The 72,089-nt window shown below is 40.3% G+C and overlaps 2 protein-coding genes and 1 pseudogene across 2 annotated transcripts; 1 reads left to right on the forward strand and 2 right to left on the reverse strand.

Moving 5' to 3' along the window:
- Positions 1-2,187: 2,187 nt before the first annotated feature.
- MBOAT4 (membrane bound O-acyltransferase domain containing 4) lies at positions 2,188-9,944 on the reverse strand. The gene is made up of 3 exons (XM_037524680.2): positions 9,826-9,944; positions 6,269-6,493; positions 2,188-3,245 (listed from the first exon to the last, which is right to left on the reverse strand). Exons 1-3 carry the CDS (start codon positions 9,942-9,944, stop codon positions 2,282-2,284), a joined length of 1,308 nt encoding a protein of 435 aa, XP_037380577.1. The 3' UTR covers positions 2,188-2,281.
- A 6,773-nt stretch (positions 9,945-16,717) lies between these two features.
- Positions 16,718-45,396, forward strand: DCTN6 (dynactin subunit 6). The gene is made up of 7 exons (XM_037526001.2): positions 16,718-16,835; positions 26,865-26,929; positions 36,838-36,943; positions 38,111-38,199; positions 39,651-39,698; positions 40,482-40,624; positions 43,019-45,396. The coding sequence occupies exons 1-7, from the start codon at positions 16,813-16,815 to the stop codon at positions 43,115-43,117; spliced, it is 573 nt and encodes a 190-aa protein (XP_037381898.1). The 5' UTR covers positions 16,718-16,812; the 3' UTR covers positions 43,118-45,396.
- A 6,544-nt stretch (positions 45,397-51,940) lies between these two features.
- LOC119256949 (cytochrome c oxidase assembly protein COX20, mitochondrial-like) lies at positions 51,941-52,161 on the reverse strand (annotated as a pseudogene).
- Between the last annotated feature and the right edge of the window lie 19,928 nt (positions 52,162-72,089).

Genomic DNA, 72,089 nt, shown 5'->3' on the forward strand with positions numbered 1-72,089 from the left:
TAAATGAAATCCTTCCTAATAGGAGCAAATAGAAAGGGAAGGAAGAAGATATCCTGATTCAGCCCATGAGAGGAGCAGAAATATACTCATTAACACAGAGATATTTGGAAGCCAAGTCGTACACGCAAAGACTTTATTTGACCAACTTCTTTTTACAAATGAATTTTTCTCATACGCGTTTCCCTAATCTTTAATGCACTCAAAAAAAATGGAAATGTAAAATATATACAGAAACTTGCACACGTCGTAAGTATATTGTTGGATTTTCACAAGTACACACATACATCCATGTAGCCAGCTCCCCAGAAACACCTCTATAAAAAATATCCATTTTTACTAGTTCTGTCACAGTCCAATGTAACTTGTATAACTTGTGTACCTATTCTCCTAAGGCTGAACATTTTATTCCATAATAAATAATGCTTGGATGAATATTACTTTACATTTTCTCCCACCTTTATAATACCATCACCAACACCATCCCGGTTGGTTGGGATTCTCAGGATTTCATCTCAGTGACATGTTTGTGACAGCCTTTTAATCCTTTAACAACCCTTGGACTATCTATTGTTTTTTCCCTGACTGTCCCCAATGCTGGGAAACCCTGTTTGTCCTTGTTTCCTTTAGGTGACTAAGCGTGGAGAGAGAGAAAGTCCAGAAGCAGGTTACTATGGTTGCTACAAATTCTTATCCTCTGTTAATCAAGGCCCTCGCCTCTGGCTGTGCGCTTAGACTGGACTACATGTTTGCCTACATGCTAATATTTAAGTGATCTATCACTTCTCACGTGATGTTATTTGTGGCAGACTTTACAAACTAAGATCATATTTGCAATGTTGTATTTTGAGAAGGATGAAAATGACTGGTTTCAGATGCTTGGATACTGGTTCAGTGCTTCCTTTGGTGGGGTAGATGTATGTGTTTCTTTTAGTGAGTCCTGAAATAAAAGAGCAGTACTCTGAGCCAAATATTCACCATTCTATTTTTTAGAAAGAGGATCAGTTTCTAAAAGTAAGTTGAGTCAAAGTTAATTTAAAGAAGACATGTAAAGATAACAGTGCAGGTAGCCTGTACAGGTGACATCTCTGGTGATGTGGGGCACAGGGGTCTAGGTGAGCTGGGCACAGGGAATGGAAGAATCTAGAGACTGAGAGGTTAGAAGTAAAGCAAAGATCATTGGGAGTGCTTCCCCAGGGAGGAAAGGGCAGAAGTCAGGCAGACTCTGCAGAAGTCAGCGACTGTCTACAAAGTGACAGGAGCTGGAATGGAGCTTTTATACTTTAGTTTCCTTTGCCTTGTGGTTTCTTTTTGCTCACTTAGCAAGTTCTGAGTTAGCAAGTGCTGGGTACATCCTGTCCTCTGCCAGTGGTAAGGGTGTTGATGGTGCTGATGGGGGCTGCTGTGGCACAAGAAATATTGCTGGTAGGTGGAGGCTCATGGGGTGCCAGCCCAGGACCCAGTTTAATTTCGAAGTTTAAACTTATCAACTGGGAAAGTTCATTTCAATGTCATGGTTCCACTGCAACCTGAGGTCCTGACATCTTCCTCTCGGTATAGTTTAAATCCTAACAGAGGGTATTATCTAGGGTATGCCAAGACAAAGGAAACAAGCCTTCAAAGTTGCATTAATATAGTGTTTACTTCTTGTAAATGGCCTCCTTGTGTAATGTATTTATGAGTCAATTTTATATTGAAGTGGTTATCAAATCATAGCTGGATTCTCAGTTTATTCACCTATTATCTGAATACAATATCAGTGTTTCCATTTTTAAAAAGAATTTTTCTAATTACTTGTGGATGGACATGAGTTTCCAGTTCACATAACAGTCTGGTGTGATAATATGATTTAGGTTTGGGTTTTGGTTTTGTCTTGCTTAATTCACATTCCAGAATGAAATGGACCAATTGGACACTCAAGTTTTAGAAGTCCCTGTATTTGATATTTGGCTTATAGTACCTTATGTTTTTACATATAATTTTATATTTTTACATACATATGCTTTTATGTTTTTATATGTAATTTTACTTAAACATTGTTTCTATATCTAAACTGTACACCCTAAGGGGAGAAACCATGTCCTTTCCATTTTGGGATCCCTAGTACCAGTGTAATAGCTTGCTAAGGTAGATACACAAATTTCTACAGCAAGTCATCAGGTATACGCATCCAATACTTAATAGAAAAAAATAATGGAAAAATTCAAGCATGCATCATCAGTGCACCATCTGGCACGTCTAAACTCTGATTGATGGATGTGTAAGATGAAGGCCAGGAAAGATGTCAGTTACATTTGTGCTTCCTCTTTGCTAATAGAAAAAGCAAAATACAATATACCATAGGAAAGACACTGTTGTACGATTTGCAGAGCAGCCAGAGAGAAGAGAGGCTCCTGGCCTCCACAGCCAGCATTATATAGGCAATGATGAGTTGGGTGTGGATCCAAGTGAGAGTTCTATAGAGCAGTCTCATCAGCCAGGATCTGATAAACAAATTAGCAAAGGTGTGAATCAGGTAGTCAGCTTCCACCATCACAGCCCAGCAGAGGAAACCAAACACCTGTCCTGGATGGAGCCCATGCCACCAGGCAGAGAAGGCAAATGTCTGCAACAGGGGCCAGGCCTTGCCATGCTGGAATATGAGGCGTCTGAGCCACCGAGCTGTGCTTTGGTTCCACTTTCTGGTGAACTGGGATATCCTGTGTGTTGTCTCTAGTGTCCAAATGTCCGCATCAGGGATGTAACCCTCCTCACCAAGGCTCTGACCAAACTCAGATCCGAAACCAGCCGCAAAAAGGAGGGAGTCATCCAGGAGCCAGTGGGAGTAGTAAGTGAGTTTGAAGAGCCCGGCTGTGGACCACATGACATAGATGCACTGCAGTTGCCGGCAGTCAGTCAGGCCCACTCCTGTACCCACGACCCCCGTCAGGGCCACCTTTAGGCACTCTAGCCCTAGAATCTGCAGACCCCTCCAGGTCAGAGTCCAGAAAAAGTGCCTGGGACACAAATTTCTGGACCGTTGAATACGAGCCTGAAATCTCTGGAAAGAACACAGTGGGCCGCCTAGGAGAGCAGGGAAAAAGAGCAAGTAGCTGAAATAGGGCAGTGCCTTGCACAGATGCTCAGACAGAGAGCTTCGGCTCCTAATGCCTTCTGATGCTGCCACTACTCTCCCCTCACAAATGTCCAGAGAGAGCGATGTGACTCTCTGGGTCAAGAGCATGAGGGCAGAGAGAGTGATGCAGAACCTGAAAGAGATTTTTTTCTTTTAAGTAAAAACACTTCATATTTATTTTATCTATTCCAGTCCCTCACACACAACCTGACAACAAATGGGTGTCTCTCAGCAATTAAGACTAATCTATGGCCTGCACAAAAACATTTGGATTTATTCTGAACCACAGACTACTCCAGGCAGCATCAAAAGGTAAGTGGGAAAATTGATCATTTGTCAGAGAGGCCAATAAAGGAATGACAATGAATATTGTGGCGAAATACTATTGTATTTCTAAGATGGCTTATAAAAATTGAGGCTCAGTGAAGTGGGAAAAATTTGCCAAACAAGAAACAAAAATTTAGTAGTGAAAATTTTATAAGAAGTTGAAGATATTAAATGTGGGCCAGTTCCTGACTATAAGATTCTGCAGGCCTTGGAATTTGTGTTGAGGGAAGGTGAGTCAAGCTAGAAGTGCAGGGTGTGTGCTGAGTCATTAGTAATTTGAGGTGTGTTCTTAACCCATCTCCTGAACGGCTCCTGATTTACCATCACAGAGCACAGAAGATCCTACTGGAAGATTATCGTGGGGAACAATTAATGAAAATTATAGTGACACACTCCACAATCAGGAATGCTGTCTGTGGAGAGCAAGAAGTCCTGCTTGCCAGCCACTGTTGTTTCTGTCTGTGTGTCTGAGGATTTAAGGTCAAGTGATCCCCTGCTTTGACTTATCCCAATTGTAAGCAAAGTTGCCTCCAAATGGTGCCAAAACCCCTATTCACTTACCTTCTACTATGAGCTGAATGTGTCTCCTTCCTGCTCCCCCAGAACTCATATATTGAAGTGCTAACCTCCAGCTTCACAAAATCTGACTGAATTTGGAGACAGGGTGTTTAAAGAGGTCGTTACATTAAAATGAGGCCATTTTTATTTAAGTATAAAGTTAGTAATGTTGAAATGTTTTTACGTTCCTAAGTTACATTTATAGTGAAAATCATATGTTTAGTACCATATAAGAATTTTATTATAATTTGAATAACATTGAATTATTGTTTATGTTGCCTTCCCCCCCCCCCCAGAACAATACAATTAATGTTTTAGCAGAAATTTATCACTGGTCTTTTTCAATTATGTGATTTCATTTTTCCTTGTTAACAGAATTTTATTTTAAAGATTTATTTATTGGGGCCTCCCTGGTGGCCCAAGGGGTTAAGCACTGCACTATGAAGCAATCCACAGCCTCTGCAGCATGAGTTCGATCCCCAGCCAGCCAGGGAGCAACCCACATGATGCAGCAGACCTCTCCTGTCTCACCCACTGCTCCCCTCAGCAGGGTATTTCAGTCAGTCTGCCTGTTCTGTTCCCCACTCTGTTTCTGGTGAATCCTCTCACCTCCCACACCTCTGGCCTGTACCCCGGTTCTTGTATGCATAAATAAATAAATATTTAAAAAACTGAAAAATAAAGATTTATTTATTTATGCATACAAGAACAGGGTTACAGGCCAGAGGTGGGACGATTCACCAGAGACAGAGTAGAGAGCAGAACAGGCAGATTGACTGAAATACACTGCTGAGGGGAGCAGTGGGTGAGACAGAAGAGGTCTGCAGCACCATATGGGTCACCTCCTTCGCTGGGGATCGAACTCATGCTGCAGTAGCTGCGGATAGCTTCACAGTGCTGACACTTAACCCCTTGTGCCACCAGGGAGGCCCCTGTTAACAGACTTTTAACTGGTCAAGTGTTACTGGTAATTCAATAATAAAAATAACAAGAAAAAGAAAACAACTTACTTAACAACAACAAAAGAGAGGTCATGAGTATGGATTCTGCTGGAATGTGACTGGTGTCCTTATAAGAAGAGAGATTAGGACACAGACAGGCACAAAGGGAAGACACATGAAATCACAGGGAGAAGAGGACCATCTACAAGCCAATGAGAAAGGCCTCAGAGGAAGCTGAACAACACCTTATCTTAGACTTTTAGCCTCCAGAGGGAATAAATCTTTATTGTTTAATTCAGGACTTCACGGCTCTGTTATGAGAACCAGAGCAAACCAATACGCAGCTCTGGCTCAGCCTTCCTCCTATCCAGCCAGATCCTGTTCAACTTGCTCCTCTAGTTCCTATTAGTTCCTGCCTTTCTAATGAAATCTTAATTCACTGCATGCCAGGCAGTACTCTCCTTCCCCAGCCACCTGCATCTTGTCTTTTCTTCACACCCTAAAGACTTCGGTGAAAAGAGTCAGAATAAAGAAAAGGGTTCTGAGTGTGGCAGGGATGGAATACTGAGGAAACCAGTGGTAGGCTAGAGTCAGGTGACCGGCTAGAGTCAGGCTAGAGTAGGCTAGAGTCAGGTCACAGCCCTGCTCTCTGAGGGAACAAAGACCCTGCCACTTGTTACAACAGAGGACCAGTAACAGACCCAGGATCACAGAGGTACCCATTGCTCTCTAATTTTGATTATCCCACTGTTTTTTTCCCCCCTAGATTGGGTGACTACCCTTCTCTTGAGGGTTGGAAGAGCTGAGCCTCAGTGAATGTAAAACTCTTAAACAGCAGCTGTCATGGGAAGGCAGCAAATATTTACAGTAGTTAGACTTTCTCTGTTCTATTGAAGAGGAAGCGAGGCTGCTGACTTCGTGGGTAAACCACCCACACTGAGGTATGCAAACTATGCGTATTCACGTCCAGGCAGACCTCTCCTGTGGGCTCTGCGACTCCCCCTTTGACCCTTTCTCAAGTACATTGATAATTACAGCTGCTGGCCAGACACTGGCTACATAGGCACACGAGGTAGTTATTAGTAGTTGTACATTTGCATTCATAATCTCTAACATAAGCCTTGCAAGATTGCTATAGCTCCTACCCTCTCCCCCACACCTTTTCTTTTCCAGAATAAGACCAGCGAGATTAATTAACTTGTTCAAGGTGACAATATTCAAATGTGGAAAAATTCAGATCCAACCTCAATAGTCAGGTTCTCCCAACTACCGCCACAGTGCAAGTAAGCCTTGGTTGGCTCAGTCCAACCAAATGGACAAGCTACTTTACCTTGTGGAAGGAGGTTCTTGCAGATAATATTCTGTGTAGTGCAGCCCCAGGTGACACAGTGTCTGCCAACTCATCTGAACAAAGAAAGTCCTTCTGTGGACCTCCTGGGGGCCAAGTGAAGAGATCAGAACCACAGCACATAGAGCAGGAATGAAGACAAGCACAGCAAAGGGGCCCATGGCTGCCAAGGCCAGGACACCTCCTCCAGCCAAAAGAAAGATGTATCTGAGAGAAAAAGGACATTGACCTTATTTAGAACAGTGCAACTAAAAACACTAATTTGAAGGGATAGATGCACTCCTATGTTCATTGCAGTAACATTTACAATAGCCAAGTTATGGAAACAACCTAAGTGCCCAAAGATAGATTAGTAGATTAGGAGGATGTGGTATAGACACATGATGAAATATGCCTCGGTTGTTAAAAACAAAACAAAACAAAACGAAACAAAAAAAGCAAAGAACTCTTACTATTTGCAACAACATGGATGAAACTGGAAGGGGTTAAGTGACATAAGTCAGATGGAAACAGACAAATATCAGACCATGTCACTCATATGTGGAATACAGAAAAACAAAACAAAGAGTCGGACAACGCCAAACCAAAAACAAATCCTAGACAAGAGACAGTAAAACTGAGGCTACCAGAGGGAGAGGTGGAGGGGGTAGAGTGCAGTGAGGAGGGAGTACAAAGGACTATGGTTGTCCTTATGCCTTGGTGGTGGGTGTGGTGTGATAGTATGCATCTGAAGAGGTGGGATCCTATATTTCTGAATCATATACAGTATTATAAACCAATGTTAACTTAAAGAAAATTATAATAATAAAAAATAGAACAATGTAATTAATGAATCACTTCTGCTATCATTTTGGGTAACTCAATCAAGGCAAACCCCATATAACACCTAAAAGAGTCATACTATTATCACCCCAAAGTTCTTGCTTTGTTCTTCTGAAGGAAAGACACATGGGAGAAAGAGGCAGAGTTCATTAGTAAACAGCTACCTCAGTAGACAAATATTGATTCCTGCTTCAGTGACCCTGGGGGCCTTTCTTTGATGCTTGCCATTGAAGTGGGACTAGCAACTGCCCCTAACTATCCTGTGGGCCAGAGGTCTGGAATGTTTCCTGGTAAGGAAATCTTAAAAGTCCAGTGGTTTGCTGCCTGAGTGAGAAGTGATATGAATCCAGCCTAGAGATTAGAGAGAACTATGTAGACATCCTTTCATCCCATGAGTTCTCCTTCCCACGGGGTTACACCGCCCTGGACCATTCCAAGAGTGAGAGAAAGGAGACAAAATGCCTGCTTTGGATACAAGTCAATTAGAAGAATCTCTCTATTTGTTGTTAATCCTATCTACTTCACTTTAAGATTTCATGAATGCGTTTCAGTGGTGGGTTTTTTTTTTTTTTCAGTGTTGTAAAAACCCACACCGAGTGATTTGTGGAACCTGCCTCCCCCAGAGGATGGTAGATGCCCTAAGATTTGCAGAGACTTGGATTTCACATTATGAAAACTTGGTTCTCTATTTGTCAGTACATGGAGACTTGTTTGTTTGATTTGTGGCCAAATTAATAAATCCAAACGAAGGGGTCAGAAAAGGTGGGGGATAGCTACTGACTAGTCAGGAATAGGAGTGAGAGGCAAAGTCTTTTCTTTACTGTCACAAGCAAATACCCTGGCTCCAAAACAGTGGGGTTGGCAAGAATTTCTTTCTTGGGAGAGCAGTGGGGAGGGGGTAGGACTAGGGAGTTCCCTGTGTCAGAAGCTCTGTTGCACAGCCCTGAGTGTCTCTTTGAATCTATGCTTGCAGTGACTCCAACCCTAAACACTCTAAACACTGTGGCCTGAGTCTTCATTTCCAAGCGATGGGAAAATAAAAGGAACACTTATTACACAGCAGAGTAGAAGTCTGAAGCAACCTCCCACCCAAGACAACTTCCCCCCATATGTAAGAATTAAAATGTGTATACCTATATAATGTAGGTGACATGATTTATTAGTACTCACTTTATTCTAGCCATTGTGCTAATTAATCTTATATGAGAAATCTCTTTATTAAAATTACCCCCCCAAGTCATTATTATTGCCATTTTATACATAAACTCAGAGTTTATGTATTCACACCTACTCAGTAAATGAAGGGCCCCTGGACTCACCCATGCTAACTCCAAAGTCAGCAATCTGAACACTACATTAACTCTACAGGAAATTAAACCTTGTTTTTTTCACTTGTTTTGCTTTATTGTTTGTGCTGCTTTCTCTATAGGAAACTTTCTTTTTTTACAACTAGCACCCCATCTCCTATAAAGGAAGGGCCATCAATAGATGTGAAAATGTAGTAACAAACTATGTTTAACCAAACTAACTGATTGTTAGTTAAAGCTAGATTTTATTTAAGAAGCTCCAATATATAAAAATTCTAATTTCCAAAGTAAGTGAATTATTAGGAGGTGACCCTTTGGCAATGAATTTTCACTTTACAAAAAGGAAAACTTTTTTAAAAATAGGAACTGTCTCTAATGTGATATTTATTAGGTATTAAAATCATTACAATTAAGTTATCAGATTTATATAACAATAGTTTTTGAACCCCAGCTTGAGATAAAACTAATCTGGCAAGATTTGTTTTGACTTATTTAATTTATCTGAGAAATCATATAAAGGTATTTTAAAATATCACATTTAGATATATTTTTAACTTTTTTTTACGTTTATTTATTTATTATTTAAATTTTATTTTTATATTCCCCTTACAATTACAACCCCCTTATTTTGACCCCAAGCCCTCCTTTCCCCACCCCCCACCCCCCATAGAGTGTCTCTGGTTCATAGTTGTTTGTTGATTTTGATAGTTTCTTTCTTATAGTTATTCTTTTTCCTGGTCCCTTATTTAAGTTTTCTAGATTCCTGCTATGAGTGAGACTATCCGGTATTTTTCTTTTTCTTTCTGGCTTATTTCGCTGAGCATGATCCCTTCCAGCTCCATCCATGTTGCTGCAAATTGCATGTGTTTATCTTTTTTGAATGCTGAGTAATATTCCATGGTGTATATGTACCACATCTTCTTGATCCAGTCATGTATTTTTGGGCATTTGGGTTGTTTCCAAAGCTTAGCTATTGTAAACAATGCTGCTATAAACACAGGGGTGGAGGTGCTCTTTGGAATAGATGTTTCTGTGTCCTTTGGGTAAATTAGATATATATTTTATAAAATTTAATTTTATTGAAGCTGATAAAATTCTATGAAATCAGAACTGGTCAAGACTATCTGGGCCATATGTACCAGTTTGAAGAATTCCTCTACTTTCTGACTATCCATCTCTGCCCATTTTTTTTCATGCTTTCCCCATTTAATGTAAATCTATCAAACTTTGAGTCATGCAGACATGATGTTAATTTTCCAGTTCTGTTTCCTCTCCTAGATATAGTCATCATCATATCATCAAGAGTCAATGTAATTAAAAACAACCAATATAATTAATATAGTACAATCCATGCTTTTGTCCTACTTTAGTATTCACAGATGTAAGGGCAAAATTAACCATCAAACCTACCTGGCATGAGTGGAAAATGAGTCCGTAATGCAGAGATAATTAAACAGAAGTGCAAAAGGAATAGCAGCCCCTTGATAAAATGAGACAGGATGGAGGAAGAACAGCTGAAGCCAATCCATTACCAACTGGAACAGAGTCATTAACCAATGCCTTCTGCAAAAGAAGTCAAAACCCACTATCTTTGGCCTTTTTATACAATTTAGGAAGGCCTGGGGGAGCAACAAGCAAACAAAAGGACTAGAGATAAGCTGTATGACCCAGGACTTTCTGATAAAGGGGACTGCATTATAGAAACCAAAACACATTTTTGTGTAATATTACTTAATGACAATATGTACCAAAAACATTGCTTCCAAAGTCCTAGTTTTGTTTGGTTTACATACCACTTTATTTGCCTTTCCAGTCATCTGATTGTCATATTTTCGCCACTAAGGTAATGAAATATGTCATTTTCCAGTTACAGAAACGCACTGGACTGTGGTGGAGGGATGAGAATGTGAGCATGAGGAAGGCAGGTGGGTCTCAAAGAGTAAGGAGCACCCCCCTTCCAACCACCATTGTCCTTATGTTATAGGACAGGGAGAGGGGCAGCCCAAACCCCGCAAACCTGCCTATTCTAAATGGGTTCTGCCATCCGCCGCATCAACACAAAACAGGAGAATTTAATGGGAAGGAACTTTAATTAGGAAACAATACAGGAAAGGCAAAGAATCTAGTTTCTAAATGAAGCACCCAAAGTTACCTGTCCCCTCATGGGTAAAACTCCATCCAAATGGGATTGGCCCAGAGCAAGGCCCCAAAGCCTGCCACAAGTCTAAAGCATCTTCCAGTGGGGACCCACAGAAAAGGGTCAGAAACAACCAGACAAGCCCGGAAGGAAAAGAGCAAAATCAACATCAAGATAAAAGCTGCCATTGTCACCTCCCCACGGGTCTCACCCACATCTGTGTCACCCAGTCCACAACCAAAAAGACAAGCGCAGTTTCTTTACATGTCTCTAGGCTCCATGCGCCTCCTCCAGGTCTCCTGGCTCCATCCTGCTTCCTTCCTTCCTCAGTCTCTTCTGCAGCTTCTCCTCTCCCTGCTCAGCTCCACCCTCCCTTGGGTGGGGCAGGGAACCTCCCCCTTTCCTGGGGACCACCCTGTTACACTTACGTTATTTTTTTTTTCCTCCACAGTACCTGTCGCCATTCATTATGTTTATTTCTCCGTTAGTTTGGGGCCCATCCCTCTACTCTACAAGGGAAGAACACTGTTTTGTTTTCTGCTGTGGCTCCAGCACATAGAACAGTACTGGGCACACACTATATGTTTAGCAGATACTTGCTAAAACTAAAAAGATTTTGAGGAAGTAGAAGTGTGGAGAGGTACATTTAAAGAGAATCTTTTCTTTGAGGTGTAAACAAGTACAGAGATACTGACTGCCAAGAGGCAAGACAAGAACAATTTGACATTTCAGAGGCTTACCTGCTGGGCAGGGCATGGCAGCATTGTCTCTGATCGACTGTTTTCATTGTCAAAGCTCATGCCAGAATAAGCATCCTTAACCCAGGGATCGGAAAGAACGACACAAAAGCATCTCTCTCTCTTTTTTAATTATTAAATTTTAGTTATTTATTTTCTTATATTGTTGCTCATTTTATACAATATTTGATTTTTCCCTACCTAACCCCCTGCCCAGAGCAGTCCCCACAGTTCTCCTGTTATAGGGCAGGGAGAGGGGCACCCCGGACCCCGCAAACCTGCCTGCTCTAAATAGGTTCTGCCATCCGCCACATCAACACAAAACATATAAGACTTTAATAAGAAGGAACTTTAATACAATTAGGAAACAATACAGGAAAGACAAAGAATAGAGGTTCTAAATCAAGCACCCAAAGTTACCCGTCCCCTTGTGGGTAAAAGTCCACCCAAACGGGACTGGCCCAGGTCAAGGCCTGAAAGCCTGCCACAAGCCTAAAGCACCTTTCAGTGGGGACCCACAGAAAAGGATCAGAAACAACCAGACAAGTCTGGGAGGAAAAGAGCAAAATCAGAATCAAGACAAAGACCGCCACTGTCACATCCTCACGGATCTCTCATCCACACCTGTGTCACCCAATCCCCGACCAAAAGGCAAGCGCAGTTTCTTCACGTGTCTTTCTGCTCTGTGTGCCTCCTCCAGGCCTCCTTCTGGCTCTCCATCCTGCTTCCTTCCTTCTCAGTCTCCTCTGCAGCTTCTCTTTTTGCTCAGCTCCACCCTCCTTAGGGTGAGGCAGGAAACCCAGAACCTCCCCCCCTCCTGGGGACCACCCTGCTACACTCCCACCACCATTATCAACCATAAACCATCATCATTGTCCCTTGGACTTTTCCCACCCCCGGTATTGATCTCTCTCCCTTCTCCCCCACTGCTGTATGCCTCGAATCTATGGTCAGTTTGTAAGTTTTGTCTTTTTTCCTGGCCCTTTGTTCAGTTTCCCTATAGTCCCTATTCCTGTAAGTGAAATCATCCAATATTTCTTTTTTTCCTTCTGACTTACTTCACAGAGCATAATCCCTTCCAGCTCCACCCAAGTTGCTGCAAATGGCATGAGTTTATCTTTTTTGATCACTGACTATTATTCCATTGTTTATATATACCACATCTTGATAAACTGATCTATCTTGGGCATGTTGGTTGTTTCCATTTCTTAGCTATTGTAAATAGTGCTGCAGTAAACACAAGAGTTCAGGTTTCCTTTTGAATTAGTGTTTTTGTATCCTTTGGGTAGATTCCTAGGAGTGGAATCTCTGGGTTACATGATAGACTCATTTTTAGTGTTTTGAGGAGTCTTCACACAGCTTTCCATAGTGACTGGACCAGTTTACATTCCCACCAGCAGTCTAAGAGGGTTCCTTTTTCTTCACATCTTCACCAGCACTTGTTATTTCCAGTTTTTTAAATATGGGCCATTCTCACTGGTGTGAGGTGGTATCTCATTGTGGTTTTAATTTGCATTTCCTCAATACTAAGTGATGTTGAACATTTTTTCATATGCCTGTTGGCAATTTGCATTTCTTCTTTGCGGAAGTGTCTTTTTAGCTCTTCTGCTCATTTTTTTAAAAAAAATTATTTATTTATGCATACAAGAACTGGGGTACAGAGGTGTGGGGGTGTGTGTGAGAGGATTCACCAGAGACAGAGTGGGGAACAGAGCAGGCAGACTGACTGAAATACACTGCTGAGGGGAGAAGCAGGTGGGTCAGGAGAGGTCTGCTGAACCATGTGTGTTGCTGTCTGCAGCCACTGCAGCACTAGTTGGATCCCTGGCTGGCGGGGGATGGGGGGGGGGAGAGCAACACACATGGCTCAGCAGACCTCTCCTGACCCACCCGCTTCTCCCCTCAGCAGTGGCTGCAGACAGCTTTATAGATTGCTTCTTAACCCCTTGAGCCAAGCCCATTTTTTCATTAGGGTGTTTGCTTTGTTTGTGCTGAGTTGTGTTACAAAAGTATCTTATGGGCCAGCACCACCTCTCCAGGAAAGACAGCTCTGCACAGAGGAGAAAATCTGAAAGAAAGTTTCCTTAATATTTTTTTTTTAAAGATTTATTTATTTATTTATTTATTTGTTTATTTATTTATTTATTTATTATACAAGCATTGGGTACAGTCAAAAGAGCGGGAGGGTGAGAGAATTTACCAGAGCCAGAGCGGGGAGCAGAGCAGGCAGAAGGAACTGAAGTACACTGCTGAGGGGAAACTGGGGAACTCTGAGAAATCCCTTCATCTCTTTGGGATTGAGTTTCTTCATCTTAAAAATTAGATATACTAATGCCTGTCTGTACAGAATTGTCATGAATAGTAGATAAAGTATATAAAAGCTTGGGGTAAAAAGCTGGTGGATTGAATGCTGTTGAAGGTAAAATGATTGAATAATGAAAAGTATGAAAATTTATTGAGGTTCCATTTCAAGATAATCCTGTGCTAAGCATTAAGAATATAAGAATGAATAAAACATAGTCCCTGCCTTCAATCTACTCAACCTCAATCTTGTACAGAGACAGAATGGCAACAAATACTTTTATTAAAAAACCATAGGTGCAGTGTACCACAGGTATATTGGAGTAGATAAATAACGAAGCAATCATCTGCAGAGATAGGTAATTTTTAAAAATGGTTTTGGAGAAGAAATGATTGCATTAGCTCTGGAAGGATGTTTCTAAATAGATGGATAGCTTATTCCAGGTCACAGAGAGCACGCAGACCTATAGAAACAGAAAGTTAGTGGGGGGAGGAAAGGGCTCTCTAAACAAGGAATAAGCTCACATCACAGTAAAGATATTAAAATGCAACATGAACACTAAATATATTGCTAGAACCAGAAGGATTGAGTTACAGTTCATTGGTCAGGGAAAGGTTGGGTTTGTCACTCAAATATATATTAATTCCTACTTTTTGCATTTTTTAATCTGTACATTTAATTTTCAGATTACAAACATTTCATAGGTCCCCAGCTTGTAAGTCCTGAACACTATACTTAATGATAAAATAATCCTTCCTGTAAGTATGCTGTGATGACGAAGTTTGTGTCAGCTCCATTAGGCTATGCTGTGTGATTGTTTGGTCAAACACCAGTATAGATGTAGTGCTGAAGGTCTTTTAAAGATGAGATTGACAGTTAGACTTTGAGTAAAACAGATTACCACCCAAAATGGAGTGGGCTGCATAGAATCAGTTGAAATTTGAGGGTTCCCTATAAAGGAGCAGTTCTACTCAGAGAAGGTAGAAAGAAGCCCTACAGGCTGGAAATTAAGAGGAAACCTAGTACTGCAGCCTCAAATCTGAAGACTGCAGGCTAAACCTGAGACTTCCAGTCTGCCTTACAATTTCCAATTAGCCTCGCCAGTCCCACAATCACGTAAGTCAATTCTTTGCAACAAACCTCTTCATATGTGTCTATATTTTTCATATCTATCTATATTTATATCTATCTATATATCTTGTGTATAATTATATATGTATACATATATCTATTTAGAGAGAAAGGAGATTCTAGAGGTTCTCTAAGTTGATACACTGTGTATATGACATTTGTGACTTTCAATGGCAAAAGCCTGTATGGCAGGAGACAGGTGGAAGGGATTTGGGCCAGGGAGTCAGCTTGACTTCTTGGAGAATGAAAATATGATAGAAAAAGAGATGAGAAAAACAAATACTAGATTATTTCACTCATGTGGAATATAGAGAAAACAAACAAAACAAATGACAAAACTAAACCAAGATAAATCCTAGAAATATGACAGCAGAATTAAGGTTACTAGAGGCGGAGGGAGAGAAAGTGTGGGAACAAAAGGGGAGAAGGCACAGTGGTCTGTAGTAAAAGACTATGGGTGCTTGGATGGTGGGGCTGGGATCCTAATGTATACCTGGGGAGGTGTGAACCTATTCCTCTAAATTATATGAAGTGTAAACCAATGTTACCTCAATAAAGTGAAAATTTTTTGAAAGAAAATTAAATATTTTTACTAGATTTGGTTTTTAAAGGACGGTTTATAGGGGTGATATTTTAGAAGTCAAGGATGGAAGGAGCAGATAACTGGTGAGACACAGTGACAGATTAAAATAGAGAGGCGGTAGCGTCGAAGAATAAAATTCCAGAGGTAGGACCAGCTGAACTCGCTGGCGAATTACATATGGTGAGGTAAGGAGTGTCTAGCATAACTCTCGGTTTCTGGTTTTGCAACAGGGTGGTCCCCAGGAAAGGGGGAGGTTCCCTGCCCCACCCAAGGGAGGGTGGAGCTGAGCAGCAAGAGAAGAAGCTGCAAGAAGAGACTGAGGAAGGAAGCAGGATGGAGCCAGGAGACCTGCAGGAGGCGCATGGAGCCTAGAGACACGTGAAGAAACTGCGCTTGTCTTTTGGTCGTGGACTGGGTGACACAGATGTGGGTGAGACCCGTGGGGAGGTGACAATGGCAGCTTTTATCTTGATGTTGATTTTGTTCTTTTCCTTCCGGGCTTGTCCAGTTGTTTGTGACCCTTTTCTGTGGGTCCCCACTGGAAGATGTTTTAGACTTGTGGTAGACTTTGGGGCTTTGCTCTGGGCCAATCCCATTTGGATGGACTTTTACCCACGAGGGGACGGGTAACTCTGGATGCTTCATTTAGAAACTAGACTCTTTGCCTTACCTGTATTGTTTCCTAGTTATATTAAAGTTCCTTCCCATTAAAGTCTCCTATGTTTTGTGTTGATGCGGCGGATGGCAGAACCCATGTAGAATAGGCAGGTTTGCGGGGTTTGGGCTGCCCCTCTCCCTGTCCTATAACAGTTTGAGCAACTGCATAAAAGGTGGATCCTTTTACTGAGATGGAGATCAAAGCGCTGACTGGTTGAAGGGAGGGCCAGAGAGTAAACCAAAACTTCTGTTCTGGACTTCAGCTTTAGTAAGATTTTGAGACACGCAAGTGGAGATGTCAAGTAGGCAATCGAATAATCAGGTGTGCAACTGGACAAAAAGGACAGGCCAGCGATGTGAGCCTGAAAAAGCCAAGAGGAAACTTAACCCATGGGGGGATGCGTTCATACAGAACGGGAAAGGGTCCCGGGTCCGAGCAGGAGGAATCTTAAGGGGTAGAAAGAGACCTAAAGGATGAAAAAACCAGATTCCAGTGAGGTGGCGCAACGCCTGCTGGGGGTGTCACTAATATTGAACGGCAGGTTATAATGAGGTCACAGCAACGTTTAGACTGCGTTAAGCCGCTGTTTTGAATACGAATCTATTGTTCCGTGGACTGAGCAGCTCGCCCGGCCACCAGCGCCTACGTCACCAGCGGCCGTGCTCACCGGGATGCGGGGAGGGGGCGGGGGAGGGGCCGCGCTGGCAGGCCCCGCCCTCAAGGGCAGAACACCCTCCGCCCCGCCCCTCTCGATCCTGTCAGGAACTCCAATCGCTTGTCGAGATCATCGCTCTGCCCAGGCGGTTGAGTCGATCTTGGCTCCCTCCAATAAGAGATCGGGGCCTAACTATGGCGGAGAAGACTCAAAAGAGGTGGGTCTGCGGTTTGAGATTTACCTATTCTTAACTTTCTGCAGCAGTGGAACCTGCCCCTGGTCGTCAGTGGCTGGGGCTGAGATGGTGTCTTATCCTGGGAGTGCGGCCTGCACGGGTCCTAAAGCCCAGACCCGGCCTCTGCCGAGGGTGGAGGCGACGGACCGGGGCGGGGGACGCAGGCCTGTGACGGCTGCGGAGTCGGTACCGGGAAGGTGTTAGTTCTCCCTTCCCACCCCCGGCTCGCCGGCCCCCTCCGCCGGGCGCCTGCGCGGAAGGGGTCCCCGGGCGGGGCTGCGTGGGAAGAAAGGGCGTCGCCCCTCCCCGGGGCGCGAAGGGACGCCCCCACCCTGCTGCCCTCCGCGGCGCTCGCTGCGACTGTCCCCCGGCAGCTTGGGGCCGCGTTCGCTGCCGGGGGTCCGTGGGCGCCCGCGCTGGTGCTGGCCGCACTGGTCCTCGCTACCTGGGTGGGCGGCGTGCGTTTGCCAAACTGGTTCGCTTGAGAGAAAGAGGCCCGCGCCTGCTGGAGCTGTTGGCCACCTGCTGGGTGTGTGAGGCTCTTGTCTGCAGCTCGGGCACTGAGGCTTTTCCAGCAGTCTTCGCTGCTCGGGACAGAACCGGCCTGGAGGCGAGACACGCCTACGTCTAACTCTCCAAAGGCTGCAGAGTCCAGCACCCTCTGCCGACCCGTTTAGAAAAAGAAAGCCTTCGAGCATTGGGTCGGATGTTGTTGTGCCCAAGGTCAGCAGACTCGGCGAGCATAGCCTCCAAGAACGCAAAGACAGCTGATGCAAACACAAAAGGGAGTTTATTTCAGACTCGAGTCCGGGTTCACGGCACCTACCAACGCAGTGGCAGATACCGAGAGCCTCGAACAAAGGAAGCAGGAGTCTTTTAATAAGGTTAAATTATGCTGGCAGTTACTCATTGGCTACAAGGATGTGGTCTCCAACTTTGCCCAGCTATCATTCTAAGCTGACTGGCCAGGCCAAGATGCAGCTCCAACCTGCAGGTCCAATTACAGCAAGTTTGCCCTCATTGGTTATCGGAGATTAAGGGTGGAGTGAGGGTCCAAACTATCTGTGGAATGCAGTCTTTTCCCAGCAAAATCTAAAATTCTAAAATGGCAGTTACACAGAGCAATGGCTAAGAATACTTATGCTTGGTTCCACAGATGCCATAAATTAAAATTTAGGTTGTTATTTCTACCTAGGCAGGTTACTGTGATCTTTTTCCAGAAACCAAAGAGGAACAAACATTATGTACAGTACACAGTTAATCACAGTGGAGTTGAGGGTTATATTGACTTGTTTTTTTTAATAGGCCGTTGGCAAAGCCATCCTTCCCCCCTTACCCCCGCCCTCAGCATCCAGGTGTTTGGACCACGTTTTAGTTGGTGTCATGATGAATTTCTTTACTTCCTGTCTCATGGAGAAGTTGGGACACAAACTCTATCTGGGGCCTCTCCTTTGAGCACAAAACTGAAGACAGGTCAACTCTTGTACCATCTTTTGTTCAGGACAAGTTAAATGGTAGCTAATGCTCTTCTCGTAAAAAAATATTGAGCGGGGAGTCTTAGGGAACTCCAATTGGAATTGGAAATAAGGTCTAAAGAGACATTTTATAGAGGTTACTTTATTGGACCAGGCTTAAGAAAGTGGCATATTTTTGCACACAAACCTGCTCTAAATGAAAAGCATCAGAGAAGTAGCATTAGAAGTGGTGAGCCATTCAAGGGGAGTAGCATTCAGTTATCATAGGAAAAAAACGTGTGAAGTGGCAGGTGCTGGAGGACTCTGACCAGGGCAGGGTCCCCTAAGGAGAGGGCGGAGGTGGAATGAAGGGGTGAGGGGATGAGGGGATGAGGACACTGACACTTGATCAGGGTGCAAACATCTCCTGCTGATAGCCTCAGCGGAGCTTTATTTATACATCAAAATTTGTTATTTTGATCATTGCATCATGCAATCATGTGATTTTATTTTTACATTGTTTCAGAATTTATTTTTGATCATCAATCAGTGCACAGCCCTCCTTTTTAATTTTTCTAGTCTATGATTAACTTGACTACATTATTTCCTTAACTAACATTCACTTCTCAGAAATAGAAAACAGTTGCTAGGCAGTGTGATTAATGCGGTCAAGCCAAATTAACTAAAGATTAAGCAGTCATTGTAAGATCGAGGTGGCTTCCTATTTTCTATATAGAACCAAAGGGTCCCGGTACCATGGGAACAGTATGTGGTGTGTTTTTCTCGGGCAGCCTCATCTCTGGGGCGCCTCAGAGTCTCCTTCCGTGGGGGCTTTGACCAGGCTCAGTTCCATCAGTTCTGTGGCGCTTGGCTTGTTAAAGAAGTCAGTGTTACTCATGGTAACTGAATTACAAGTTGGAGGACGTGGAGAAATATTGGGAACAGTTTCATGATCAATCATTTGGAAGGGCCATTTCTCAAATTACTGAAGCGTGCATTCCTGACACTGTCATTAATGCCAACACTCGTTGTGTTATTCTGAAGCTTATAGAAAATTTCCATGGTTTCAATAACTGCCATAAACAAATGAAAGGAAGTAGCAGGAGCCAGCTGCAGAGCTTCCCGATTTTTCTGGAATTTCCCCCATGCCCAGACCTTGTCAGACAGCATGAGTAGCATGGCCCGCGCCAGGCAGGATGTTTATTAAAAAAAAAAAAAAAAAAAAATCAACCAACAGAAGAGATGATTGGTGAGAAGAAATGATGCCGCAGGAATGAACTTTGCTTCAAAAAAGTTCTAGTCTTTGGACTTCAGCCTCCTCATCTAAAAATGAGAGCACTGGGTCACTTTCTGTTCCATGTTAAAGTTTTTCTTTTGCTTAGCAGAAGTGTTATATATCTTCTGTGATTTCAGCAGAGTCAAATGACAGTAACCCAGAAGATCATTTTTAGAATTTCTATACTTATAGAAACTTAGTGTCAAAATGATGGAGACAGACATAACTGCAGTCTTTTTTTTTTTTTTTTTTTCAATATTTATTTATTTATTTATACAAGCACTGGGTACAGTCAAAAGTGCGGGAAGGTGAGAGAATTCACCAGAGCCAGAGCGGGGAGTAGAACAGGCAGACTGACGAAATACACTGCTGAGGGGAGCAGCGGGTGGCAGGAGAGGTCTGTGTGCCATGTGGGACCCTCATGGGTGGCTGGGGATTGAGCCGGCACTACAGAGGCTGCAGGCAGCTTCGCAGCCCAGCGCTCAACCGCTGCACCACCGGGGAGGCCCTGTACCTGCAGTCTTGTGTGAGCAGGCATTTCTTGAAGATAGACCCAAGGATGACTGGTTTTCTGTTTTATTTTACTGAGAGCTTTAAGAATACTTTGTGGTAGGAAGATTTGTTCACTGAAATTTGCAGAAGAAAACTGTGTATGCCTTCATTTTTTTAGTTTTTCATATCTATAGAAAAGTTGGTGTGATTTTAAAACTATTTTTGGTGTTAATTTGCATTTATATTTAGGAATATTTAGGGGGATTCTTCTGATGGAGTGATCTCAGCTACATTTCTGGTCTAAACTCTTTCATCAACTTTAGTATTGTGTTTTCAATTACTGGGTTTTCTCCTAAATTTTCCAGATATTTCAAACTGAATTCATTTAAAATGTAACAAAATAACTTATTCTTTTAATTTTCTTTTCTATGTACTAATGTTTTTTTAATCTTCAACAGATTTTTCAAATGTTAAGTAAATATTTTTTCGAAATGTTCATCACATCATCTCTCTGTTTCACGTTTCCCTTGAAGATCTACCCCTGAGCTCCCTGTCATCTTTGCACTCTTAAGACTGATGCACAGCTGTTGTCCTAACATGTCCCTGTTCTTGTTCAGTACCGGAGCCTCTGTTTCCAGCATTTTGTCTGTTTACTGTTATTTAACAAGTACAATCCTCCAACAGCTCCCTAATAAAAGGTTAGGGAGCTCTTTTTTTTTTTTTTTTTTTCCAGCTCTTTCAACTCTGAAATGTCTTTCTTCTCCTTCCATATTTGATTGCTAGTTTGATTGGATAAATAAATAGCTCTGGTTTGAAGAAAATTTTTGCTCAGAATTGTCCTCTGGCATCAGTATTGCTATTGAAGAATTGGATTATTCTCCCTTTTCTTGTATGACTTTCTTTTTTGCATCTTTTCCATAGCGTTCAAAATGATAGTGTTCCATAATGTTCAAAATGATGTTATTTAATATCTTTTTATTAACTTTGCCCTTTCACAGTTGAGATCATTATCCTTTAGTCCTGGGAAATTTTCTTTGTGTCTTTGTTTTTTATTATTCTTTTTTAGTTTTCCCCACAAATATTTACCTTTTCATCTTTGGGGATTTTTTTTTTTTTTTTTCCATTTAGATTCTCTATCGTTTTTTGGTCCTCTAATTTTCTTACCTAGCCTTTTCTGTTTTCTATCCTTCTAGATTTTTGTTCTATTTACTAGGAGGGCTGTTTGTTTGTTTTTAAAGGCATGGCCTATAGCTTTTGCCATCACCACCACATTCATTTATTTCCTGCTTTATTTTTATTTATACAAGAACTGGGGTGCAGTCAGAGGCGCAGGAAGGTGAGAAAATTCACCAGAGACAGAGCGGGTTGCAGAAGAGGCAGACGGACCAAGACACAGCTGAGGGGAGCAGCAGACGATGCAGGAGAGGTCTGCTGGGCAGTGTGGGTTTTCTCCTTTGCGGGCCAGGAATCGAACCAGCACTTCATAGTGCGACACTCAACCTGCTATACCATCGGGGAGGCCCTTTTTTTTTTTAATCCATGCAGAATTTTTAATTTTAGTCATGTTTTTAATTTCTAGGAGCTGTTTCTTAGACGTTGATTGTCCTTTTTCCATAGATTTTTGTCTTGTTTTAAGAAGTGGTATTTTTTATTTTTCTGAATTAATTATAAGGTGTTTTGTTTTGTTTTCAATTTTCTCTTACTTCATCAACTGTTTTTTCCTCAGACTATTTTTCTCTTGTTTGTTTTCATTTATTCCTTTTTACTTGGAGGTTCTCCTGCTGTATCATCTTTGACTATCTGATCATCTTTGACTATCTGCCCATTGATAAATACTGAGAGCTCCAGGGAGAGCAAGGCAGACCAGAAGTCAAAAACTCATGATGTCTGGTGGCTTGTCTAGGAGCAAATCTTCTTCCGCTCTCCTTGCTGCCTGAAATTCTGTATGAGCGCCAAGGAGGCACTTGGGGAGGGTTGCTGGTGGTCTCTTGCTCTTCAGGTTGTCCTCACTTACCTCTGGGCCTGGTATTTTGAGCACAGCCTTACGCAAGGTCAGTCACCAGCTGACTGCAAATAGGGACAGGAAGGGAGAAAGATACCCACCTGCTCTGATTTTATCCCCTCCTAGAATCTTCCTTAGTACTTAGTGCCTCCAGGCCTGCCACTCTCAGTAACTCTTCTTTTGCTGGCAGTTTTTTTTATTTTTAGAAGTCTGTTAATATCTTTCATCTTCTGTACCTTGTCTTCTTTATTCTTGTTCTTTCTGAATAATACTACTTTTATTCCTTTACTATTGTTTTAGTGAAGTTTTGGAAGGGGAGATAAATTGTTCAAACAGACAAGGGGTCAGCAAACTTTTTCTATAAAAAGGTAATTTTACCTTGTTTTAATTGTTAGTGAGGCCAGTAAGTTAATGACTTTGACTACAGGCATACCTCTTTTTATTGCTCTTTGCTTTATTGCACTTCACACATATTGCACTTTTTACAAGGCAGCAAAAAGAATGAATTGCTAAAAGCTCCAATGGTGGTTAGCATTATTTAGCAATGAAACATTTTAAAATTAATGTATGTACATGTTATTTGGAAATGATGTTATTTAATAGACTATAGTATATTGTGAATATAACTTTTATATGCCCTGGGAAACCAAAATATGCATATGACATGCTTCACTGCTATATTCACTTTATTTCCGTGGTCTGGAACTGAACCCTCAATATCTCTTAAGGTGTGCCTATATATTTTATTTCATTACTCCTCCCCTGTTGTGATTATCAATATTATTAACAATGTTTCACCATTCTAAATATGCTGCAATGGCCAATTTGTGTATGTAGTTATTTTTCTTATTGAATTCTTCATGATTGAAATCCAGAAATGGATTTCTTAGGTCAAACATGGTGAATATTTTTATGATTCCTGTTGCATATTGGTACAATATTACACCAAAAGAGGTGTCCTGAGCAGGGCCACCAGAAGTGTCACGGTTAAATTACAGTTGCATTTTTTTTTTTTTAAATAGAGGCATGTTTTATTTATTTAATTAATTTGTTTGTTTGTTTTGTTTTTGTTTGTACATGCACTGGGTACAGTCAGAAGCGCGGGAGGGTGAGAGAATTCACCAGAGCCAGAGCGGGGAGCAGAGCAGGCAGAAGGACCGAAGTACACTGCTGAGGAGAGCAGCGGGCAGCAGGACTGCGCGCCATGTGGGACCCTCCTCCGGTGGCCGGGGAGCAGCCGCGGATCGAACCAGAGCTGCAGAGGCTGCAGGCAGCTTCGCAACCCAGCGCTCAACCGCTGCGCCACCGGGGAGGCCCAAGAAAATATTTTTAGATAATACTGAATTAAAGGAGGAAGGCCTTATAAGGGAGCATGATTTGAGAGGTCTTTTTAAGGAGAGGGGACAAGGTATTCAGGAACTCTGGCACTGGTCTTAAGAAAATTTTATCAATCTGTTGTTGTTTGTTTTATTCTTTTTTTTTTTGGTGAAGTGCTTTTGTGTAATTCAAAATGCAAATGACAAAAAATTATATAGGATGGAAAAAAGCCTTCCTTGCACTTACTGATGTGTCCTTGCTATATCTATCTAGCTCCCCTCTCTGAAGACAACCAATGTTAATAGTTCCTTACCCAGTTGCACTGGTTGAAAAGGATGCTCAAAGTTATATCAGAAAAATTTAATGTACTGAACACTTAAATATTTTATTAGAATGGCTATCATGTCCTTTTTAATTTTATGGCACATGAAAATGCAATTATCAAGGAAGACATTTTTTAAATTGAATGTTTTGTAAAAGTGAAGTGTTTGAAAAAATAAAGCTGTGCAAAAACAATTTTTTATATCAAGGAAGTAAAAAAAGACATGAAAGACAAAATATTATTACAATTTTATACCATCTACTATGTTAACAATAAGTATTTTCATTTATGAATATAGAACTTCAAAAACATAATACTGATGAGTGAGTCATTTCACTCTAGATTGTAAAATATATTTGCTGAAAATAGATAAGCTTATGCCATTTGCAACAACATGGATGGAGCTGGAAGGGATTATGCTCAGTGAAATAAGTCAGAAGGACAAAGAAAAACATCGGATGGTTTCGCTTATAGGAGTAACATCGTAAAGCCATGGAAGGGATCAGGAAAAAATAGACAAAACTAGCAGGCAAAGTATAAATCAGACATTCAGCAGGGGCGGGTGTGGGAGAGGGGTCAAAATGGGAGGGAAGAGCACAAGAGTCCATAGTGATGGTTCACGGGTGTCTTGGTGGTGATAATTTTATGGGCACAACATCTGAGAGGAGAAATCAAACATTGTACAAAAATGATGAACGATGTGGGCCTCCCTGGTGGTGCAAGGGGTTAAGTCTCAGTACGATGAAGCTATCTGCAGCCTCTGCAGCATGAGTTCCATCCCAAGCAAGGAAGCTAACACACATGGTGCAGCAGACCTCTCCTGTCTCTCCCGCTGCTCCCCTCAGCAGTGTATTTCAGTAGATCTGCCTGTTTTGCTCCCCACTCTGTCTCTGGTGAATCCTTACACCAGCCCCTCCACACACCTCTTCCCCCGCGCCTCTGGCCTACACCCCAAATCTTGTATGTATAAATAAATAAATCTTTATTTTTTTTGAAAGTACAGTTTGTTTGTTTGTTAAAGATTTATTTATTTATTTATATAAGCTCTGGGTACAGTCAGAAGCTCTGGGTACAGTCAGAAGCGCTCTGGGTACACCAGAGCCAGAGCAGCGAGCAGAGCAGGCAGACTGACGAAGTACACTGCTGAGGGGAGCAGCGGGTATGGCAGGAGAGGTCTGCGCGCCCAGTGGCTGGGGATCGAACCAGTGCTGCAGAGGCTGCGGGCAGCTTTGCAACCCAGTGCTCAACCACTGCGCCACTGGGGAGGCCCTGTGTTCATTTTGTTCTAAAGATTGGGGCGCAGCAGTTGAGCACTGGGTAGCGAAGCTGCCCGCAGCCTCTGCAGCGCCGGTTCGGCTGCCGGGCGAGGGTCCCAGATGGCGCGCATACCTCTCCTGCCGCACCCGCTGCTCCCTTCAGCAGTGTACTTCGTCAGTCTGCCTGCTCTGCTCTCCGCTCTGGCTCTGGTGAATTCTCTCACCCTCCCGCGCTTGTGACTGTACCCAGAGCTTATATAAATAAATAAATCTTTAAAAAAAAAGGCAAAATGAAAAATGTAAAAATATATAAATAAAAATGAAAAAAATATGTATTTGCTGAAATGAGAAAACTTTTTGGAAAATGCACAAATCAATATTTACGAGAAAAATTTTTGGAAAATGCACAAATCAATATTTACATCAACAAGCTTCAACTGTTCACATACCAGGTTTTAATAATTTACTTCAAGTGGCATATTTATGACTCTGAAGATAGTGAGATACGTTTTGTTGATCTCATGGAACTAGAACAAAGAAAGAGGTCTCATTATTATTATTATTCATTCATTCGACTCATTCATTCATACAAGAGCTGAGGTACAGGCCAGGGATGCGGAGGGTGAGAGGATCCACCAGAGACAGAGTGGGGAGCAGAACAGGCAGACTGACTGAAATACACTGCTGAGGGGAGCAGTGGGCAAGATAGAAGAGGTCTGGCTCGACATGTGGGTTTCTCCCTGGCCAGCTGGGGATCGAACTGGTGCCGCAGAGGCTGTGGATTTCTTCATAGTGCGGTGCTTAACCCCTTGTGCCACCAGCAAGGCCCTATTATTCTTATTCTTAATACATTGGAAGTCTTAACTAGGGCAGTGAGGCAAGAAAAAGAAATAATATGTGTATGGGAGGTAAAAGAACGAAAAACTTTCTGCTTGTAAATAATTGTTTATGTGGAGAATTCCAGAGAATCAACAGTTTTAACTAAGTGTGTTTTACAAGATCAATATGCAGACTTACTGTGTTTGTGTGTACTAGCACTAAACAAACAGAAGCCAACATTTTGATAAAGCCAATTTATCTAAAATGTTATTCTTATTTCATAGAAGCTGAGAATAGCTTTAACATTATGAATAGTATCATTACTACTAAGAAAAATTCTTAATGGGAACAAGATACCTAACAATCGACCACCACTTTAATGGAGAATGCAGTTCTTCGTGGCTGAGTTAGGACAGCATTTAGCCAGACTCAACTATGTCACAATGTCACAGCAGAATACCAAAAAGCATCAAAATATTTGGAAGTATAAATCTTTTAACAATTTTATCATCCATAGCAGTTTCTATATAATATGTATAGCTAGAAAATGAATAGGAGTATTTATACATTTTAAATTTGAACATTGATTTCTATATTAATATTACCTTGCTTATTATTAAATATTTTGAATGTACATTCTTTGTCACCCTTTTTATAAAAATAGTGGCATATTATATACTGCCCATTTTCTGACTCTGCTTTTTTAACTTGATAATATAATTTGAAAATTATTCCAAATCTTTACATAAATACATTCATTCTATTTTATGTATGTGTGATAGTCTACAGAGTAGCAGCATTTAACCAGTAGATTATTTTCAACATTTTACTACTTGAAACCAAAGCCCCTTTCATTCTCAAGCTTTTTAAAATGCATATGTATGATTTTAGTCGAATGGTAAGTATACCTGAGTTTATAATATATTAAACCTTATCATCTTATAATTTAATTTGCATTTTTTTCCATCAATTTTTTTTTCAGTGTCAATTTTTTTTACCAGTGTCAAGATAGCTTCTCTGACACTATTTCAAAAACTTTACCCATAGTGAATGTTACCTTGTTCTTTCTACAGTGTGAAGATTGCTCCTGGAGCAGTTGTATGTGTAGAAAGTGAAATCCGGGGAGACGTAACTATAGGTAAGAAAACTGTTTAATAGTGTTGTTTCTCAAGAACTGATGTGATTTAATTATCAGTGCTTTACATGAATCTATTTTGCTTGTGTATTTTACTGATGTCCTAATTTTATTGATAAAACAATCTATTTGTGCCCACACATGCTTACTGTTTCTAAAAAATATGTAGTATAATGGAGTATTTATATTAATCTCCTCTTTGATAAACTAATGAAACCATGCAACAAAATCATTCATTCACTTGAGAGACATCTTATGTATACTGTTTATGTGCCGGGCACTGTGCTTATACTAAGGACACAGTGGTGAACACAGGTTATGCCAGCACTGCCATCTTGGAGCTTGTATTCTGCTGAGTCATCATTAATAGCATAAACTCTGGAATCTGACAGAGTTAGGTTAGTATCCTTGCTCTTTACTTGCTGGGTTACTCTGGACATATTTCTTAGCCTCCTAGTCTTCATTTTCTCCATCTGTAGAATTGGGTGTTTAAGATTAGGTTCAACCACATGTAGTGATGGTTAAAACCTGCAGAGGTTTGTTCTGTTGTATAAAAAGCCCAGAGGTAGGCAATTCAAGGCTGGTCACTTGATTGTCCCAGAACTCCAGCCTTGCAGGCCTAGATGTGACAGCTAGAACACCAAAAGACCCTGGACAACAATGGGGAGGAGTGGAAGAAAAGAGAATCCCTCCCAGTTGAGTCAGCTTCCTTTAGATAGCCTTCCTGAAAGTGCCACATGGTCTTTCTTTGTGTGTGTCTGATGCCTTGGACTTAGTCTCATGGACATATCTAGCTTCAGGGATCAGTGGAAAGTACAGTCTTAACTAGGTACAATGCTACCCCAAATAAAATGAGACTTTGTCATAAGGAAAAAGAGAAGAATGGATATCTCGTGACAATTAACAGTCTCTGTCATGTACAGAATAGAAGTACCTACCTCCTAGGTTTTTTAAGGATTAAATAAGAGAGTGTTTGTGAAAAGCATTGCCCAATACCTAACACATAGAATACAGTGAGTGCTAGCTAATTAAATCAAATGAACAGTATTAATCAATATAAATCAAATGCTTACATGATTTTCTCCAAATTCACATTTCATCCAGTTCTTTTACATGTACTTTCACTAGATATGGTACCTCTGTAACTTAATTAGTGTGAACCATTCTTACCGCAACTGCATGTTATCAGAGTAGAGTTTTCAATGAATTAAGTATGCTTTCAGAGAGAAAATAAGGCTCTTAGATTAACAGAGCCTTTACTGGAAAAAAATATATATATATATAGTAATATATCTAAACCTCCAACCAACTTAGACATTGTGTTTTATAAAAAGAATAAAGGTTGCAGCAGTATTTTGGGAATATATTAGGAATTTGTCAGCTTAGGGTTATTTTAAATTGACAGAACCCTTGCAAACTCTTTATGAAGAGAAATTAGGGTGGGCCACATGTTTATCCCTTGCTCATCTGCATTGTTTTTATTCTGATGTGTTTATGGCTCTCATGATTCAAGGAATAACACCTAATGGTAGCTCTGAAAGTATTCTATAATCAGAAGGAAAGTAGTAATAATTGGAGCTAATTATGTAAACTTTCCCTTTCATTCCTAATTCTTGTCCTTTTTTTTTTTTTTTAAGATTTATTTATTTATGCATAGAAGAGCTGGGGTACAGGCCATAGATGTGGGGCGTGGGGTGTGGGGTGAGAGGATCCACCAGAGACAGAGTGGGGAACAGAACAGGCAGACTGACTGAAATACACTGCTGAGGGGAGCAGCAGGTGGGACAGGAGAGGTCTGCCTCACCATAATTCTTGTCCATTTTAAAAAATAAGTATACAGTATTTACTATTTAATGTATAGATAATAAAGTATCTCTGTAGGCATAAATATACACACGGGTTTGTGTGTGTGTTCAGATTTAGAAATAATGCCTATTACATTTAGAAGCTTTTCTAGAACAGCTGTACAGGTTTTAACCTATGAAAAGGAAAGGTGTGTGCTGCAAAGGATTGAGGCATGGGGTTATCAGGAGTCAGCACTCCCATTCTTGTTCTCTGTCTTTGTCTTTTTTGTGCTTCTCGCCTTTATCCTCCTGCCTTCTCTAAGTGTTGAAGTTACAAAAGGGAATACAGTATGTAAGTTTTCTTTCCATATAGTGTTTGACTTCTAACTGATAGTGGTAGCTCTGACAATTAAAATATGAAATGATAGTTCAACACAGATTTTCAGTGATGGATTATAGCATGAGAAGTGGTCATAATTTTTCTTTAAAATAGTGTGATTGAACTTTATCATAGGCTAGGTCTAAGCTAATACATTGTATATTTTGACCCAGTTTTTTAAAAGAAAATTTGCTCAAATACCTTATAGAAGTCTTCTACAATTCCAATCTCATTTTCATTGTGCATGTTTTTTGTCTTTATTTGTATATATAAGTATGTAAATATTATCGAATTGATATTTATACAGCTCTGTCATTGTTATATTTGGTATAAAATATTTCTAATCTTCTAGCTGCTGTTAATTCATTTTTCTGAAGCAATAGATCAGATTAAAAGATGTAATTATTAAATCAGTGTAGAAACTAGAAATGTTATCTGGTTAAAACCCATTCTACCATGTTTTATTTTTCATTTCCGGGCTTTTGTTGTTTTTAGTTTTTCTTAATTTACCAGAATAATTAAGTCTTTTTCTTTTGTGCTATGTATATTGATATGTGAACATTTAATAAGCCCTATTTTCTTGTTAAGTAGCAATAAACTTAAGTGTCATTTAATTAATAGATTTTTCAAGATGTTGTGGAGAACTCTATCCCCTAGTTGACTGTTCTTTTTATGAAATTATAATATTTCAGAAAGAATTTTTTTTCGCTTGTTTCAATAGAACTTTAAAATTGATCTTCTGTTTTCCTAAAAACTCAGTTTATGTCAAAGAAACCAATCTGAACCTTTGAAGTATTGTTCTTAACCAGAGATCCTATGACTTGAAGCTTTTCTGGAGCCTGACCCTTTTCATTAGTGGCTACTCAGAAACAGACCTTGGGAAAAATAATAGCTCTTTTGTTAATTATAATTTGGGTAAATAAGTATAGTATTAAGATCTGTTTTTATTTAGGCTGCCATGATTTGTAAGCCATGCATTACTTCCTCTAAATTTTGTTTTGAAAACTGAAGAAAGGTATCTTTGAACACAGTTCTATTGTCCCATTATAGGGTGAAAGGCAGCCTCCTGGTGTCTGAACAGGACTTGGTCGTGACTTTATCATATGAAGGTAGAAGTTGGCACAGTGGGAAAGCTGTGTGATAAAAGCACTTTGTCCCACTTATTCTGTCTTTCTCTCCATTAGAGCTTTTAATATAGACTGAAAGCTTCCCTTTTATTGTGGAAAATCTTTTCAACAAGGCATAACAGTGGCTTTGACTTGAGAAATTCATCATATGTAAAGCAGTTCTTATAGGTACTTTAGTTTACAGGTCAAAGGAATTGTTTTAATTTTCAAAAGAGAGCTTGTGACTTTTTGAACTATTTATTGACATGAAAATGTACACAAAGATTGCTTTTTATGGCAAAGATAGACAGGAAAAATGTCCTTTACCAAATGAGGGGAATGGAAATTTGATGCAGGAATGTCTTCTGGCTCTGTTGCGTCAAGCCTCGCCAGCCATTTAGAAAAATAATTCATCAGCCAGAGAGGCGGTTCCAGCTCTAGACACATTTATCCAAACAAGGAGATAAGCCAAATAGGGTTTCAGCACATTTGGTAAAAAAATATACAAACTACCCTGCCAGAAAGAACTCTAAGAAGGTTCACAACAGGGTTTATAAAACCTTTCTATGGTGACAGTTTTTTGATTTTTAAAGCATTTTAACCTTAGACCCTTAAACCTGGTTTAAATTCAGACCCAGTCTAGATAAAATTGCTTATTGCAGACAAGCATGGCGCAAGCTATGCTCACATTTTAGTGTGCTGTCGAGGCCCACGCCTTGGAATAGTGCTGAGCTGATGGAATTTCTGGTGTGAACCTCTAGCACCAAAGCCTTCAGAGACAGAGTTACACCGCGCACATTGCGCATTGCTCACCTGTCAGGACCTTCCCTTTTAAGTTTTCCAAATTAAACTCTTAGCACTCACATAACCTGAAATACCTGTGTACTAACCTCTCAGTGACTGCCCAGAATAGGCCTAAGGAAGACTTAGGGTTGCTATTCATGACATTTGGTCTTACTTTAGGGGTCAAAGTTTGACCTTTTATACTACTTCAGCCCAGAAACACCAGAAAGTGTAGTTTGGCATTGCTGCCACCAGGTGGCGGCCGTGTCTTAGTCGTAGGTCTGCAAGCAGCTGATAATGCTTTTCCTCCCGGATCGAGCGCCTAAAATTTATAACCAAGTTTTCCGTTATGGACTTACTAACAATGATAGTAATAATAATATAATGAGAAAACACTTGGTTAAAATAGCTCAGGCAGTATTTTTAAATATTGCATAACAAGATACGGGACTTGGATTAGTTTAATAATTCTAAAAAATTCTGTTTATCTGTGTTTTTTTTTTTGTATGATAAAAATACCCTTCTTCAAAGGAAAAAATGAAATTTTCAGTTGTTTTCAAAGTTATATCTAGAGGAATTTTTAAAGAAACACAGATCCCAGTGGTACCTTTGTCTTGTTTTAATTCATTCTCAGGTAGCTTTTTGTAAATCTGCTTATTGTCAAAAGCTGCAGCTTGAGAAACAGCAGACTGCCTAGTGCCTCTGGTACTTATCTAGCAGGGGCAGAGGATCTGCTTTCTATCACAGCATGAGAATCTACCTCTTGTCTAAGATTTTTATTTCTGGTTCATTAAAATATATTTATTAATCCACTTTACTGTCTTAAAATAAGATATGGAGCCTCCCACCCCCCATTAAAAGGAGATATTATTACCCTGATACCTAAGTAGAAGAAGAAAGCAGGCCATTTTCTTTTGTTTCTCAAGCCAGATTTTTTGCTTATTATAGTAGTTTCTTGTTAGTTCTTAGTGTTGATAGTGATGCACCTCCCATTTTTAGAACCCCATGATCTTGCATTATTTCATGTATTCCACATGTCAACACAGTAAGGTAGGATATTATAGTACCCATCTTTTTGTAGATGAGAAGACTGAGGTTTTTGAGAGATTAAGCGCATGGCCTTTAAGTGATAGAGGCCAGAGTCTAGACTTTCTAGACAAGGGGTGGGGTGCTGGCTGGGGCTTTAATTACAAAGAACTTAAAATAGAAAGATTGTGTTTCTTTCTCATACAACATTTTGAGTATTAGTCTTAATGAAAACTGCAGACCTAAATTGATTCACAGAGCTGGAGGAACCTGTAAGAAATTTCTCATTTCAAAGGAATCCAATGTTTGTTTCAGCATTGTTTACCACTTCTCTCTCAAAAGTGACAACATCTAAATACCCCAGAGGCATTTAGTTACTTAATTTAACTAATCACAATTAAGGAGTTGGTTAAATAAGTTGTGGTGTATTGGTGTGATGTGAAATACTATTCAACCATTAAGGAGTATTTGCCTAGATATACTTGTATGGAAAAATGGCCTAAGGTCATTAGGGAAAAATGACCTTAGAACCTTAGGTAAACAAAAAGTAAATGGCATGATATTACTCCTTGGCTTAAAAGTATAAGCGTTTTTTTGTTTGTTTGTTTGTTTGTTTGTTTTGGTGGGACCCTCGCAGGTGGCCAGGGAACGAACTGGTGCTGCGGAGGCTGCGGGCAGCCTAGCACTCAACCGCTGCGCCACCAGAGGAGGCCCTAAAAGTATAAGCTTTTAAAATCTTTTTTTTTAAGGGATGATTTTTCTCCTTTTTAAAAAAATATTTATTTATGTATGCATACAAGAACTGGGATACAGGCCAGAGGTGCGGAGGAGGGTGTGAGAGGATTGACCAGAGATAGAGTGGGGAACAGAACAGGCAGATTGACTGAAATACACTGCCGAGGGGAGCAGCAGGTGAGTCAGGAGAGGTCTGCTGCGCCATGTGGGTAGCTCCCTGACTGGGAATCGAACTCATGCTTCATTGGCTGCGGATAGCTTCATAGGTTGCGTCTTAACCCCTTGCACCACCAGGAAGGCCCTGAATTATATTTTAACTTTTTAATAAGATGTAGTTTGTGTACCAAAGCTCCTAATCTGGAATAATACACTGCAGTCTTTTAAGAATAGTTACTTCTAAGGGATGGGATTAACATAAGGAGAGGATCTTTCACTTGTTGATTTGCTTCAATTATTTGTATTATTTGTGTGTGTATGTATGTGTGTATTTAACTGTAGTCCCCATACTACCTGTGTCCTCATTTTATAGCTGGGAGTTTGTACTTTTTTTTTTGGTAAAGATTATTTATTTATGGGCTTCCCTGGTGGCACAAGGGGTTAAGCACCGCACTATGAAGCAATCCACAGCCTCTGCAGCACGAGTTCGATCCCCGGCCAGCCAGAGAGCACCACACATGGCAAAGCAGACCTCTCCTGTCTTGCCTGCTGCTCCCCTCAGCAGTGCATTTCAGTCAGTCTGCCTGTTCTGTTTCCCACTCTGTCTCTGGTGAATCCTCTCACCCTCCACATATCTGGCCTGTACCCCAGATCTTGTATGCATAAATAAACAAATCTTATAAAAAAAAAAAAGAAAGAAAATATGAGCTAAATCATCCCTTAAAAAAAAAGATTTATTTATTTATGCATACAAGAACAGGGTACAGGCCAGAAGGGTGTGTGGGGTGGGGGTGAGAGGATTCACCAGAGACAGAATGGGGAGCAGAACAGGCAGATCCACTGAAATACACTGCTAAGGGAAGCAGCGGGCAATTCAGAACAGGCAATTCAGGAGAGGTCTGCTGCTTTATGTGGGTAACTCCCTGGCCCGGGATCAAACTTGTGCTGCAGTGGCTATGGATAGCTTCATAGGTTGTGTCTTAACCCTTTGCATCACCAGGGAGGCCCTGGGAGTTTGTACTTTTTAACTTTTCACCCATATTGCCATCCCTACCTCACCTAATCACCAGTCTATTCTCTGGATCCATAAGCTATGATTTTTTTTTTTTTTAAATTGACTAACATTGGGCCTCCCTGGTGGCACAGCGTTTGAGCACTGGGTTGCGAAGCCGCCCGTAGCCTCTGCAGCACCGGTTCAATCCCCAGCTGCTCCCTGGCCACCGGAGGAGGGTCCCACATGGCGCGCAGACCTCTCCTGCTGCCTGCTGCTCCCCTCAGCAGTGTGCTTCGGTGCTTCTGCCTGCTCTGCTCCCCGCTCTGGCTCTGGTGAATTCTCTCACCCTCCCGCGCTTCTGACTGTACCCAGTGCTTGTATAAATAAATAAATGAATAAATAAATCAATCTTTAAAAAAATAAATAAATTGACTAACATTGGTGTACCACATTGTATATGATTCGAAGGTACAGGATCACACCCCTTCAGATGTGTGTTACTACACCACAGCCATTGTTTTGTTGCTTTTTTAAGATTCTGCATTTAAACAAGATTATAGGGTATTTATCTTTCTTGATTATTTTCTTAGTTCACTTCCTTTACTTGCATAATGCCCTCAGATTACACATGACAAGATTTCATTCTCTTTTATGGCTGAGTGATATTACTCTCTTGCTGTGTGTGTGTGTGTGTGTGTGTGTGCTCATGTGTGTGTTATTTTATTTACCTTTTCATCCACTGATGAACACTTAGGTTGCTTCTGTAACTTGGCTATTGTGAGTAATGCTGCAGTAAATAAACATGGGGGTGCAGATATCTTTTCAAATTAATGTTTTCATTTTCTCCAGATAAATACCTAGAAGTAGAATTTTTGTATTATATGGTAGCTCTGTTTTAAATTTTGAGGAACCTCCATAGTGGCTCCACCAGTGTACCATTCCCACTGACAGTGATCTTGTGTTTTCTTTTCTCCACATCCTCATCAAAATTTGTTATTTCTTGTCTTTTTGAGTATACCGATTCTAACAGGTATGAAATGTTATCTCATTATATGTTTTTTTTGACAAAGAAGATAGGCACATGTGTTCACAGTCATGGTCAACTGAGAAGCTGCCCAAGGATCCCATTGAATCCATCTTCTGTACTGAAATATCCTGTCCTGAGTAAGAGAATTTGCAGAAGAAATTTAGCAGAGGTCACAGAAATCACAAAGTTGCTCTCATGTTATTCCCTGCTGGGCTGTGCATCCTGTTGTGCACCCCCACCCTTACCTATTTTGTAGGTCCCCAGGTCTCCATTGTTAAGGGAAAGAAAAAGCTGCCCTGAGGTGCCTTCCAATTCTCTGGGTGCCAAGAACACTTTGGTTTTAATGTATTTGTGAGGGAATATTTTAAGTATTCCTAGTTTTCAAGATAACAAGCTCAAAAGGGTAAAAATAGCACTTACTCCTTATTTCCCAAAAACATCCAGTGCTGTTATCCTGCCTGTCACGATCTTAAGATGATTATTGAATAAATTGACAATTATACAACTGAATACTGAACTTCATGGACAATGTCATTTTCCTGACTCCCTTCTCATTCTGTCAATGATTCGGCCCACCCTACTTTCAGTTAGTTCCTGTCTGCTTGTTTCCCGGTAAAAATAGCCTTGGTACTGGGAGTAGGTGGGATGGGTGGTAGAGGGAGGGGCTAAAATGGAAGGTATGTTTTCTTATCAGTAGTTTCATTATCACTAAAATGCAAGGCCTGGGATAAATAAAAGCTGGAGGAGGGAGAGTATTAGCTTTCCAGAGTCAATGTTCTTGTTTCGGCAGTGTGGTTGGCACCTCCTCTTCCATGATCTTGAAATGAATGTGATGCAACTTTTCCTGCCACCTGTGATTTGAGATTGTCTCAGTCACCTTGTATTAGCATCTTAAGACCTTAGGATGCCAGTTATCACATTTGACTCCTGCAGCTGCCTCCTTTAACCTTTTTAACCTTTAATTGGTTAAAATTATATCCTAGACAAGATAGCAGCAGCTCTGCCTCCTCAAATGGGTAGTCTTTTAATAGGGGTAGTGATTGAGGATAAAAAGTAACTGAGTTAGGGCCTCCCTGGTGGCGAAAGGGGTTTAGCTTCAGCACCATGAAGCAATCTGCTACTACTGCTGCACTAGAGTTGGACCCCTGCCAGGGAGTTGACCCACATGGCGAAGCAGACCTCTCCTGCTGCTCCTTGCCCACTGCTCCTCTCAGCACTGTGTTTCAGTGGAGCTGCCTGTTCTGCTCCCCACTCTGTCTCTGGTGAATCCTCTCTCTCTCTCTCACACACACACACACACACACACACACACACACACCCCACCCCGCACCTTGGCCTATACCCCAGTTCTTGTATGCATAAATAAAAATAAAGCTTAAAAAAAAAAAAGCAACAGTTTAAAACTAGTTTCCATATTCTCTGACTCCCATTCCACCCATTTTTCTTAATGACTTAACACAAAGTCTAATCCTTAAAGTGCTATTGGTTCACTAGCATAAGTATCATTGTAAGCACAGAGGACCTTACTTTTACTAAAGAAAAGATGAAAGGGAATTCGTTTTTTACTGCCAACTATGTGCCAAAATACTATGTCTACTAACATTATCTCATTGAATCCTTATAATAACCTGCAAGACCGGTATTATCACCACCTCCATTTCACTGATGAGATAACAGTCCATGAACCAGAGCTGTCTGACTCCAAAGCCTGTCCTGTCTCCACTCACCTTCGCTGGAGATCTGGCACTAACAACTAATAATAACAGCCAAGGAGATAACATTTGTAAGAGCCTAATATGGTGCCTGGCACATACCTTAGAAAATGTTCCTCCCAACAGCCTTGGCCACCCTCAGACACCTCCCATTCCCCTGTTGGAAGTATACCTCCACCAATAATTTCCTTTTGTCATCCTTTTAACAGGACCTAGGACAGTGATCCACCCTAAAGCACGAATTATTGCAGAGGCTGGGCCAATTGTGATTGGTGAAGGTAACCTAATAGAAGAACAGGCCCTTATCATAAATGCGTGAGTAAGAGTCTTATAGGTACTCTGAACTAAGTACCACAGACAGTGTTTTTGTTATTTTGGTTTTATAGGAATCTTTTACATTTGGAAAGTTCTCATTTAGAACTAGAGAAACATTAAGGATCTTTTCAACAGGTAGTTAGGAAATGAGGAAACCAAAGATCAGATGTGTGAAGAGATTTGTCCAAGGTGAGGTAGTACTTTGAATTTCTTGGTTATGACTGAAATGTTATTCCTCAGGACAATGCACGTGAACTTAATTCTCATGTATATTTTCACATGCTTAGTAGGGGTAACACCCAGAATAGTATTTGAAAAATTTGAGGTCCTAAAGGCAATTTCTAAAAGTTCGAAATTTAAAAAATAATAAAATACTGGAACATGTACATAGTAAACTATGTTATAATATCTCTGAAATTTTTATAAGCATTTGTAAGCCTTTCTAGATAAAATGTTGGCAGGCTATTTAAGCTTATACCTAATTTATAGCAGTAATGTATGGAATTTGTAAGAAAAACCTTGGGAAAATATTTATGATAAAGAGAATGATTTGTCTTAATGCTTGCTTAGGATTTGGGAGTTTCTTACTATGTTAAGCTGTTTTTTCTTAAATTATATTTTGGCACCTTGAGTGTAAGTCAGTTAACAATATATTGCAGTAACTCAACTGTCAGAGATAAAATGCCATTTAAAAATGGCTTCCTCCTCTTAGATCACATACATTTTATGTTCCAAATATTTCCATTAGCTACTCACAGCATAAAATAATTATATGAATACTTGTTTGTGTTTCACAATCTCAAATGATTGTTAAGAATGGAAAGATTTTCAAGTTAGATATGAAATTCCAGTTTAATAAGCCAAAAGTCATAGCCAGCATCTTTTTTACCAGTCCTGGAGAAGGCTCTCTAGGACTTGATTTTAAACATAAAAAAGGAAAACTCACACATACACCAATGACATATATATTTTACTAGTTCTTTTTTCAACTCAGAGTTAACCCTGCTCAGCATAAAGGTTAAATAATTCACTAAGAGTAAGAAATAATTTATATAGTTATGTATTTTAAGCTTGATCTAGGTAAAATTGAGAGAAATAATATAGATTCTAAAATAGAAGATTACTTATTACATTATTGACTTTTTGATTATCTCTCTTTTTTTATAGTCATCCTGATAATATCACCCCTGACACTGAAGATCCAGAACCCAAACCTATGATTATTGGTACCAATAATGTGTTTGAAGTTGGCTGTTGTATCCTTTACAATAATTTAAGATAAATCATTCCCAGCTATCTTTTTTTTATTTTTAAAGATTTATTTATTTATTTATACAAGCACTGGGTATAGTCAGAAGCGCGGGAGGGTGAGAGAATTCACCAGAGCCAGAGCGGGAAACAGAACAGGCAGAGTGACGAAATACACTGCTGAGTGGAGCAGCAGGCACGGCAGGAGAGGTTTGTCGTGCCATGTGGGACCCTCGCCGGTGGCCAGGGATCAAACCAGTGCTGCAGAGGTTGCAGGCAGCTTCGCAGCCCAGCGCTCAACTGCTGTGCCATCAGGGGAGGCCCTCCCAGCTATCTTTTAATAACCAAATGCCCTCCTTAGAATTTGTCATAATTTATAACATATATTTAAATAATAATTACATTTTTAGGATGAGGGTATCCAGCTCTTTGAGAATATTTGTAATATGTAAAAAAAAAAATTATCCCCTCTCTTACATTGAATAACCCAAAAGTAAAAAGGAAATGTGCTGTTTTCAGGCATATACATACAAGCACATCCTTAGTTCAGTATTTGGTGATACTCTCTCACTCCTGTCACAGAGACTACAACTTATTAACAGGTAGCAATGACTGAGTGGCAGTAGACACAGAAACATAGAAAACCAGATTAATAATCCTGGCTTCTGTCTGATTTAAGAACCACACCTCTGTCCATTTGATTCCTGTGTAGTTTTAGGCAGGCTACTTATCTGATGCAGGGAAATGATGATGGATAGGTATGAAAGTATTTCATTCTTTGTTTTTTCTCCCCAGCATGTTATCAGTTCTTTTGCTTGATTTGACATCCATAAAAAAAAAAAGTATACTCTTTTAATTGTGTCATCAAAACATTATTTTTAATCAGAGGTATTTGGAGGGAAAAATCTGTGTGTCCAACAATAGCAAAATATTTAAATAAATTAAGCTACGAGCATAAAACAGACCAAATTATGTCTTTAGACATTTTAATGACCTGGAATAATGCTTGCAAACTTAAGTGAACTATAAAAAGTGAGCTACAAAATGTATGCAGTTTGATTTTGTACAGTTTGGTTCTCAGTTTGATTCCCAGTTGTATAGATAGAGGATATATAAGGTAGATAGACAGATTGATTTATATAAAGATCTATCAACTCACCAGTGCTTTTTTAAATGATTGGGTGATACTAGGTGGTAGGTAGGTTTACTTTTCTTAAAACAATTGTGAAAATACATTACTGAATTGGGTGCTCATTTCTTTTATACTTTAGATACTTTTATTTAGAGAGTAAAGCTTTACTTTCAGACTGCTTTGGAATTCTGGAGCAAAGAGTTCTGGCTGGCAACTCTGCATGGCCCCTTCCTCGTCTCTTTCCTCTGCCCCAATGCAGGATAAGGACATTGTGAATTATTTGGGGAGAGAAGATGAGAAAATTGTTTTCTTAACTCTGACTCATAGATTCCCAAGCCATGAAAATGGGAGACAATAATGTTATTGAATCAAAAGGTAAGCTATGTTTGGAGTTTTACTGTCAAAAATAGTGATTTCCTTTCTCTTGGTGGTACTCTGGAAAACACCCTTTACATACACTGTGGCCGAGTGTTGTGCTAGCAGGGAAGGTGTGGTTGGAAATGCACCAAAGGAGCTGTAAGACTCATTCTTTGCTTTTATAATGCTTATTCTAGTATTGAAGAGCTCTTTACCTTAGCCAACCAGAGGTAATTGTAAGTGGGACTACATGAGGACCACCACCACTTCTGGGCAACAGCTCCAACAACTTTTCCCACTGACGTCCAGAAAGACCCTGAATGGTGATCCGTCTTTAGAATAGAGTATCTTTCATGGTCCTGGCTGGCATGAAAGAAAATGCTGGTTTTTTTAAAAAATAAATATTTAACTTAGGATTTTTGTTAATCTATTTAAGGGTTATTTTAATTTGGATTACCAACTCTTACACTGTCATTTCTATTCATTATATACTTACTGTGTGTGCCCACCACTTTACATTTACTCTCATTCATTGCAGCAAACTGTGAAGTAGGGTGGTGTCTTCATTTAATAAACTTGCTCATGAATTTATAATGACTGCACAACAGCAGCAGAACTGTTTTGAGTCCATTTTGTGCTAGTCTGGTACCTGCCTCTATGCTATGCTCATACTCAGATTTAAACAATTTAAGTTTATTTTCAGGGCCAATTTGTATTTTTATACTTAAATCATCTAAGGAAAAAAATAGTATCTTAATCATTTGATGTCTTAAATTACAGTACTCTATGTTTATTCTGCAGCATATGTAGGCAGAAATGTAATATTAACAAGTGGTTGCATCATTGGGGCTTGCTGCAACCTGAATACGTTTGAAGTCATCCCTGAAAATACAGTGATCTATGGTACAGACTGCCTTCGTCGGGTGCAGACTGAGCGACCACAGGTACTAAAACTTCTCCTTAAAAAGAGTTCTTTCTAGAGCTGCTGATTTTCCTAAAATAGCACATAATTGTTTTAACAGCAGCAAGTCCACTATTTAGAAAACAAATGATTAAAACAAACATCAGAGAAACACTCCTAAAAGTAGATTTTATTGGGGCCTCCCCGGTGGCACAGCAGTTGAGCGCTGGATTGTGAAGCTGCCCGCAGCCTCTGCAGTGCTGGTTCGATCCCTGGCTGCTCCCTGGCCACCGGAGGAGGGTCCCACATGGCGCGCAGACCTCTCCTGCCACATGCTGCTCCCCTCAGCAGTGTACTTCGGTCCTTCTGCCTACTCTCCTCCCTGCTCTGGCTCTGGTGAATTCTCTCACCCTCCCGCGCTTCTGACTGTGCCCAGTGCTTGTATAAATAAATAAATAAATAAATAAATATTAAAAAAAAAACCAGCTTTCTATCTTTAAAAAAAAAAGTAGAATTTATTTGCAATGGAATTATTCAGTATTATGTACAAGGATTACAATGACAAACTGTTATGGGAAAAGAAAATCAATAGATTTTTTTTTTTTTAAGAATCATTCTTTTTAGGGCCTCCCTGGTGGTGCAGTGTTAAGTCTCAGCACTATCAAGCTATCGCCAGCCACTGCAACATGAGTTCTATCCCTAGACAGGGAGCTAACTCACATGGCGCAGCAGACCCCTCCTGTCTTGTTCACTGCTCCACTCAGCAGTGTATTTCAGTGGATCCACATTTTCTGCTCCCCACTCTCTCTCTCCAGTGAATCCTCTCACCCCCTGCACCTCTGGTCTAGACCCCAGTTCTTGTATGCATAAATAAATAAATCTTTCAAAAAAATGAATTATTCCTTTTATCATAAGATTGCTATTTTATTTTTTTATTTATTTATCATAAAAGAACTGGGATATAGGCCAGAAGTGTGGGAGGGTGAGAAGATTCACCAAAGACAGAAGGGAGAGTAGAATAGGCTGATCTACTGAAATACATTGCTAAGGGGAGTAGTGGGCAGAATAGGAGTGGTCTTCTACATCATGTGGGTTTGCTCCTTGGCCAGGGATCGGGATCAAACTCAGGATTGGGCTGTCAGGGTGGTAGCACTGAGACTTAATCTCTAGGCCACCAGGGAGGCCCAATCCATAGATGTTATTCCTGGATCCACTGAAATAGACTGCTGAGTGGAGCAGCGGACAAGACAGTAAAGATGCATTTCCAGACCTTACAAATTGTATTCATTCACGCTTGAAATCTGAATCCTTGAGGGTGAGGAATAATCATACCAAATTAATACAGGATATCTAACTTGGGTCCATCTATTAGTTGACTGACATAGTTTGTGAAAATAAGCACAGTTTGTAAATATGCAGTCATGTTTGTGTATTCTTCTGGCATATAAGAATCCCCTTTAAATAACCAAGATCAAAAAAATGACTTGTACATATTTGGAATTTCATGTTAGAGTAGGACATGAATAAAACAAGGCAAAGAAGACATTCTATTTGAAATTTTAAGCCCGTTGCTTAACACACTCAATATATGTTTCCTTAGTTACTCAGTCTCCTTTCTCTCCTCCCAAAAAAATACTTTGTCTCCTCCCAAGACATCACATTGCCTCTGATTCTTAGCTATATTTATCAGAAATTAAAATTCCAGTTCTTTCTGGGTTATTCTAATTTTGTAATATTTGGCCTTTGTATTTATAGACTAAAAAGGAAATAAAAACAATTGCAGTATATTTTTCACTATCTTTTTGCATAATGGCAAAAATGATTGAAGAGGTAGAAGTTAAGCTAGAATGGGGGGGAGATTAGAATTATGTGAGCAAGAATATATATAGTTTAATACATAATACTATGTAAAACTTTTCCAAGTTCACTGAGGGTCTTATAAGTGTCTTATTTGCACAAAGGATTCTCCAAATTTATTGAATCAGAGTATCAAGATTAAGGACATGAGATTCCTTACTTTTCACAAGTTCCCCAAGTAACTTTTACAAGGAGGGCAAAGCTTGGGCAAAGCTTGTTTATGAAGAGTGAAGATCAAGAGAGCTTTACCACTCTGTGCTATGAGGTCCTGTGGAAAGCAGTACATTCTGGGTATTTTACTTATGTTGTCTTCTATAATTGGAACTTTTAGACTTTTTAGAGTCCAGGGTGGAATCTACAAAAGCAAGTTTGAAAACTAATTCATATATATATTTATATATAAAATCTTTTGTTTTTTTTATTACTAAATGTAATATATTTTCATTGTAAATTAAAAAAAAAAACAGGTAAACAAAAATGAGTTAGTGAAAATCATCTGTAATTCCACAACTTAGTGATAATTATTTTTTACCTGGCACTAACTTTGTTTTTGCTGATCAGTTCTTAATTATCTTTTTAGCCCCAGACACTACAGCTGGATTTCCTGATGAAAATCTTGCCAAACTACCACCACCTAAAGAAGACTATGAAAGGAAGCTCAACTCCAGTTAAGAACTAAGAACAGTATATGAAAGGATAACATTTTGTCTTTGACCACTGTCTTTTGAAAGGGCCGCAGTTGTTGATACACTCTTAGCAGTTTATGGAACAATACCTGTTGACTTTTTTTTTGTAAATTGAGTTTTAGAGGAAAGTAATGGATTTTCATTGTAACTGTCCCCTATAATTTATATAAAATGTGTTATTTTCCTATATCTTTGCTCCTTTTATGATAATTTACAAATTTATTCTTTTGTTATATAAATGTTAGCCATAAATATTAGTTATATAAAAAACTACCCAAAATAAAGAGCATATTGTTGTGTATTTCTATTCTGGTATACACTAAACTAAATAAAAATGTTGCTAACAGGATTGTTAGTGAGCAAACTTTGATCAGCTTTTCTACTTGCATTAACTTTCCCAAAATAACTCTTAAATTTTTGTGTGTATTAGCTATAGTAGTGTTTACCTTTTTCATTTGTGGGTTTGTGGTTGTTTAAAATTTTTGAATTAATTTAGACTTCGTTTTATTTCCAAGAAAATATGTTTTTCTTTGTAGTAAAACAAGTAATCCAGATGTATTCAGAGAATGCAAAGTCAAAGATAATGGTGTCATAAGAATGAGAAGTAAATGACCATTGGGAGTATTCCTGGGTTTTGAAGACAGTGAGCTAAAAGATTTTGGTATGTTTATAAATTCATGAAATTATTTTGATATATTAATCACTATTGACCCTGCTATAATTCTATTTGATTATATAATGTCAAAATATTGAGGATTCCAGGGTTTTTTTAGTAATTCAAATGCATACACTTAATGGGATCTAATTTTCAACTTTTGAATCAATAGCTGTTGACTAGTACTAAGACATTAAATACATAAATATTTTCTCTTGAAGTTTACTTTTTAACTGTAGGTAGTAAAAACTATATTTGAACTTCTGAAAATATCAGGTACAAATTAGCTTTTGTTCCCAATTAAAATGACTTGATTTTTGGTAAGAATACTCATGACTCAAGTTAGAAAACTACAACTACACATAGTAGACTGAAAAAGAGAGCATCCTATCAATGCACTATTTTTTTAACAATTTATTTATTTATGCATACAGGAACTGGGGTCTAGGCCAGAGGTGTAAGGGGAGGGGGGCGGTGAGAGGATTTACCAGAGAGAGTGGGGAGCAGAACAGGTGGATCTAGTGAAATACACTGCTGAGGGGAGCAGAGGGTAAGGCAGGAGAGGTCTGCTGCACCATGTGGGTTGCTCCCTAGCCAGCTGGGGATCAAACTCATCAAACTCATCAAACTCGCTGGTAGCTTGTAGTGCTGTCTTTAACCCCTGAGCCACCAGAGAGGCCCTCAGTGCACTTGACAATCAAGTCAGGATTTTGTTGATCATGAAAATTTTTTAGATGAAAAGGCAGAAATTACAAAACTACCTTTGAAGTGCTATGAAGTTTTAAAACTTTATCTCTGGATAAGCTCTGATAATGCTTATTAATGGCCTCTGGCCCAAACTATCAGGTAATATGTGAGAGCAATAGCGAGATAACCACCCAAGGACTTGGTAATAAGATACCCCCAGAGATTTAAAAAAAAATTACATTAACATACGATGAGAAATGATATGAACTCATTTGAGTAAAGAAAATGTGGGTAGAAATAGTCAATTTACCAACATAGAATTTGGAGGAAATGAATGACAGTGTCTGTACAATATTCTCCATGGGGGGGAGGTACTAAGTCCCAAGAGATGAGAGAAATTTGGTGACCAGAAGTGTTCTCTACTTCAGATGGGATCAGTTTATCATGACTTGATATATATGACTTGGTAAGAATATACCTGGAGACCTGCCTCTTAATTTGGCTCTAATTGCAGGCTTAACTGAACCACTTTCTGATTCTTAATATGACCTTTAGGCTATCAAGGTTGAGGGCACCAGAATTCTATTCTGTACATAGTAAATTTAGAGAGACTTTCTGGTTTGTATATTAGTCTCATGTGAATTTAGGATGTAGTTGTGCCCCTGAGTCTGTCAGTTTAATCTTTGATTTAGCCTATGATATAAAAATTCTGATAAAATACAGTTTCTGCCCTTTAGAACAAAGAACCAAAGTTAAATGCTAAATGGAGGGCCTCCCCGGTGGCGCAGCGGTTGAGTGCTGGGTTGTGAAGCTGCCCGCAGCCTCTGCAGTGCCGGTTCGATCCCCGGCTGCTCCCCGGCCACTGGAGGAGGGTCCCACATGGCGCGCAGACCTCTCCTGCCGCCCGCTACTCCCCTCAGCAGTGTACTTCGGTCCTTCTGCCTGCTCTGCTCCCGCTCTGGCTCGGGCTCGGTGAATTCTCTCACCCTCCCGCGCTTCTGACTGTACCCAGTGCATGTATAAATAAATAAATAAATCTTTTAAAAAAAATTGTTAAAAAAAAGTGCTAAATGGAAGGACAAATCCTGGCATACATAAAAGGTAGCAACTACACAAGGAGAATAAAGAAAGCGTTTTATTATAAAATCTTACTGTAGTTTGGTGATAGCTCTTAAGTCAAGATGATGGATTTTCACCAGTTGAATAGTGTCAGGTCTAGAAAATCATTGCTCTCTTCTTCACTTCATCCATAAGCACACACAATGGTCGTTAACTGTGCTGTGTCTAAAATGAGCCCAAAATATAGCATCTTAAAGCAACAATTATTATTTTGCAGTTTTTGCAGGTCAGCAAGCTGGGAGTGGCTCAGCTAGTGCTTCTGGCTCATGAGGTTTCACTCGTGCAGCCAGAGCAGCAGTTTTCTGAAGACTTGACTGGGGCTGGAGAATCCCTTTGTAGGATGACTGCCTCACCTAGCTGTTGGCAGGAGGCTTCAGTTCTTTACCATATGAGCTTCTCCACAGGGCTGCTGAGTGTCCTTATGACATGGTGACTGCCTCCCTCACTTGCAGAACCCACAAGGAAAGGCCTAGTCTCTAAATCACTGCACACCATCACTACCACTTTGTTTTATTTGTTAGAAGTCTCACACTGTCTCACACTGAAGAGGAGGGAATTAGGCTCTACCTTTTTAGGGGAGGAACATCCAAAAATCCATATTCATGTTCAAAGGGCGCCAGCATACACACATCCATTCCTCCCTAGTGCTCTATCAGCATGTTCTACAGGACCTCCACACTGCAAGGAAATGGCTTGAGGAAGTACTGCTATTTGTTAGTGGGCATTGCACATGACATCATCAAAGAGTCTTTATCTTACAGCCTTCTGTAATCGGTAAACCTTATATTAGAAATGTAGATTATTTGCTCTAAATGTTAAATGTTTCTTTAAACAGCACTTTAACTTGTTTAGGTTTAGTAGGAATTAAAAACCTTGAAGGTTAATAATATTGAGTAAGAGAATGTTGAAAATAATACAGGAACTATTTTTACAACCAAAATATATGCTTAGTAAACTGTCATTTTTAAAAATTGCCTTTATTAAATTTGTATCGAGCTCACTAAATGCCAAGTACTGTTAATAGCAGTTTATGCATAACTCATTAATTACATGTTAACTCATTTAATTCTCTTAACAATCAGGTAGTAATATTATCATCACTATTTTAAAGATGGGAAATTAAGGCACTGTTACACAGCTAGGAAGTAGCATTTTGATTCCAGAATTCATGATCATAACCAAATTTTATGCTTCCTTTTTTAGAGAAGTTGTTAAACCTTTTAAGATAGAGATTCCATAATTCAGTAGGCTTCCTAAACACTAGTTAGGAAAACAGCTCTGCAGTTGCCTTGCTTAAAGTCTTTGCTTCTCTTAAATTTCTTAATCTGGATGATACATTTCTTAATCTGGATAATACAAAACGAGAAATTTTTTAAAGAATTGTTTGGTCTTCCCACTGAATTCAATGAGCATTACCCGAAAAAATGACCTGCAGGGTCATTCTGTCCAAAACTTTCAACAAGTCTGCTTACTATCACTAATTAACTATGGTTGTGAATTATAGTTGTTTTTATTTATAAAAAAGCAGTATACTTTCCTTTTAGACAATTTAAGGGGTGAGGAAGAAATGCTTCTAATTTCATAATTCACCCTCAAGCATTTTGGTGACTAATTCTTAGAGTGAGTCCAACCACGAATGTAGATAGATGATGATATTTTTCAGAGACATTAAAGCTTTATAATTCCCAGCGCATACCTGCTGTTGTATCACAAGAGGGCACTAGAAAACAGGGTAGATTTTCCCCTGTTGGTTACCTAATGGGTACTTTTGAATCTTAGGCTGACCCATATTAAGGCTCCTTTAGACTTCTTCCACTAAACATTAACTCAGAATAGTTCCTTTCCTGTTTCAAAGGAATATATGTTTTAATATTTTGGAGTATTAACTGGAAATAGACCCAGTGACACTCAACACATTCAAATGGAGGCTCAAGCATTGGATCCCTCAGTCCCCCCACAGACAGAAACACTGCCGGTCCTACCAGAGATCTTGCAAAGAACAGTTTGGTCAAATCATCTTTGGTAGTGTTCCTCTCAAAAGAGTTTCAGCACTAACTTCATGTGAATCTGAATGCTAAGTCTCTGAATTTAGGTTTTCCTTTTTTTTTTCTGTTTCCAAAAATAATCACTTTTTTTTTTTTTTTTTTTTAACATTTATTTATTTATTTATTTATTTATACAAGCACTGGGTACAAGAAGCGCGGGAGGGTAAGAGAATTCACCGAGCCAGAGCTGGGAGCAGAGCAGGCAGAAGGACCAAATTACACTGCTGAGGGGAGCAGCGGGCGACAGGAGAGGTCTGCGCGCCATGCGGGACCCTCCTCCAGTGGTCGGGGAGCAGCCGGGGATCGAACCAGCACCGCAGAGGCTGCTGGCAGCTTCGCAACCCAGCGCCCCGCCACCGGGGAGGCCCTAATTTTTTTATTTTATTTTTATTTCCCCATTCAATTGCAACCCCCTTATTTTGACCCCAAGCCCTCCTTTCCCCGCCTCCCCCCCATAGTGTGTCTCTGGTTCATAGTTGTTTGTTGATTTTGATTTTTTCTTTCTTATAGCTATTCTTTTTCCTGGTCTCTTATTTAGGTTTTCTAGATTCCTGCTATGAGTGAGACCATCCAGTATTTTTCTTTTTTCTTTCTGGCTTATTTCGCTGAGCATGATCCTTTCCAGCTCCATCCATGTTGCTGCAAATTGCATGTATTTATCTTTTTTGAATGCTGAGTAATATTCCATTGTGTATGTGTACCACATCTTCTTGATCCAGTCATCTATTTTTGGGCATTTGGGTTGTTTCCAAAGCTTAGCTATTGTAAATAGAGCTGCTATAAACATAGGGGTGCAGGTGTTCTTTGGAATTGATGTTTCTGTGTCCTTTGGGTAAATACCTAGGAGTGGACTTGCTGGATCATATGGAAGCTCTATCTTTAGTAGGATGAGGAATCTCCATACAGCTTTCCATAATGGTTGGACCAGTTTGCACTCCCACCAACAATGCAGGAGAGTTCCTTTTTCTCCACATCCTCGCCAACATTTGTTGTTGCTAGATTTTTTAATATGTGCCATTCTCACTGGTGTGAGATGGTATCTCATTGTAGTTTTGATTTGCATTTCCCTGATTGCAAGTGATGTTGAACATTTTTTCATATGCCTGTTGGCCATTTGTATTTCCTCTTTGGGGAAGTTTCTTTTTAGCTCTTCTGCCCATTTTTTGACTGGATTATTTTCTTTGTTTTTGTTAAGTCTTGTCAGCTCTTTGTAGATTTTTGTGATCAGTCCTTTATCATTAGTATTGTGTGCAAAAATTTTCTCCCAGTCGGTGGGGTTTCTCTTTGTTTTGGTTATTGTCTCTTTTGCTGTGCAGAAGCTCTTTAATTTGATGTAGTCCCAGCTGTTTATCTTTGCCTTCACTATCACTGCTTTGGGTGATGTGTCTGTAAAGATGTCTTTGAGGTGCATGTCATGTAGTGTTTCGCCTATATTTCCTTCTATATATTTTATGGTTTCAGATCTTATGTCTAGTTCTTTGATCCATTTTGAGTTGCTTTTTGTGCATAGTGTGAGGCAGTAGTCAAGTTTCATTCTTTTGCATGTAGCAATCCAGTTTTCCCAGCACCATTTATTGAACAAACTTTCTTTGCTCCAGTGCATATTCTTTGCTCCTTTGTCAAAGATTATTTGACCTATGGGTTTATTTCTGAGTTTTCTATTTGGTTCCATTGGTCTGTATGTCTGTTCTGGTTCCAATACCATGCAGTTTTGATTATTATGGCTTTATAGTATAGTTTGAAATCTGAGAGAGTGATGCCTGCATTCCCTTCTTTTTTTTTTTCAGGAGGGTTTTGGCCTTTTGGGGTTTTTTTGGTGGCTCCATATGAATTTCATCAATATTTTTTCTATTTCTTTGAAGAATGACATTGAAATTTTAATTGGAATAGCATTGAATCTGTAGATTGCTTTTGGTAGGATGGCCATTTTGATAATGTTAATTCTTCTGATCCATGAGCAGGGGATGTCTTTCCATTTCTTTGTGTCTACTTTTATTTCTTTTAACAGTGTTTTATAAGTTTCTTTGTATAGGTCCTTTACTTCTTTTGTTAGGTTTATTCCCAGGTATTTGATTTTTTTTTTTGTTTCAATAATAAAAGGAATGGTTTTCTTGATTTCTTCTTCAGATTTATTGTTTGTGTATAGGAAGGCTGCTGATTTTTGTGCATTGATTTTGTATCCTGCCACTTTACTAAACTGATTAGTTTAATTAGTTTTTCTGTGGAGTTTTTGGGGTTCTCTATGTATAGTATCATATCATCTGCAAATAGTAATAGTTTGACTTCTTCCTTGCCTATTTGGATTCCTTATGTCTTTCTTTTGTCTTATTGCTCTGGCTAGGACTTCCAGTATTATGTTGAAAAGCACTGGTGAGAGTGGACATCCTTGTCTTGTTCCAGATCTTAATGGGAATGCTTTCAGCTTTTCACCATTGAGAATGATATTGGCTGTGGGCTTGTCATAGATGGCCTTTATGATATTGAGGTATGTTCCTTGTATCCCGAGAATTTCAAGGGCCTTTATCATGAATGGGTGTTGCACTTTGTTGAAAGCTTTCTCAGCATCTATTGATATTATCATATGGTTTTTATATTTCTTTTTGTTGATGTGCTGGATTACATTGATTGATTTAAGGATGTTGAACCATCCTTGTGTCCCTGGAATAAATCCTACTTGGTCGTGAATTATCTTATAGATGCATAGTTAGATTCTGTTGGGAAGGATTTTGTAGAGGATTTTTGCATCAGTGTTCATTAGGGAAATTGGCCTGTAATTTTCTTTTGTTGTGCTATCTTTATTGGGTTTTGGTATTAGTGTAATGTTGGCTTTGTAGAACATATTTGGTAGTATTCCTTTTTTCATTTTTTTGAAAGAGTTTGTGTAGGATAGGCACTAATTCACTGCTGAACGTTTGGTAGAATTCATTTGTGAAGCCGTCTGGGCCTGGGATTTTGTTTTTGGGGAGTGCTTTGATTATTGCTTTAATTTCGCTGCTTGTAATTGGTCTGTTTAGTTGTTCTATTTCTTCTTTGTCCAGCTTTGGATGATTATATCGTTCTAGGAATTTGTCGGTCTCTTCTAGGTTGTTGAATTTGTTTGCATATAAGTGTTCATAGTAATCTCTGATTATTCTTTTGATTTCTACTGAATCTGTTGTGATTTCTCCTCTTTCATTTATAATCCTATTTATATGTGTTTTCTCCTGTTTTTTCTTTGTGAGCCTTGCTAGAGGTTTGTCTATTTTGTTTATTTTTTCAAAGAACCAACTTTTGGTTTCATTGATCCTTTGGATTGTTTTTTTGATTTCTTATTCATTTATTTCTGCTTTGATTTTTATTGTTTCCTTTCTTCTACTGGCTTTAGTTTTTTTTGTTGTTGTTCTTTTTCTAGTTCTTTGAGATGTGAGGTTAGGTTGTTTCTTTGAGTTTTTTTTTTGTTTGTTGATGTGAGCCTGTATTGCTATATATTTTCCTCTTATTACTGCTTTTGCTGCATCCCATACATTCTGGAAAGTGGTGTCCTTCTTTTCATTCAACTCAAAGTATTTTTTAATTTCTTCTTTGATCTCCTCATTAGTCCAGTGGTCTTCCAGTAGTGTGGATTTCAATCTCCATGAAGTGGGAGGGTTCCTTGTTTTCTTTTCATGATTTATTTCTAGCTTGATGCCTTGATGATCAGAGAAGATAGTTGGAATGATTTTTTTGGGGGGGTGTTGGGGTGCTTTATTGTTGTTTATGGCAGCCACTGAATCATTGTCTTTTACATAATGTAATCCTGTAGTGTTTTCTTTGCATTAGACAATTCTGAAAATATTTTAATGCACCAAGTAAATTTTAAAATAGCAATTTGCAGAGTGATAGTCCATTACGTTTAAGTCTTATACATTGGCATTAGAAACCAGGAAGTACACATACACTCATTCTGAAATTGTAATTGGGAGAGATTTATTTCTTGATGTTGTCATGTATGCTCACTATTTAGTTCAAGGAAACACTTCTAAGCATAGTCCACTATATGACATAGTGGCAGTAGGTACATAAAATACAATTTACACAAATTATTTACTTTATTGAAGGCTTTATGTTACATAAAAGGTAGGTTTTTATAGTTGCTCTCAGCTTCTTTCACACTGACTTCCATTGTATTTGGGTGTTCTATGCCTGAGATTGCTCAGCTGCTGTTGTTGCCATTGGTTTGTTTTCTTTCAGGATCAAGGTGAGTACTTTCATATAAAATCTTATTTTTAATTCCTTCTCTGGCAATTCTTTCCTGGTTTCTTTGTTTTCCATAGTTATACCTATAATGGAACCAGCATCCTAAAGTCACTAAGAAAAATCCTCCTACTCCAACATCACATGATCTTCTAATTCTACTAGTTAACAAAAAAATGCCCCAAGCCAGCCACAACAGATCCTAATGAACCATATAATATCGAATCCCAGGCACAGGGGATGTTTTCAACATCTAAAATTCCTAGAAGTTTAAAGGGCTTTCCCTTCCCGGCTCGCCCGGCTCCTGCTCAGCGGCCATGGGGCACGAGTCCTGGAATGATTTTGATTTTCATATATCTGTTGATGTTTGTCTTGTGGCCCAGTATGTGATCAATTCTGAAGAATGATCCATGCACACTTGAGAAAAATGTGTACTCGGATTTTTTTGGGTGCAGTATCCTATAGATGTCTGTTAAGTCTATGAGTTCTATGTCTTTATTTAAGGCTCTAGTGACTTTGTTTATTTTTTGTCTCGTTGATCTGTCCATTGGTGAGAGTGGGGTGTTGAAGTCTCCCACTATATATGTATTTTCTTTAATATCTGTTTTCAGAGCTGGTAATAATTGTCTGATATATTTTGGTGCCCCTTCATTTGGTGAGTATATATTGATGAGTGTTATATCTTCCTGTTGTATTGTTCCCTTGATCATAATGTAGTGTCCATCTATGTCTCTTTTTACTTTTTAAATTTGAAGTCTATTTCATCTGATATAAGTATGGCTGTTCCTGCCTTCTTTTTTCGTCCATTTGCTTGTAGGATTGTTTTCCAACCTTTTACTTTCAGTCTGTGTTTATCTTTTGTGGTTAAATGTGTTTCCTGGAGACAGCAGAAGGTTGGATTTTGTTTTTTAATACAGCCTGCTACTCTGTGTCTTTTTATTGATGAGTTTAATCCATTTACATTTAGAGTTAATATTGATATATTGGCATCTGCATTTGCCATTTTGTTTGTCTTTTTTGTGATTTTATTCCTTGCTTTATTCTGTTCTTGTTCATTCCTCTGTTGGTTTTGGCTTTAGGACTTCTTGTAGAATTTTTTGGAGTGAGTGTTCAGTTGTAATGAATTTCTGGAGTTTCTGTTTGTCTGAGAAGGTCCATATTTTTTCTTTGTAGAGGAAGGAGAGCTTTGCAGGGTAAAGTATTCTTGGTTGGCATTTGCTGTCTTGAAGTTTGCTGAATATGTTACTCCATTCTCTTCTTGCCCGTAATGTTTCTTCAGAGAAGTCAGAAGTTAACCTGATTGGTTTTCCCTTATAAGTTATCTGTTTCTTCTCCCTTGCCAGTTTCATTATTTTTTCCTTGTCTTGGACTCTTGCAAGCTTTACTATTAGGTGTCTTGCTGCAGTTTTCTTTTCATTATGGTAATTGGGGGTTCTTCTTGCTTCTTGTATGTCTATATTCATCTCATTTTTCATGGGAAGTTTTCCCATGAAAGTTGGGAAGTTTTCTTCAGTTATCTCCTTGAATAATTTCTCAGTTCCTTTGTCTCTCTCCTCACCTTCTGGAATGCCTATAACTCTTACATTTCCTCTCTTCATGGAGTCTGATAATTGTCTAAGAGTCTCCTCATACTGCTTCATTTGCACTTCTCTCTCCTTTTCTCTTTTGGCTCTTTTTATTTCTGTATCTTCGATAGTACTGATCCATTCTTCCATTTCATCGATTCTGTTTTCATTGCTTTTCCCAGAGTTCTTTATCTCCTCTAGTAATCTTTTTATCTCCTGCGTTTCTTTTCTTTTCTTTCTTAAGGTCTCAATTTCATTCTTCAGTTCAGTGATTATTTGTCTCAACTCATTTTTTTCCTTTTCATTTTCTTTCTGCTTTTTAATCAGGATGATTATTAATTCTCTATCTTATAGGCCGAGAAGTTCTTCCATGTCATTGTTGAGCTCTGGTGACTGTATTTCTTTTTGTGGTGTGTCCTCCTGCTGGCTTGCTTGGTTATTTATATTTTTTCTTCTCCCTGTTGTTTGCTTTCTAATTAGTTCTATGCGTTGGGATGTTGTGCCACAGGTGTTGGCGGGCATCTCTTTGGAGTGCTCCTTTAGGGGTATCGGAAACTGTTTATCAGACTGAGACCAGCACTGGTAGGCCAAAACTCCACCAGGGTGTTGACGCTGTGTTGCTGGGCTCTGTCCCTTACAGTTCCCTCCCTCTGTATTTACTCAGTTCCAACAGGGAATCAGTTAGTTGGTGATTTAGCTCTGGTCACGAGGTGGCGCCAGAGACCCGTACTTGCTGATCTGTGCTTTTTCCCAGTGGTTCTCTGAGTAGTGGAGGTGGGGCAGAGGGGAACACCTGAACACAGGGGCCCTTATTCAAGCCGGGTGCTGTGTCTGCCCGTGTTCACCCAGTGTTGTGCCCGCAGCTGTATGGATCCCACGCCCTGAATTCTGCACTCTGGGTCTCAGTTCCAGGGCTATCAGATCCAAAACGCTGGCTGTCACCCTGTGCAGTGCCCGCTGTTATGGCGCATCCCACGCCCCGGATCCTGTGCCTAGCTCTCAGTTCCAGGATGGGATCTTGCTCCATGCCTTATTGTCCCCTTTCCCCCGTTTGCATGGCCCACCCTCTCTCAGCGCCTGAGAGTGTTTTTGGGATCCCTGGTTTCCAACTATAGGGTATTGGTGATTTTTTTCTGGTCGCTAGGTGGCGCCAGAGATCTTTCCTAATATCCTTAGGGAACTTTTTTTACCCTGTGGGTCGGGGGAACAGAGTGGGAGTGGTGTGGAGAGCCTCAACGGCGTGGTGGTGCTGTGTCTTCCCTGTGCCCCACCGTCGTGGGGATCGCACGCCCCGAATTTCGTGCCCTGGGTCTCAGTTCCAAAACCCTCAGGTCCAGGACGCAGGCTGTATCCCAGTTCAGTGTTTGCAGAAATGGCGCCTTTTGCATCCCACTCCTGTGTTCGGGCGCCTGGTTTCTGATTACTCAGTGAGGGACAATCACCTCAATGAGGGCTCCTACATGTCTCCCCACAAGCCTAGTGCCCAGGCGCGGGGACCTGGGCAGCCGTGATCCGCGTATGCTTTTCAAGCGCACAGCTTTTCTGCACAAGCTTACCAGCTGGCCTTGGACTATTTGTAGGTCTCCTCGGAGTCTTTGTTTTTCTCTAATGGTGGCTGGAGCCGTTCATTCGCTTACCTCCGTGGCAATTACTGCACGGTTCTCCACAGTTCCACTTCACAGGGTGCAGTGGCTGAAATACTTCCTTTCCACCCACAGTTCTGCTTGATGCATAGTTTGTTCTTGTTGATTGTTTTAGTTTTTTTTTTTCCTCCTTTCTGTTGGTCGGAGAGTGCCGACTTTGTGGGTGGGGAAGGGTAGCCAGGTTTTCCATTTCTTAAAGCTACTTAACTTTTCTATGACTCATACCTTTGAACCAGTGTCTTGTTCTCTGTAGAAAATAATGCCTGATGCTCAAGGCCCACCCAGTTTTCACAGTTGGTCCCTGGTGGGCTCATCACTTCATTCCCTAATAGAGTTTATGCCTTCCAGATTTCAGTCATTTGTTTTCAAACTTGTTTATGTAAGAAGTACTTAGGAGTGATAAAATTTAATTCAATATTACCAACCTTGAAAAAGTAGGAGAGTAAAGAGAGTTGTAATCTCTATGAAAATAAGTTGAATACTTGGGAAAGATCAGGTAAGGACAGAAAAAAAAAATGCTGTGGAATTAGGTGTGGGTAAGACAACTGCGAAAGTTTTGAAAAGAGGAAAGCATTGTCAAAATGTAGAATTTTGCCCTCATAATACTCCACAACTGACTAAAGTCCTCACTTCACTGAAATGAAATGGACAATGGTATTTGCTGTGTTAATGAATGACTTCTATGCAGCCCTAATCGGTAAACCCCACTAAAAAAGATGTCAGGTCTCCCCGGTGGCACAGCAGTTGAGCGCTGTGTTGCAAAGCTGCCCGCAGCCTCTGGGGCACCAGTTCTATCCCCAGCTGCTCCCCGGCCACCAGAGGAGGGTCCCGCATGGCACGCAGACCTCTCCTGCCACCCGCTGCTTCCCTCAGCAGTGTACTTCTGTCCTTCTGCCTGCTCTGCCCCCTGCTCTGGCTCTGGTGAATTCTCTCACCATCCCACACTTCTGACTGTACCCAGTGCTTGTATAAATAAATAAATAAATCTTAAAAAAAAAAAAAAGATGTCAAAGGAATGACGGATGGATGGATCTGTATGTTTTATGTTTTATATAAACATTTATGCATACAAGAACTGGAGTGTAGGCCAGAGGCATGGCGTGGGGAAGGGGTGAGAGGATTCACCAGAGACAGAGTGGGGAGCAGGGCATCCAGATCTACTGAAATACACTACTAGGGAGGGGAGCAGCGGGGAAACAGGAAAGGTCTGCTGTGCTATGTGGGTTAGCTCTCTGGCCGGGGATTGAACTCAGGTGGCAGTGGCTGCCGATAGCTTGATAGTGCTGAGACTTTAACCCCTGTGCCACCAGGGAGGCCCTGGATCTGTATGTAAAAATTAAGTTTTGAGGATATGTACATTATAATTTTTTGATTCTATACTTTAATTGACCGACTATAGACCCTGACAACATAGGGGAAGAGAGTTTTTGTAGTAGAATTTCAGGAGCTACCAGCCATATATATAGATACAAGGAAATTAATTGCCTGCACCTCAATGCTTGCTGGTGACTTACATCTACTTTCAAAAAAATAATCTTACTTTCATAGAGATGATACAGAGTTCCTTATCTCTTGGTTAAATATCATTGATTTTTAATACGCCAGATTTTTGAACTTACTCACCAATGATATATCTAAGCCTATTAGCTAAAAGAATGGTTTCAGGTTTTTGAACTTATCCTAAAACTGTGCCTAAAATTAGTTTCCAATTTCCTTATGACTAACTGGCACAATTGTAGATATGTGTGAGAGAGTGAGAGAGATGTGTATCTATATATAGCTTATATAGCTTAAATACTTAGAGCTGCCCCAAAGAGAATGAGACTGTGAACCTCTCCCATCACATTCAATGTATTTCTTACTTGGAGAAAGAGTGACCCACATCTGATCCCATACAATAGCCTTTACATTTTTTTTAAAAAGATTTATTTATTTTTATACAAGAGCTAGGGTACAGGGCAGAGGCATGGGAGAGTGAAAGGATTCACCAGAGACAGAGTGGGGAGCTGAAAAGTCAGGCAACCGAAAACACTGCTAAGGGGAGCAGTGGGCAAGACAGGAGAGGTCTGCCGCACCATATGGGTATCTCTCTGGCCGGCCGGGAATCAAACTCGCACTGCAGAGGCTGTGGACAGCTTCACAGCACTGCGCTCAACCCGCTGTGCAACCAGGGAGGCCCAGCCTTTACATTTTAATGTTATGATGTAATAAGAAAAACTGGAAAGCTCTTGAATGAATTCTAGATGATTAAATTAAGTTATTAATTTTGCTTATGCCAGGTGACAAAAAATCAAGTGCACTTGAGTTATGAATATTGAACTATGAAGGGAGAAAACTCATGTTGTAATATTTTGCTAAAGTTACCTTTTTTGCACTGTTTGAGGGTACCTTCCTTATATTGCAAGTCTGGCATAGAAGAAGAGCCATATTAAACCAAAGGTGAGCATCCATTCCCCTTTTCTTAGCTTATTCTCAAATTTTGTTCAACTATCCCCCCAATCCACAGGTAAACCTTAATCAGTCCATGCCAATGAGTGTTTGGCCTTTCCCTGGTCCACAAATGCACATATATCTTAAATTTGCTTCATACAACTAAGGAAGAACTTAGAGTTTAGGGGAGGAGATTTTCCTTCTCCCACTGGCTGTGCACAGAGAAACATACTGCTTATTTGCTGCTCACAGCCATCTCACCACGGAGGGAAGCGGCAGATGGGAAAGACAAGAAAAATATTGGTGTTTTAAGTCTTGGCTGAGTTTAACCTTAACCAGCCTAACCAAGTTTACCTAATTCTGGACTTGTTAGGTGAGATAACACACTTTCTCACTAAGCAAGTGTTAGCTGCATTTTCTGTTACATGCAGAAATTTTGTATCCTAACTGATATAAAACAACAAAAACCTCCAAGAAATTTTGCTTCCATTTTTGATGCCCTGCTTTGCTGAAGAGGTTCTATATGTCAGTTTTAGCAGCGGGCTGCTGCATGGATGGCAAAGTGAGGAGGGGCAAATTGAGGAGGTTAAGGAGGCCAGATGAAAAATTTTGTTAGCAAGACATGATGACTTGGAATGTAGCATGAAGATAAGTAGGTATGACTGCTAAGATTTAGGGAAAAGAAGAGACAAGGTGCCCAGCAAAATAGGGGTTTCTTGTTTGTGTATAATTGATGGCTGGTGGTCCACTCACGAAGCTCCACAGAGTAAAAGGAGACAAAGATTAACTGAAAATAGATTAAAGACCTAAACATAAGAGCTTAAACTGAATTCTTAGAAGAAAACATATGGGAACATCTTTGTGACATTAGACTTGGCAATACTTTTTTTGGACACAACACCAAAAACATAGGCAACAAAATATAATAGATAAATTGGAGTTCATTAAAATTACAAACTTTAGTACATTAAACACTAGTATCAAGAGTGAAAAGAACTCCCAAATGGCAGAAAGTATTTGTAAATCATATATTTGATAAGGGTTTAATATCTGGATTATATAAAGAAATTCTCCAATTTGACAACAAAAAAATTTTAATTTGGTAAGTAACTTGAATAGCTCTCCAAAGATATATAAATGGCTAGTAAGTACATAAAAAGATCCTACTTCACACCCACTAGAATGGCTACAGTGCAAAAAAAAAATAACATTGGCAAGGATCTAGAAAAATTATAATCTTTGTTCATTGTTGCTAGGAAATAAAGGCATGATGATTCCTCAAACTTTTGCCTGTTGACCCAGTAATTTGCCTCCTAGTTATCTCACAAAAAGAATTGAAAACATGTTTTCATACATTAGATTTCATAGCAGCATTATTCACAATAGTCAAAAGAGAAACAACCTTATCAATTTATAAATGTTTGTCCATATAATGAATGCTATTTGGCCATAAAAAGAAATGAAAAACAGATGCATCCTACATCATAGATGAACAATGAAACATGCTCAGTTAAGAAGTCATACCCAATACATATACACAATGGAATATTACTCAGCAATCAAAAAAGATAAACACATGCAGTTTGCAGCAACATGGATGGAGCTGGAAGGGATCATGCTCAGCAAAATAAGTCAGAAAGAAAAAGAAATATACCGGACGGTCTCACTCATAGCAGGAATTTAGAAAACCTAAATAAGGGACCAGGAAAAAGACTAATTAATACAAAGTAAAAATCAAAATCAACAAGCAACTATGGATCAGAGACACACTGCCGGGGGGTGGGGGGACGGGGAGATGGGGGGAGGGAAGGATTAGGGTCAAAATAAGGGGGGGGTGTAATTGTATGGGGAATATAACCAAAATGAAAATGCATACATTGTGCAAAAATGAAAAATGATGTAAGAATTATATAAAATAGGGCCTCCCCGGTGGCGCAGCGGTTGAGCGCTGGGTTGCGAAGCTGCCTGCAGCCTCTGCAGCCGGTTCGATCCCCGGCTGCTCCCCGGCCACCGGAGGAGGGTCCCACATGGCGAGCAGACCTCTCCTGCCGCCCGCTGCTCCCCTCAGCAGTGTCCTTCGGTCCTTCTGCCTGCTCTGCTCCCCGCTCTGGCTCTGGTGAATTCTCTCACCCTCCTGCGCTTCTGACTGTACCCAGTGAATGTATAAACCAAACAAACAAACAAATAATAAATAAATAAATAAGACATGCCTCTAGAAAATTTAAAAAAAAAAAAAGAATTATATAAAATACAATATTAAAAGTCAGACCCAAAGGCCACATATTTTATTTTTTTATTTTCTTTTCTTTTAAAGATTTATTTATTTATGCATACAAGAGCTGGGGTATGGGCCAGAGATATGGGGGGGTGACAGGATTCACCAGAGACAGAGTGGGGAACAGAACAGGCAAACTGACTGAAACACACTGCTGAGGGGAGCAGTGGGCGAAGCAGGAGAGGTCTGCTTCGCCGTAAGTGTAGCTCCCTGGCCAGGCGGGAATCAAACTCGTGCTGCAGAGGCTGCGGATTGCTTCATAGTGAGGTGCTTAACCCCTTGCACCAACAGGGAGGCCCAGGCCACATATTTTATTAATCCATTTATATGATTTGTCCAGAATAGGTAGAAAGTAGGTTAGTGATTGACAGTACATGAAAGGAGGGGCAATTGGGAAATTCAGGGTTTCCTTTTGGGGCAAAAGAAATGTGATGATGGTTCATGACATTATAAATATACTAAAAGTCACCGACTTGTACACTAAAATGTTTAAATGGTGAATTTTGTTATGTGAAATTTATTTCAGTACAAAAAATTTTATATTGAATTGTCAAAAAATGATGAGGCGGTCACTTAGTATCTGAAATAAAAGGACAGTGGTCTCCAAGAGCAGAGAAGACTACTGAATTCACATGGGGTTTTGGGAAACAGGGAATTCCTGAATTGGTAGACTTAACAGAGGTGTAAGTGGGTTGACATTAGCTGTAGAAGTAAGGTTGCTTGGGTAAGACATGCTGATCAGCTGATGCTGGGAGACATTTTTATATTGGAGTGGGCCCATTCTTAATGACTGATTCATAAGCAAGAGCCCACGCTGACTGGTTAGTTGGCAGTAGAATGTTCGTTACAACTAGTTATCTCTGAAAGATTGAAGAGATTTAAAAATGGTTTTGGTGGCTCTTTGTTATCATGACTACAAAACAATCAATCTCTCCTCAGTCTGAATGGCTCTTGAGGTGGCTAGTGGAATCCCAGATTAACCGTGGCTAAGACCCACAGACCAAAAAGCCAGCAGCCAGCTTCCCTTGCTCCAGTTTTCTCTCAGATTGCTTCACTGTTCTCTCAGTAAATCTGCATTCACTGCTGCTGCATGTACGTGACCCAGCCAGGCTGTCCTCAGTGCCTAGTTGACACGTACTCTGTTCAGTGACCTACAGGAATGACTAAATAGCATCTGACAGTCCCAGGTCAAAACTCTCAACTGTGGGGGCCTCCCCGGTGGCACAGCGGGTTGAATGCAGAGCTGTGAAGCTGTCTGCAGCCTCTGCAGCGCAGGTTCAACTCCTGGCCAGCCAGGGAGATGCCCACATGGCACAGCAGATCTCTTCTGTCTCACCTGCTGCTCCCCTCAGCAGTGCCTTCTGCCTGTTCTGCTCCCTGCTCTGTCTCTGGTAAATTCTCACACCCTCCCGTGCCTCTGGCTGGTACCCCAGTGCTTGTATAAATATATAAATCTTAAAAAAAAAAAAAAACAAACCCTCAACTGTAACCAGGAAGGCAAGATCCTGCAGAGGAACGTAGGGGTAACTCAGGAACAAGTAGCAGAGGCTGAGGTACACTCCATCTGTATCTACTCCACTCAATTGAAAATGAATTTGCTTACCTGACTGCCTGAATTTCAGGAAATTTTCTTTAAAGAAGTCTCTAGAATCTGAAAATACTCTCATTTCCTATAAAGGTGACAATTAAGAGAGAAAACTAAACAACGGTCTTAGCTTAAGATGAAAATCTTCATTATGTTCACCAATCTTCATTATGTTTTATCTTTTTGTTTTACTGCAAACCAAACCTTGAGGGATCTGTGTTACTTTCCATATTACAATTTCAGATCCTCACCACTAGCCCCACACACCTATGTTAGTTAAAAAGACAGATGTTTCCTTGAATATATAGCATAAAGTGGTCATGGTTCATTGATTGATTGATAGCAATTATTTGAAGAGGGGAATCCCAATCTGAAGCAGCCCATATATATTTTACTCACCATCTCCTATTCCCCAAATATTCTGAGATTATTGCTTTTTTTTTTTAAAGTGACTTTCAATGAATATTGCTTTGCGAATTTTCCAGTACCAAGTAAGCAAATCAACATGGAAACTTCAATGAGGAAGCCCATTCAAAAGTATGCACGAGGGGGAGGGGGGTCTCCCTGGTGGGGCACTGGGTTAAGCACCACACTATGAAGCAATACACAGCCTCTGCAGCATGAGTTCAATCCCGGCCTGCCAGGGAGCAACCCACATGGTGCAGCAGACCTTTCCTGTCTCTCCAGCTGCTCCCCTCAGCAGTGTGTTTCAGTCAGTTTGCCTGTTCTGTTCCCCACTCTGTCTCTGGTGAATCCTGTCACCTCCACATCTCTGGCCTGTACTCCAGTTCTTGCATGTGTAAATAAATAAATCTTTAAAAAAAAAAGTATACACAGGGAAGACCCACACTCTATTATCCTTAACTCACAATAGTGTGTGACTATGGACACTCCTTTCAGCTTTCATATCTAGAGTCCTGTTTGTTGTGACCTTCCCAGGAGGAATATACCCAGACTGAAGGGGAAGTCTGTGGGAACCATGTGGGCCATAATCCAAGGGCAGGTATGGAAATGGGCAAAGCCTCCCTCTGAAAGTCCCACCAGACAATACTTAATAAAAGATGAATGTCCTCTGCCCCTGCTTAGCCCAAACCAAGGCTTTTCAATTTTCTTTTGTTAAAGAAAATAGGTTCAGAACGAAGTCAACTGTACTGAGACCCACACACCATACCCAGACTTACTACATTACCAAATTGAAGTTTCAGCCTCTTCCAGAAATGTAAACTTAAATGGAGCAGTCTGGAGTTGTTTGGCCAGCACTAGTGAGGTAATCTGCCTGCTAGATCCCTTCTCCCCACCCAAACCCAAAAAGATGACCTTACCTGAAACAATCTTTTTTTTTTAAAGATTTTATTTTCTATTTATACAATAGCTGGGGTACAGGCCAGAAGCATGGGAGGGTGAGAGGAATCTCCAGAGACAGAATAGGGACCAGAACAGGCAGACAGACTGAAAGTACTGCTGAGAGGAGCAGCGGGCGCAACAGGAGAGGTCTGCCGCGCCATGTGGGAATCTCCCTGGCTGGCCGGGAATCGAACCGGTGCTGCAGAGGCTGAGGACAGCTTCACAGTGCTGTGCTCAACCCGCTGTGCCACTGAGGAGGCCCACCTGAAACAATCTTTACTAATAAGTTCCTTACTTCCTCTTTCCTCCCATCTGTTATAAAGCTTTCCATTTTTGTACCGTTCTTTGGAGCTTCTTCCTACTTGTTAGATGGGATGCTGCCCCATGCACAAGATAGTTAATAAAACCAATTAGATCTTTAAATTTACTCAGATGAATTTTTTTTTTAACAGTTTGCGTAAAAATACTACTGTTTACAGTATAATATTAAGAGAGTAACTTAACAAGAAAGGGTGTTGTTTTGCTTCCGGATAAACAGTTTGTTTTTTTATAATTTAAGACAAGCTAAAGCCTTCACAGTTAATCACTCTATTATTTTTTAAAATATTTTGTATACTTTCTTTATTTCAAGTCATTCAACTCTTTTTTTTTCAAAGATTTATTTATTTATACAAGCACTGGGGTACAGGCCAGACACACGGGAGGATGAGAAATTTCACCAGAGACAGAGCAGGGAGCAGAACAGGTAGAATGACCAAAATACACTACTGAGGGGAGCAGCAGGTGCGACAAGAGAGGTCTGCCGCACCATGTGGGAATCTCCCTGGCCAGCCCGGAATCGAACCAGCGCTACAGATGCTGCAGACAGCTTCACAGTGCTGCGTTCAACCTACTGTGCCACCGGGGAGGCCCTAATCACTCTTTAGAATATCATTCCAAAAATGTACTTCAGGGCCTCCCTGGTGGCACAAGGGGTTAAGCACAGCACTATGAAGCAATTCACAGCCTCTGCAGCACAAGTTTGATCCCTGGCCGACCAGGAAGATACCCACATGCACAGCAGACCTCTCCTGTGTTGCCCACTGCTCTCCTCAGCAGTGTATTTCAGTCAGTCTGCCTGTTCTGTTCCCCACTCTGTCTCTGGTGAATCCTCTCACCCCCTGCACCTCTGGCCTGTGTCCAGTTCTTGTATGCATAAATAAATAAATCTTTAAAAAAAAAACACAAAAAACCTACAAAAATGTACTTCATTATTCTATATGCTGCCTCTCACTAAGAGAAATTTGCAGTGGGTTAAGATAGACAATGTGTAAGCACTAGGATTAATAAAGTAGAAATGAACATAGCCAGCAGGAAAATGAGGAGAAGACGTGTTAACCTAACTGAGAGCTAGTTAACCACTGTGATTGATGATTTGACTTTCAGAGGAGTTATGCGAAGCAGCTAGTTGAAAATCTTGAACATGGTAAAACTAATAAATAGTAACTAGAATTATTACCATTCATAACCAGTAATGCATTTTTCAAATACCCAAGTTATTTTATCACTTAAAGTTGCAGCTACATCAATTTTTAAGGTTTTATTTTATTTTATTTTTTGGTGTAGAAGAACTGAGGTGTAGGCCAGAGGTGTGGGGGATGGGGTTGTGAGAGGATTCACCAGAGGCAGAATTGGGAACAGAACAGGAAGATTTACTGAAATATACTGCTATGGGGAGCAGTGGATGAGACAGGAGAGGTCTGCTGTGCCATGTGTGTCAGCTCCCTGGCTGGGGATTGAACACAGCCCATAGTGGTAATAGTGATGAGACTTAACCCTTAGGCCACCAAAGGGGCACCACTTTTAATGTTTTAAAATATTTTGTAACAAGACACCATTGTCTTGGAACCTCCCAGTCCAGTCAAACACTGAGCTCTACTGGGCTATGTTTGAGCTCATTCTTCTTCAAGCGCAGGATCACTGGCGCCTGTGTTTCACAAAATAAAAAAGAATGATTAAATTAGCAATGCGCTATTGCCACATGTTTAGTTCTTTCATCTCTAAATGGAAAATTTGGAGACAATAATGAACCCAGTATTTTGGTTTGAAAACATCACTGTGATTCTTGGTAGTCATGACAAATAAAGAATAAGTTACATTGTTCTCATCACACAGAATGCAAGGTTTCATCTAGAAGACTAGAAAAGTATTTCCAGTTCAGGCTGGAGAATGGAAAATCTAACTAAACAGAATATTACTTTTATGTCTCATGTGGGTCTGAAATCACTGTTTAGCTGTAGGGCCCAGAAAGAGAGGGGTCTGGAGTGAGTCCCTTTCTATACAGTAGGCGGTGGTTGGCTTCAACAGCACTACCACAAACCTGAGGAAAAAATGGCAGAACTCCCCCTGGGCAGGAAGGTTGGGTCATAAGAAGTTGGGTCACTCTTCATATGCCCTCCTTTGCCTCTTTCTTTTTGCCTTTTGCCAAATCCATTCTTGGATTTACCTGGGGTGATACCAGAAGGCTGTTAATAACAGTGTCACCTCTCCTCAGGTAAACTAGCACAGTGCGTGGTAGGTACTCAGTAAATAAAGGAATGAGAACCAGAAACCATTCAGAACAAAAATGACCATAATGTTTCAAGTTCAGCACCTACCAGAAAATATATATTTTTTTAAAAGATTTATTTATTTATTTATACAAGCACTGGGTACAGTCAGAAGTGCGGGAGGGTGAGAGAATTCACCAGAGCCAGAGCAGAGAACAGAACAGGCAGACTGACGAAGTACACTGCTGAGGAGTGCAGCTGGCATGGCAGGAGAGGTCTGTGCACCATGTGAGGCCCTCGCCAGGCGGCCGGGGATCGAACTGGCGCTGCATAGGCTCTGGGCAGCTTCTCAACCCAGTGCTCAACCGCTGCACCACCAGGAAGGCCCAGAAAATATTATTTTTAAAGAGGGGGCTAAGTTGTCAAAATTGTCAAAGTGACATATACAGCCTTCAAATATGCCTGTAGAATCGTCCCTTAATCTTTATAATTATCTAGTTTTCCTCATTTTATCAGAAACTATCATAAATTATTATTATTTAGAAATTCCTTCTTAATGAAAACACGTAGATTTGGGGTGAAAGGAAGAATAGAAGATGGAATATGTTCTGTTTTATGAATTGATAAGAAAAGAGGGAATATGAACCAGAATAATTTTCACCATTAAACAAATAAACAAAAAACAACCTAACCTAATTTACAAAAAGAAAATTTATGGGTTAAAGTTTTTAATTTTCCTTGAAAAATCTGCATTTGGTCTCAACTGAAAGGGATGTGATTTTCTTAAAAGACTCTCAAGCTAACAATTGCCATATCTTGCTTCATTCATGGTTAGGAACATCTAAAATCTACCTCCTGTCCATTGGAATTTTCATCAAACCAGAGATATAAGCTTTAATGCTAATATACAGTCACATTGTGATTATGAAAAGTAGAAAAAGTGAGAACAATTTGACTTGCAGAGACTTTACAGCATTGTGAACTCCCAACTCCCTCCAACCACATTTCTACATTTGAAATCTTCAGGGATGATTATCAAACTTAAACATATTTTTATAAAGTCTGTTTGTGCAGAGGATAGACTTCCAGTGGGATTCTGCTTGTGATGTGAGCATAGGTATAAACATGATGGCACTTTTATACATTGCTGCTTCGTTCTTTGGTTAAGTAAAATTTCCAGCTGACACATGGTCATTTTTAGAAGTGCTTAACCATAAAGGAGGCAAGATAGCAGCTGGCTTATGAGGATTGGAACGTGCTTTTTACCCCTAATGCTGCGTGTCGTGACCGTCATCAATCAGCCCAACACCCAATCTCTCAGCCAACAAGCAGCAGGTTCTGAAGAAGTTTTTTTTCTTATTTTTCTCCTGGAATGTTCCTACCACAAGATCAAAGCCACACTCAGAAATATCTCTGCTTGGTATCTACACTGATATTTTTTTTCTCAGCTCAAAACAAGAAGGAATGGTGTTGGCCCATGTAGTCCAGAAGCTCTGATCCCAGGGATGAGGGAAGGAAGTTTATGAGATGCTTCTTGCTTAAACTCTGATGCGGGAAGCCTAAGCACCAAAACACCAAGACAGGAAGCGCCTCAGAGCAGTGAAGTGTGCAGAGCAATTGAGGTTGGCCCTGGAGTCTAAGGGGGCACCATAACCTTAGATATACCTGCCTCACTTGTAAGGTGCCCAGACATGGTTTATGCTGACACATCTCTGCCCTCCAGCCTCCCCTGCCCAATCTCCTTGCACTCCGTCTGCCTGCCTTACAACCTTTACCAGGCTTCCTTTGCCCCTTAGGCAGCCCAGTCCACCCTATGGCAGATCCCCAGCCTCTGTGCTCTCTTCATCCTCTTCAGACCTCAGTTTCTGCTGTTGTGCTCCTTAATGGCTCCCAAAATGCTCACTTAATTCCTTTGGTTTTTGTCCTGGCTGAGCTTTGGGAGATTTCACCAATGCCCCTGCCTTCAATTACCTCCAGTATGATAATTATTTGCTGCTGGGATTTCCAACCTGCTATCTCCTGATATCCAAACTCCAGCTGCCTTCTAGAGAGCTCCTCCCACATGGCCCAGCCTTTTCATTCCATGTGCACACTCATTCATGAGTCCCAGAAATGAGACTCTCTCTCTGTACAGCAGATGGTGGTTGGCATCAACGGCACAACCACAGGACTTAGAAAAAGCTGGCAGAACTACCTCTGGGCATGAGGCCGCTGGGTCCCTCTTCCTATGCACTCCATTGTCTCTTCATTTTTGCCTTTGGCCAAATCCTTAGGCAATTCCATTTTTTTTTTAAGATTTATTTTATTTATATTTATACATATAAGAGCCCGGGTGTAGGCCAGAGGTGGAGGTGGGGAGGGGATGGATTCACCAGAGACAGGGTGGGGAGAACAGGCAGATATACTGAAATACACTGCTGAGGGAAGTAGGGGGGAGACAGGAGAGGTCTGCTGCGCCATGTGGGTAGCTCCCTGGCTGGGGATAGCTTCATAGTGCTGAGACTTAACCCCTTATGACTCTAGGAGGCCTAGCAATTCCATTCTTAAAGTAACCTGAAATGAAACCACAGAGCAGAGCTACCTCTCCCCAGGGTCCCAGCACAGTGCTTGGCAAGCACCTGTTTACCCAGCTGCAAATTTTCTAGTACACTTTACTCCTTCCTGTAGCACCAGTGCCCTGCTCGATTCCATTTTGCATCATAAATCTCAAAGCTGTCCCTTTTTTCTCCACTCCATTGCCTAAGAACATCATCTTGACCTTCTACCAGCTTCCAGACTGATTTTCATCACTTTGCTCTCTTGAGTCTGCCTAGTTTTCCTCCTAAAGTGCCCAGTGCCACCTTCCCACATGGGAAGACATCCAGCGCTTGTGAGTAACACCCATCTCCAGGGATCTCCTCTGCCTGCCTGGTGCTCTCCCTGAGCTGTCACACCAGCACAGCATTCCCTCCGACTTCTCCAATCCCGTGGTCACAATGTCTCTGCAGCTGGGAATGCCCCTTGCCTTGCTGTCACTCACTTACCCTTTCAAACCCAGTTTAGACACTACCTCCAACTTAGTGGCGTCAGCACCCCCCGCCTGTGAGATAGCTTTGCAAACCCAGGAAGGGCTGGGTTGTTAGCTTACTCCTCCACCTCCAACCCCGCTCCCTTGTGTGATGCTGCCCTGCAGAGCAGATGCTCAAAAATGCCTGCTGGTTTTGATTTCACCAGAACAAGAAAGCTGGAAAGTCACAGCTCCATTTCCTAAGAGTCTCATTATATTTTAATCTAATCTGACAGATATTTATTTAAATGATTTTTAGGGATGGAGAATCAGCTATTATGAGGAAACCCTCACAGTGGAGTCCATTCCTGAGGTAACAGAAAGCTCTCCTTGATTGATATTAAGGTCTTCACAGGAACAACCTGGAGGTGGCAGGGAAGGCAGCAAGAGGAAGGATAAGGAAAATTTAGTTTCCACCAACAGGAAAAAAGAAGCAATGCTGTAAAACCTCCCAGAATTATAATAGCATACCTTAACTGCCTCATCCTTGTCTAAGTGTGCAATAAATTTGGACTGATAGAGAAGTAATTGGACTTACACAGCAAAGAGCAAGTAACATGACATGGTGTTGGGATAAGCACGCTCGGAGTGTGAGGCAGGCTCTGCTCGCACCCTCTTCACTTCCACTGGCTACCACACAGTTAGTAAGCAGCCGTTCTGGAAGTAGAAGAAGAAGCCCTTTCCATGAATAAACGAAAGGACAAAGAAAATGTGGTATGTACAGCATATGCAATGGAATATTATTCAGTCATAACAAATGAGAAAATCCTACCATTTGTGAAAACATGGATAAAACTTGTGGGCATTAGGCTAAGTGAAGTAAGTTGGAGAAAGACAAATGACCTCACTGGTGTGTGGAATCTAAGACTTCACAGAACCAGAAAACAGAATGGTGGTTGCCACAGGAGATGTTGGTCAAAGTATAAATTCTGGAAATCTAAAGCACAGCTTTGATTATAGTTAATAATACTGTATTGTACAGTTAAAATTTGCTGAGAGTAAATCTTAAACATTCTTACCACACACCACACACACACACACACACACAACTATGAGTCACTAGCTGTGTTAATTGATTGTGATAAGAATTTCATAATGTATATGTGTGTCAAATCATCACATTGCATCTACCATAAAAATCACTTTGTGCAACTTAAATAATAAAATTAAATTGTTTATTGATGAAACATTGGTTTATAACATAGTTTTCAGGTATATAATTCAACATCTTTTTCTTTTTTTAAAAATTATTTATATATATTTTACGTCATTTTTCTTTTTTTTTTTTACAATGTTTGCTTTCTTTTCTCAGGTGTAGTCCCCATAGTATTTCCACCACCAATTCACCCATGCACCATCACCATAGACCCTTGTACTCTTCCCTCCCTCTCCCCTGCAGAATGTCTCTCATTATCGTTGTCTGCTTATTTTTGTTTTGTTGTGCTGTGTTTTTTTATTGTTATTATTTCCCCCCTTATCCCTTATTTAGTTCCTCTATATTCCTTCTATAAGTGAAACCATCTGATATTTTTCTTTTTCCTTCTAACTTATTTTACTGAGCATAATCCCTTCCAGCTCCATCCCGAATTCAACATCTTTATATGCTACAGTATGATCCCCACCAAAAGTCTAGTTTCCATCTACCACCATATTACTGACCCCCTTTTACCTTTTTTATCCATGCCCTGTTCCCTTTCCCTGTTGTAACTACCATTTTGTTTTGTTTGTTTGCTTTGTTCTTTATCTTCCACAAGAGTGACATCCACAAGTATGTCTTTCTCCGTCTGACTCAAATATGCACAATATGGATTTGTCAACTATACTTCAATAAATCTGGGTGGGAAGAACTATCTAGAAGAAAGATGACACTTACAAAAAAAAAAAAAAAAGGAAAGCAAAAGGTATCCCGGTTCCTGTGCATTGTCCTTCCCTCCACTCCAGCCTGTTCTCTGATGAGCTATGTTGGACTTGGTTCATTCCCAACTTTGAGATTCAGTTCTGCCTTTCAACAGGTGGCCTCTCAGTCAGTTTGGAGTGGCCTGTGACATCACCCCAGGTCTTCACCCAAGGGCTCAAAATCTAATGGGAATTTCCAAGCAGGTCCCTTCAGTGACCCCTCCCCTGATGCTCTTGGAGGCTGCACTGCAGGTCTGAAGCTTGTTTCCTCATTTCTTCCATCTGGTCAACAGTTCCCAACTTCCATGCCTCTGCACAAGTCCCACTTCTCCAGAAGTCCTCCCAACAACTCAAGCCCCACAGCTTTCTCCTTAGTTTCATAACAGGAGCTACTTCTGCTACAAATTGGGCCACTTGACTTGGAATTACTTTTCCATTATTATATATTCTCATACTATTGTCTGAATGTACAATATTTTCCTCTATCAAGTCTCTAAATGTTAAAGGCCACATAGAAGCAAGATTGCATCCTATAAAGTTATTTTATAACCCTTATATCCTAGCTCAGATCTTTTTAAAAAAGATTTATTTATTTATGCATACAAGAACTAGGGTCTAGGCCAGAGGTGCAGGGGTGAGAGGATTCACCAGAGACAGAGTGGGGAACAGAACAGGCAGACTGACTGAAATACACTGCTGTGGGGAGCAGTGGGCGAGGCAGGAGAGGTCTGCTGTGCAATGTGGGTCACCGCCCTGGCTAGGGATCGAACTCATGCTGCAGTGGCTGTGGCTAGCTTCATAGTGCTGTGTCTTAACCCCTTGTGCCACCAGGGAGGCCACCTAGCACAGATCTTAAACCCATAGGAAGTGCTAAACAAGTTACCCTTATAAAATCAATAAATCAAGAAATGAATATATATACACACACACACATATGAACACGGAGCTGGACAAGCCAGATCTATAGCGATATAGCTGGGGGAAATTGTTTGAGTATTTAGTATATTCTAGTAATTGTGCTATTTTGAAAGAGAAAATAAAAATAATGAGACTAAGTTATAGTTTGCTTTCTAAGCCCTAATCTACTGTGTGGGGGTAGAATCATAAACCAGTGATTTAGTACTATATGAGAAATGCAATGATTAAAATAGCTGTGACATTCCATAGTGGAAGCAGAGGACAAAGCCACCAGGATGCCTAAGAGAATGAGAAGACATCCTGAAGACATTTGGATCTTGAAGGATGAGAAGTTTGCCAATCATAGCTGGAAGATTTTTCTCTCTGGAACTTATGGTCATTATACCATTATATGGATGCCAATCCATCTACCAGTCATTTTAGTACTGGATCAAGAGCTGGAGCCATGTTCAGGTTCTAGTAGAAGATCCTTGTGTGAGTCCCCAGGACTCTTGTGGATGATTTACAATCTTAGTTTCAATGTATCATTTTCTAAAGTAATTAAAAGTCCTTTAACTGCAGATTGACATTGAATTCTCTTCTCCTCACCTAATTAAAAAAAAAAAATAGCAAGTCTTACTTGATCTAAAAGAAGCTTGATTAGAAACAGCCTGTTTAAAAATCATTAAACTTTTCCTAATCCCTGCAGTGGAAAAAGACAGAGGCTCCTCTCTGTCTTCCCTAAAAAGTCAGTATTTATACAAAGCATTACATTGCTGGAGTCAGAGACGCAGACGTGCCCAAGCTTCCACCCGGCTGCCTGCACCCTCTGAATCCTGCATGACTTATTTGGCTATAACTAATCTCAGCTCCAGGCTTGCTTACATTTTTGGGTTACCCTTTCGCCTGGAATGCATCTCAATGTTCTCATTAGCTCTGTCTTCCCAGTCCCAGCCTGCCCTAGCTCTCTTTTTGTTGCCGTTACTTTCTGTCCTGCCCTTAGTAATCTTGACTGCTCCCAGCACGCAGCCAGGCCTG

This window comes from Talpa occidentalis, unplaced genomic scaffold (genome assembly GCF_014898055.3).
Source record: "Talpa occidentalis isolate TD23 unplaced genomic scaffold, MPIMG_talOcc4v2.1 talOcc4.4, whole genome shotgun sequence".
Lineage (NCBI taxonomy): Eukaryota > Metazoa > Chordata > Mammalia > Eulipotyphla > Talpidae > Talpa > Talpa occidentalis.

What these genes read in the sequence shown, in the direction of transcription:
- MBOAT4 (XM_037524680.2), bottom strand. Translation starts at nt 9,944, where the DNA reads ATGGATTGGCTTCAGCTGTTCTTCCTCCATCCTGTCTCATTTTATCAA. An exon ending in TCATTTTCCACTCATGCCAG is followed by an intron (nt 6,494 to 9,825) that starts GTAGGTTTGATG and finishes TTTTTCTCTCAG; the next exon opens with ATACATCTTTCTTTTGGCTG. An exon ending in CAAGAACCTCCTTCCACAAG is followed by an intron (nt 3,246 to 6,268) that starts GTAAAGTAGCTT and finishes AATCTCTTTCAG; the next exon opens with GTTCTGCATCACTCTCTCTG.
- DCTN6 (XM_037526001.2), top strand. Translation starts at nt 16,813, where the DNA reads ATGGCGGAGAAGACTCAAAAGAG. An exon ending in TGTGTTTGAAGTTGGCTGTT is followed by an intron (nt 38,200 to 39,650) that starts GTATCCTTTACA and finishes TCTGACTCATAG; the next exon opens with ATTCCCAAGCCATGAAAATG. An exon ending in TGCAGACTGAGCGACCACAG is followed by an intron (nt 40,625 to 43,018) that starts GTACTAAAACTT and finishes TTATCTTTTTAG; the next exon opens with CCCCAGACACTACAGCTGGA.